General features: G+C 32.9%; 1 long non-coding RNA gene and 2 pseudogenes across 1 annotated transcript; all 3 read left to right on the forward strand.

Annotated features, from left to right (window-relative positions):
* Nucleotides 1-21,999: 21,999 nt before the first annotated feature.
* Nucleotides 22,000-54,119, forward strand: LOC144371332 (uncharacterized). The gene is made up of 3 exons (XR_013431418.1): nucleotides 22,000-22,108; nucleotides 41,182-41,308; nucleotides 54,041-54,119. It is a non-coding gene; the product is annotated as an uncharacterized LOC144371332 (long non-coding RNA).
* LOC144371393 (uncharacterized) lies at nucleotides 22,339-24,371 on the forward strand (annotated as a pseudogene).
* A 939-nt stretch (nucleotides 54,120-55,058) lies between the features above and the next one.
* On the forward strand, nucleotides 55,059-58,508 carry LOC144371204 (uncharacterized; annotated as a pseudogene).
* The last annotated feature ends 13,581 nt before the right edge of the window (nucleotides 58,509-72,089 follow it).

The raw sequence follows: 72,089 nt of genomic DNA on the forward strand, positions 1-72,089 counted from the left end.
GTCTGTGTTCAGCATCAGATAGAAATAAAATCATTTTCTTTTGGATCCTGTCTGTTTGGCCTTCCTTCTCTTTCTGAGGGTAGTGCCACTTCTGCTGTTTGGTCTTGTGGGAAAGCATTGATTAAACAGTGTATTCTCTCACCTCTTGTATAGAATGTAGAGGTCCAGGCTCTTTAATTCACCAAGGTCAGAGAAGCCATATTCTCAAAGTTGAATGTAACCACTATGAATTAAGATGTTCTAGAGCCTTAAAATAGAGGGAGTTGTGAGGATGTAGTTCTAAATACATATATCTTCTTTATTAGAAATTATATATTTGTCACATAATAATAGTACTCTTGATATATTCAGTTTTTTGATTAAAATAAATTTCAAGTATGTCTTTTATATTGTATATAGTAAAATAGCTAAAAACTACACCTTTTCCTAACATATATTTTGTATTGGACATTAGGGGGTACTTCCCAGTTGAGAACTCTACCTTTTTAGAAAATAGATCAGAAAAGTTAAATACAAAAAAAGTATTGCCCATTATATTTTTTCCAATAATTAACAATATGTATGCATATAATTAATATATTGATATTATCCTATATAAAAGTGTTAATTTAAATATCATAGTGCATGGGTAGACTCCATCGCTTTTGGAAAAACTTGCCTTTAAAAAAAGCTGTTATCTGAACTCTAATCACCTTAAAAAAAAGTAAAGTAAAATGTACCCAAGAACCTGCCTATCTTGACTTGTTCTGACCTCGTTCATTCCTGGAGGTGCTGCCATCTACTGTCATTTGGATAGCACTTTAATGACTAAATTATAATCTAGGTTGATAGAGGCCTATAAAGTTTAGAATTATGTAAGTACCCTGCATCATTAGCAAAATAACAAAATCAACTTATGGTGCATTTTTCATAATGTATCCACATCATTAAATGAGGCATCATTAGACATACCATACATTTAACATGTATACAATATATAAATAACATAAAAATTTTACATGTGAAATTTACCAGAGCTTTTTAAATTTTAGTTGTGTTCTCAATGCAACATTTGGAAATACTGAAACTCTGTATGCTATGTTTACTGTTCATATGCTTAAATAGTACTCCTTTGTTAGTATTTTCCCTCTACTTTCTACCTATAAAAATTGCCTTTCTCAAAATATTGAACACAATGTTTAGCTAAAAATTTCTTACTTTTATTTTTAATTATTTAATAGTGTAATTTCTATTATCCTATTTTTTAGTCTATCCATTATACTCTTCTCCACCACTTTTATGAAATTAACTTGATCTTGTTTAACAATGCACATACTTGATCAGCATCAAAACTCTATATATCAGTGAATTATTACAAGTGGAATGTACTATGTAACTACTATTTCTCTTAAGAAATAGAACATTAATGATGCTACAGAGAACAGCTTCATGTCCTCTTGCTTTCACTATAGCCTTCAGTCACCCTAGTGGTAACTTCAACTATTTTTCTCCAACTAGTTCTTTTAAAGTATTATTCTAAAAACAGTGGGGTAATTTATTTATTTAATTATACCAAAAAAAAATGAGTGAAATAGGTAGCTCATTGTGTAGGAAACAATCATACACCAATTATGCTTGTTGTTTTTTTGGTGGAGCAAATAAGAGGGTGATCCAGGAGTCAGAAAAAAAGAGGGGTTGCTCAAAATTTCAGGGGTGGAGCATTAAGAGTTTAGTTATGAGGGTTTACCAGAGTATAAGGTTTGGTGTAATGGGTTGAAGAAAAAAAGATTAGGTGTGAGCTACTGGAGGCAACCTGAGGGAGCTCAGATGGAACAGATTTAGAAGTGGAGCAGCAGCAGATTTAAGTTTGATGAGCAGTGCTGGAGAGGAAGAAATTAGAAGTCTTGAAAGAAAAAGAGTGTGACATCTCTGATAGAGATCTAAGAGCAGAAAGACAGGTGTATGGCATCCTTGTTTGATTATACCATTAAATTCTGGTTATTAGGAATTGCCAAATATGAGGCCACTGGGATAAGTATTATGCTTCCACAATATTTCTTATTTTCTCCCACTTGTGATCAACATTTTTCTCATCTAATACACTGTTAGCAGTTTTTTCCTTCTCAGATCCATACTTTTACTTCTTCACCACTTTTTCTTCTACTTGTTCCACTTTGACTTTTCTTCTGTTGTGTCCATGTTCAGATTCTTGATTCCCCACTATGCCACATTTCTTATGCATTACTCTGACATTGTTGTGTGACTGGGCATAGGCTCATTAGAATCTTGGTAACCTGGGTCCTGACTTAGGGAATTTGGACACTGGAAGGTGGTGGCAGATGAAGTCTATTTTCATGGTAAAAGCAGCACTGGCAGCTACCTGTTGGAACATTCAGAATATTTTAGTGTCCAAGAGTACAACTGATGACTCGTCAAGGTGTACCTATGTAGGCAGTACCAAATCAATTTTTCACAAGGTTCTAAAATTTTTCATGCCAAAGTATAGAGTTTGATTGTTCCAATAAATTAACCTGTTTTTAATTTCAGTTTTTTTTTTTGAGTTAATGTTTTCCTTCCTGGTTCGTATGCAATAATGAATTTGCTTTTTTGTTAACTTGTCTCATTGTTAGTGATTTATACTACTTTTTGTAAATTCAAGTGATTGTTGAATATTTTCTTTTATTAAGTGAATTTAGAAATATTTTGACTATAACATACTTTTTGTATGCCTTCTTTTCCTCACAAATATAAACCACTTTCATTCTGTCATATCAACTTTTTGCTACATATATACTTTGCAAGTATTTTCTCCCACTTTATATTTTAACATTGATCACTAAGTGTGTGTTCCACATTCTAAAATATTAAAAATTGGTCTCCAGATACATAAATCCATGGGAATATACAGGAAATGTTTTTAAAAATTGAGTAACAGAGATCACTGATGTAGTATCTCCTTTCCAAGTATTCAAAAAAGTACCATCCATATTTATTTTTTTAAACCTTTTTGAGAGAGAGAGAGAGAGAGAGAGGGAGGGAGGGAGGGAGGGAGGGAGGGAGGGAGGGAGAGAGAGAGAATGAGAGAATAAGTTTTAATATTTTTTAGTTTTTAGTTTTCGGCAGATACAACATCTTTGTTCATATGTGGTGCTGAGGATCGAACCCGGGCTGCACACATGCCAGGCGAGTGCGCTACCATTTGAGCCACATCCTCAACTCCCATCCACATTTATTTTAAGCGGATGACCAAGGACAGGCAGAAAGTATGAATAGAGTATTTGTTGGAATAATCCAAATCTCTGTGGGATTGAGAGAGTTTCCAGGATTCCAAGAAAAAACAAATAAGACTTCCACTCTGGACATGACTCTGTCCTCTGATCTGCATCTGGAGACAGTGTATGATATCACATTTTTATCCATCACACTCACTTTTGTGCATAATTAACCTGTCTGGCTACATTCTCCTAGCTCTATGTCCCCTCTCTTTCTTCATCCACTGTGTATGAAATTTCCTTTTGTGTGATTCTGTCAAATACTCTGCATGAATAAAAATAAGCTCAATGAAGTACCTACCTGCTATTTTGCTGTAGTTTTCAGATTCTATGAGGCTTGAATGTTGTAAATTGTTATGACAGCACCTTTCTTTCTCCCTCTCTCATATATATATATATATATATATATATATATATATATATATATATATATATATATATATATATATATATGATTGTCTCTCTTGCAGGCTCTACCACTACAAGGAAAAGGGAAACATTTATAACCACAGAAAAAAATACCAATAGCCAGTAGAAGTTAGAATGATTCTCTTCTGGAAAGAGTGTGACTTTGATAATACTTTGATATTAATTTTCTGTCATGATAATAATAACATGCTTAACTACAAAAGAATGAGTTTTTACTATTTTAAGCTGTTATATTTGTGATTATTTCCATTAGCAGCAAAGGGAATCTGGGGATTTTTTGCAAGTTTAATTGATGATGTGACCAAACTGAATCATGCTAAAGTGATAGGTATCAAATATAAATACTGGTGTCCAGGTTGTGCATATATTTGCAATTTATAATTGAAAGTTGTCTACCATATTTTAAGAAACAGAAACAGCTTGGTAAGGCAAATTCTTCAAATTCCTCAGTATTTATTTATTTTTTAAATGCTGCTTACTGCAGGTGTGACATTAGGAAGTATTCTATCTTTTATATAACTCCTTATTACTTATTTGTTATAAAATATTTTGTTCTAAAATACTTTTGAATATATTTTATTTTTTTGCAGTGTTCAAAAGTATAGGTCTGATTCTGGCATCTTCCTGAAAATATGTTTTTTAACATGGTGAGAGTAAGGTACATACAAAGTATCTTCCTTGTGTAGCTAGCTATTTTAATTTTGTTCTTTCCCCAAATGTGTAATAACAGAGCTTAAATAGTAGATACTTTTAAGGTCACCAAAAATGAAGAGTGTAAAAGTAGAAAAAGTAGTTGAAATGAAGAACTCAACAAAGCATATCCACCTGGACTACTGATTAATGTGTATAATGTGGTGAATTTCTGACTGAATGTTATCTAAAGTGTGCTGTCATTGTGTAGATAAAAATTTGAGAGTGAAGACTTAAATTCAAAATGTTCACATAGAACTGTTTTCTCATCTTTAAGATGTCTTAGATTTTTCATCAGGGGTATTAAAGAATCTCTGTATTTCTTAATGTATAGTGTTCAGTGACTTTGAAACCATTTTTGAATTCACTTTCCTGAAACATTAAAAAGCTGAGAGCAAAGAATCTTATAGAACATAAAGTAATCAATATAAAGAATAATGTGTCCTGTTGTTTAAATGGTATCTCAGCCTATAAATTATGACATTGGAAATTTATATCTAGAAATATGTGGCACAAAGGAAATAAAATTTACCAACACCTACATGTCTACTAATATTGTAGCCAAAATGTGACTAATAACATTTCATAATTTATCTGTATTATCCATTATTTGTTACATTATTTTCAATGTTTTACCACACTGCCTAAGTTTTATGATATATTACAAATCATTTTTTTTGGTAACATTGATTGAACCTAGGTACACTTAAGCACTGCACCACATCCTGAGCTCCCATTTTCATTTTGTATTTTTATTAGAGACAGTGTTTTGCTAAGTAACATAGAGGCTTGCTAAGTAAAAGTGTCAATATTTGTACTTGCTATCCTGCTGCCTCATCGTCCCAAGTCACTGGAATTATTATAGATGTGTATCATCATAGGTAGCATATATTATCAATCTTATGATTGACACTTGTTTCTCTTTGTTTTATAATAATCTATGATTAATTTTATACAAAAATTATACAGTGTATTTTGTACATAAATATTTATAGTAGTTGCACAAACACTACAAGAAAATAAACAGTCTGTGGTAAGATTTTCATTTTGTATTTAGAAAACTCATATAATATTGACTATAATTAAATTGAAATAATGGGATGGAAATTATAATTTTCATAGCAACCCGTAAAAACAATATATAGTGTCATTGAAATACTAGGAAAGAGTAAGCTGAGTTTAATAATTATTTAAAAATTACTGATGGCCTCACTAGTCCTAATGGTCCAAAATAAAAAATAACTCAAATGTTATTGAATATTGAAATTAACAATTTGTATTGAATCAATAAAGTATAAATGTAGTCATCAATAAAAAGAAAAACTTTGCTGATGCACACATGCTTATTGACATTCACAGATATTCTATAGTTCAGCAGCTGTATTTGAATTATATTGCATGATGTTAGGCAAAATAAAAATGTAGTTGTATAATCCATTACCCTAACATCTTTCTGGAACAAAAGTTGCATGTGAAAGAAAATGTTTTTTTGGGGGGATGATGTAAATATTCTGTGCTTAAAAGCAGTGAAGTTTTTTTCATTCTGTTAATTAAAACTATATAATGTATTCCTATGACATTAAAGAGATGGACATATGACCTCACCAAAAATAAATATACAAGGATAGGGGCTGCTCATTAATGCATTAGCTTTGTGTGGTTTCCTTGTTTGCTGTGTGGATTTGTTCACTTCAGACTTTCATGTGGGGTTTATAGAAAACAGATTTGCCGTACTGAAAAAAATAAAAGGATGATTATCTTATATCCTCAGTTGTTTAGTCAAACAGCTGGTAGAAAAGATTTTTTTTTTCAGTAGATCTATCTTGTTCTCTTGCTTTCATATCAAGGGACTGTTTCATGAAAAGTATGTCTAGATTTAGCCTAGGTTAAAAATCATAAGTAGACTATGAACACCAAAGGAAAGGAACAAACTAAGTTGCAGGCATACTGTGCATTATGCACACTTTTTTACTATTACTTCATGATGAGAAATAAAAATGAATTATTTAGTTTTATTTTCAAAACATAGTCCAAATTAATTTACCCAAATTATTCCCTATTAAAAAACAAAACAAAAACAAAAACAACAACAAAAAAAAGCTTGAGTGTTCTTGAAAGTGTTTGAATAGTAAAAAGTAGTAAAGGATATGAAGCTGAAAGGAATTATGCTTCTGGGCTGGGGATGTGGCTCAAGAGGTAGTGTGCTTGCCTGGCATGCGTGCGGCCCAGGTTCAATCCTCAGCATCACATACAAAAAAGATGTTGTGTCTGCTGAAAACTAAAAAATAAATATTAAAATTCTCTCTCTCTCTCTCTCTCTCTCTCTCTCAAAAAAGAGTAATTCTTCAGTTACTAAATTTTTAGACAAGATATATGTATATATATATATATATATATATATATATATATATATATATATATATATATATTTGGTGCTGGGGATTCCACCTGTTGTCTTCTGCATTCACAGCAAGCACTACCAATTTAACTATATCAAGAGCCCTAGAAAATTTGCATGATTATCATAGCCTAGGAAAATCTTTGAGTTTTTGAGGCAGGCAGTTGTCATTCTGAGTTCAAAACCTGACTAGCCTCTTAGTATCTGTGGTATGGTAAAATTTTATAAATTTAGAATAAACATACAAATATTCTGTGAAAGAAAAGTAAAAAAAGTATAAAATACAAAAGTATCTCCAGTTCCTTATCCTTTTCTGTATCCCAGCAAATTGGCAATGCTCATTTATAGTGATTTTTATCAAGAGACAGTATCTGATTGCTAATATGTAAATAAAAAATGGCTATTATATTACAGCCTGTAAGAGAGAGAGAATATTGAAATGTACTGGTATTGTACTTAGACCCAAAGTGTCTTGAATTCTTCTCATTTTTATCTTTGTAAACCCCACCATCTTAAAAAGAAGACACTCATATTAAGCTTATGAAGGAGTAGAGTCCTCGAGGATGAGAATGCAAAAACTATAGTGGAAAGGCATCTCTGTTCCAGGAACAGGGTAACCATGTCAAAATAGCAGAGCATATGCCTGTAAAAATTTTTGCTGAAATGAGAAAAGCCCAGATAAATCCAGTCTACATTTGGCTTACTCATAAACTGTTTATTTGAATCATGAATTAGTAAGTTTGCTGGTAGTTTTTAATAATTGATAGCTTGGTAATACTTGATAACTTAAATACATTTAAGAAAAACAGGAAGCCAGAATTCAAAACAGTAATTTCAAGTTAAATGTATAGATGTAGGCATAAAAGAAGCACTGAATTCACTTTTCTTGATTTAATGTTGAAAGTCCTATAAAACGATTTTGAGTAATGCCAAAATGCATGTAGACATGAAAATGTTATTCATACTTTAACTCACAGCATACTCTACAACAAAAGATAAACCAGACAACCATCGCTGGATCACTAGGATGAAGGCCCAATGAGAAGAAGAAAAATTTTTTAATATTTTTGTTCACAACTAACTTTTAATCTCAAGGTGTAGACAGAAATGAAGACATGAGGACACCTCCCTCTGGATTTGCATGATCCTTTGTTTGCTGTTTAATATATGAAGACGCTACTGACCTTAACAATTATCAGTTTAGAAGAATGGCTTGACTTAGGCAACTCTCATCTAATAGCACACTCCTTGGTCTATAAATATTATTTCTTTCTCATTTGATATAAAAGAGAAATATTGTTAAGAAAGACATGTTTTCTCACCTCTAATAAGAAAGGAGGGTTTCAGTTATTCAATTTTCTACAGTCCAGAAAACCACAATACTCAGATATATATACGTGTGATGTGGCAGCCATTTGCCACATGTGGCTAATGAGTTCTTGGAATGTGTCTGATCTACATTGAGAAGTATTAGAAGTGGAAATAAGTATAAGATTTGAAAGTTTAATGAAAAATACATGTAGTTAGCTAACTATTTTTATTGTTTTTATATTAGAATTAGAAAATTGTGGATATACTGGGTTAAAAATATAAAATAGTTTTTTTAGAAACTATAATCATAATTTTATTATGTAATAAAAATTTTAAATCATTTCATAACTTACATTATTACAAAGTACCAATTATTTGTGATGACTTAATAATTATAATAATTTATAAATTTATTTATAAATTATTATGATTATTAATTTTACTTGTTTTACTTATGACCTCTAAATGTTCAGTTGCACATATATTTATCACTTTATTTGTTTCAACTATGATGTTATAGAAGATTGTCTACTTTTTCTAAAAATCTAGCTACATCAAAATTTCTGAACATAAGCTGGATATGTTGTTGTGTACTTTTAATGCTGGTGACTAAGGAAACTAAAGAAAGTTAATCACAAGCTTAGTGCCAGACTCAAAGATGTAGTGAGATTCTGGAAAAAAATAAATTTTGAAGACAACTGGAGATGTTCTTCAGTAATGCATCACTGGTGTCTATCCCTGGAACCAACCAACCAAACAAACAAGCCTCATTTAGCCAGAGTATGAAGTTTATGGTACAAAAAAATGTAAAGTAAATTCTCACTATATTATTTGCATTTGTGAATCTGTCATTGGCATTATTATTATGAATAGTTGATATAACATTATATTCAACATTAAATACTTATGTCCCCTTGTATAGCCAGGTCCTCTTGCACATAGAAAGCTCTGTCTTAGAAGGAATATAATTAATATTTTCTATTTTGAGGTACTATGGGCTGAATTGAAATTTGTTCACCTTATACCCAGAGGCAGAGGGGTCTGAGCTTGGTATTTTTCTATTCAGATAAAAATTATTAAATCAGAATTGATTGGAGTGATAATTATTGAATCAGAGCAACAATCAAAGAATAGAGGGCATGCTTCAAAATCTGGGAGACAAATCACCCCTGTTTCAGGCATATTTCTTGATCCATCTCCAGGTTTTGTGATGCCTGGGTGGCTCTGTCACAGTCATTTTAACTCTGACTTTCAGGATCTAGAGTATTTTTAAAAATGATAAGTCTGTGGGGCTGGCCATAATTAAAACAGAAGAAATGAGCTGAGTAAAAGTAGTCAGAAGTAATTGTGGGAATGTGGACTTTCCAGAGGTCACCTTTGTAATCTTTTAACACTACTCTGAATTTGATAGAGCTCAATATATTCCCACCTGTGGCCCTCAGAATGGGGTTGACAGTCAGGATTCTAGTTTTTGTCCTATGCCAGATTGGTGAGCTTTGCCTGGCCTGAAACCAACTCTGTAATTTCTTGCCTACACTGCTTCAGAGTGAATGTTAAAGACAAGATAAGGACATGAAAATTTTGACTAGTGTACATAATTTATATTTGTAAGGAGCTGTGGTCAAGGAGTTTTCAGTTTCTCTTTCCTTACCAGGTGGCACCCATTTTTAAGTGTGTTTTCCAAATGTGTGGTAAGCATGCTTTTCCTAAATGTCGTCTTTTCTCAGCTAATTCACTATGTTATGAAGTATGGTTCCATGGAACATTTCAAATAGCACATAGTTTTAATTCATCTTTTCCTCTTAATTTTGGATGAAATTTAAAAGAGTCTGTGTGTGTGTGTGTGTGTGTGTGTGTGTGTGTGTGTGCAAGCATATGCATGTGTGTGATTATACTTTTACATGACAGGAATATGTGGATATAAAATAAAACTATTTAAAAAGTATTTGTACCTAATGTGAGGTGAGAAGATGCATGTTCATAATCTTAGCATTTTAGCAGGCTGAAGCAAGAGGATCAATATATTGAGAATAAAAAAATAACAAGGGGAGGGGGATATTGCTCAGTATGTTGACACTGCTGAGTGTAATCCTTAGTATTAAAATTAAAAATATCTTTGAACCTTCTATTTATTTGTCATTCATAAGCATAGATAGCAAGTTTAAGGTCCCCTTAAGAAACTTTAGAGTGTGATGTCTCTTAAGTATCTGCCATGTTTTTGAGTGGCCATGGTGTAAAAATTACACGAAGCTGACCCAAGGTGCCCACAGGTCCCATGTTTGTTGAATTACCTAGAAAATACAAACATGTGTGCAATCCTCTCTTCCTTCAGAGCAGCTTGCATCAGGAAATGGAGCACCTTGTTGGACTAGCTGAATACTCTAGATACTTTAGAGATTACACAAATATCCTTCATAGGCTATCAAGGATTTCTTTTTAGAAGAAATAGCGAATAAATTAGGTGAAAGGAAAATGGACCAAAGGAGGTTAGAACATTCGTATCTTCCTGGGCATATTAGAACATGCCAGTAATCCCAACAACCTGGAGGTTGAGAAAGAAAGATCAAAGTTGAATCTTAGTGTAGCAACTTAGTGAGAGACTGTCTTAAAAAAAAATTAAAAGGCCTAGAATATACCTTAGTTGTAGAATGCCCCTGAACCAAACAAAAAAAAATTTAAAAATTCCAAATGAAGGATCCTTTACCCTAAAGCCAATGAATACTTAGGCGTTTTAAGAAATTTGTGTGTATGTTAGTTTGGGCTGACATGAGATGGTTCAATATTCTAAGGATTTCACATAAAGGAAATTTTCTAGAGAATACCAACCTGTTTTTGTTGTTTTATTTTAGCAAATATTTTGTTCTTACCTCTGAATGAAATAATATATATAATTTTTTTTTCTGGAAAACAATGAGAATATTCAGAATGAGTATCTGAAACAGCATATTTAAAATAGTGAGGATCTTCTAAATCATATTGGAAAGGGGGCTCTTTTGTAGCAGAACAGAACAATTGGAAGTAATATCTTCAACCAGTTATTTCCTAAAATGGCCTATATATGTCCCATTTTCCTCTGACATTTTTTATGTTCTATGCAAGGTTTCAATTCTCAACTTCCAGATTTATATAATTTATAAGAAGCTGGTATACTTTAGTGTGTTCTTTTTTTATCAGAATAAGTAACTTGAATGAGTAGATGTAGAGACCCCTAATTTATAGGAAATGAATCATAAATATAAATATTGTTCTATTCTGGGGCTTGAAATTGGCCCCCCAGTTACTAAAATTTGATAGTAGTGAACACCAAACTTGTGGGATATATACTAGATGATATCAGAATTATTAAACTACTAGTTGTTGAAATATTGGTTGTTGTGCAAGTTTGCACATTTAGTATCAAAAGTGGTTGCAGAGTCAGGAGTGGTGGCACAAACCTGTAATCATATTGATGTGGAAAAATGAGGGTGATAAAAAGTAAATTTGAGTCCAGAATCAGTAATTTAGAGACCTTAAGCAACTTTGTAAGCCCATTTATCACAATTTAAAAAAATCAAAACTTCTTGAAATGCATTTCAAAGGTAGAGTGCCCATGGATTAAATCTCCAATTAAAAAAAATAATTCTCTTTCAAAAGAAAGACATCACAGATCAGAATTTTAAACTAACTTCATGTATGTATTGGTTCACTAGTGATAATTGAGACCCTGGTAAAAAGAGTATTTCCATGCTGTCAGAGAGGTGTTTAGGGTGCCAAAACCTTTCAGAATTTTTTCTTAACTGCTTAGTATTCTCACACTTTCTACTTTGAAATGAGCCAAGTGAGCATACAGTTTCACAGTGAGAGTGGTTTTACAAATCTGGAAATGTTAAATGTGATGTGTCAATTTCCTTATGAACTGAGAGATTAACAGTCTATTCACTTAATTCGTTTTTTATTTTTATTTTGTGTTATAACTTTGTGGCATGTAATTCAATTTGACCCAAGTACCTAAGTGTTTTGTAATGTTATGATAATTAAAAATTTTATTCTTTGGTTTTAGAAGTGAGTTGTAATGTTGTGGTCTGCAGAAGTAAAAGTAATTTTTATTTTTTAGTTATCGGCAGACACAACATCTTTATTTGTATGTGGTGCTGAGAATCGAACCCTGGCCGCACACATGCCAGGCGAGTGTGCTATCGCTTGAGCCACATCCCCAGCCCATAAAAGTAATTTTTAAAATACAGAATAGATTTATGTATATTTAAATAATGAGAAGATAGACAACTTTGGAGATAACCATTCAAATAAATATGTGGACTGTTAAAAGTTTTGGTGTGTCTTTAGTGATCTCTTGTGTCTTCTACACACTGTGATGACCACTGTTGTATGAGTATAGTTATTACTTATAATTTTGCTCTGCATGTCTCAAAAATCATTGCTTTATTTGGTTGTGCTTCTTTTGGATATTCAATAACTAATTGCAACTATTATTTATTCTTTGGAATTATGTTGAATATTTTTCCACTTTATTGCTACAGTGTTTTGTTTCACATTTGCTGCTCCCTGGGTTTCATTATACCAAAATGATCCACCAATTTTACTTCTTATAATGAATTGTTGATGGTGGGGATATAGCTCAGTTGGTAGAGTGCTTGTCTTTCATGCACAAGGCCTTGGGTTCAATCCCCAGCACCACAAAAATGTATCTTATTGAATGGTTGACCTCACTACCTTATGTGAAAGCCACCTCTTTTAACTCATTAAAATTTGTATGAAATTAAATACTATGTCATTAATCATATGATTTATGTGATATGTATTTACTCATTTTTATTTCAGGAGCCATTGACATTAAGGGATGTTGTCATTGATTTTTCGGAAGAGGAATGGAAATGCCTGGACCCTTCTCAGCAGACTTTATATGAAGATGTGATGTTAGAGATCTGTAGAAACCTACTCTTTATTGGTGAGCCTAAATTTCATTCAGAACTTTTAATTCAAAACCAACATTTAAATTTTCAACTGTATAGAATATCTTATGCCAGCTTCTATTTTGCTTGAAAAAGTTTTATTTTCTTGTTCTTTAGGACAAAGATTGAGCATTTGTTTATGTAGAAAAGAAAATGTTAAAGATTTTTCTTCATGTTTGACTTATCATTTCTAAGTAGTGTTCACAATGTAGACAATAAAAATGGTTTGAAAGTATTTTAGTTTTTTTTCTCTGAAAAAAATGATTGGGAAAATAATTGTGTAGAATCTTATAGAGTGTTTTATCTTTATTTTTTTTACTGAGAACAACATTAAAAAGACTTCTGTAGTTACCAAGAAAATAACAAAATGTGACATATTCCATTTTTTCTCAAAAACGTCTTGCTCTCTTTAAGTTATTTTTGGTCACCTTTCTGTCCCAAAAAAATAACTTTGGTATTTGAAGAGAAAACTGACAGTAGACATATAATCAAGATGGGTGGAAATCAATGATGCAAAGAATACAGATAAGCGGTTCAAATATTAAAGAGGAATTCACATTTTAAAATGTAAATTGATAAGCTAAAATCTGACAAAATTATTTTTTTCCAACCTAGGTTTGTTTCTGTTGCAACAATTAAAGAGCATTCCATGCTCTATGTTTACCATGCATAACAATTATTTAAGCTCCTTCTTGTTCTCCAGTGATCTTGCTATATTCAAATTAACAAAACATTGTAAAAAAAAAAAAAGACAGAGTGAAGAGGCAGGAAATTTGGCATAATGGCAAGGAGGCCAAGCTGCCAAGCTTTGTTCATATCAATAGGTTAATTTAGGTCATTAGTATCACTACTACATATTGTTCATTTTATTATTGGCAGGTTAGTAACTTAGCAACATTATGAATCTTATTCCTCAGTTATATACTAAGTTGCAATGTGCAATGTTAGGGTTTTGTGTAGCTCTTAAGAAAGTCCATTGTATAAACTTACTGTTATGTAAACAGGTTTAGATTCAGTGAAACATTGTGGTTATCGATAAAGAGAGTTCCTTTATTCCCAGGAGCTGTGTGCCAGAGATCATATTTGAGGCTGATAACACTCTAGTTCAGAGCCTTTTCAAGCAGGGAATTGCCATAGCAGCTTGACATTGCCCATGTATTTTATTATTTTACTAGTTCCTGGAGAAATTGCAGGGCATTCTAAGGGTGGGAAATAGTGTGCCTATTACACCTGGGAGTTTGCTCACATGAGAAATTCTTTTCTGTATATTTCCACAATCAGAATCCCTATAGAGTATTCCACAATGCCCATGAGGATATTTACAACCTGACATTTACTGGTATTTGGAGGATCCCTAGAAAATTTGCTCATTTCCAAATATTTCTAGGTAAACCATTGTAATATATTAATATCATAGGAGAGTTTCTTTAATATAATTTAAATATTTATTCATTTAAAATTTTATCATCAGAGCTTTATATGAATTCTTATAGTGGATATTCTGTGAAATTTGTCTGCCACATAATGAATAGCAGTATTTCAAAATACCTGCTTCTAGTTCTTATGTAAGTATAGATGATCAATGTGGTTTAAAGAAGAATTTTGAGAGCTGGGGCTGTAGTATTGGCAGAGGGCTTTCCTCACATATTATGAGGTACTGTGTTTGATCCTTAGCACTACATAAAAAAGAAAAATATAATGAATGCATTCTGTCCACCTATCACTACAAAAAAAGTTCAAAGAGATATTTCTATTATAGTACAATTATCCACAATTTTGTATGTTACATTTGTTGAATTCTTGTGGGGTTTTTTTTTTTTTTTTTTGAGTTTCACTCTATAGAGAGCTTCAGTGTTGTTCATTAGGTTTTTCTCACATCAGTGATATTGTTTTTATTTTTATATCTATATGTTATGATTGAATAGAAATTATCATGATTTGTCACTTTAGGAAAACATTAGTTGATGTTAAACTGCACATGAACCATGTGCCAATTTTCAATCAAGTTTTCTATGATTTTACATACGTGTATAAATATTACCCCTTTTTATATATAATTTTTATTTAGTACCTTGATTCTTTTTACTCAGTTTTTCTGCTTAACTATAAAATGTATCTAAATTTTGATATATATACTGCATATTGAACTCAGAGGTTCTTATAATATTCAGCTACATCATCACCCCTTTTTACTTTTAGTTTACAATGGATTCTTACTAAGTGGCTGAAGCTGAAATTCTATTTCCATGCCTCAGCCTTTTGATTCAAGTGGCTAGAATTAATGGAGTATTTATTATCTCTCTAAATGTGAATCTGTTATTTTGTCTAGGAGTAAGACTTTACCATTTTAAAGGTGCCATAAAGATGTTTCCAATTCTGTTTGCCTTTTATGTATTTGTCAAATTTTAAATTGTGATTAAAACTGTAACTGTGTAACTTTCCTGAACTTACTGTCTTATATATATTGAATTTACTAGTCAGTAATGTTTATTTAAATTGTTTTGTAAGATTTTATTTCTAGAAAGTATGTATCACATATAAACTAAGTTCATTTTTCCTACAAACAAGTACCCATTGTCTCACATTTTCATCCCTGATGCCATTATTTTTGGTCTCTATATTTGGCTACAGTAGATATCTTTCATACATAGAATTACCTGGTATTTTTTTTTTTTGTGTAAATTACTATTTCACTTATTATACTATCTTAAAAGTTGATCATTGTAGATATTATATAATTTCTTATCTTTGTAAAATTTTAAAAATTTTCACAGTTCATTTAAAATTGCCTTCATGTAGTCATGTGAAATATAATTTGATTGGCGTGCCACATTGTTTTCTATTGAATGTTGTTTTATTGAGAATAGATCTGTAAATATATTTTGATTTGACCATAAAGTTGAGCGCTAATTGTTGTGCTTTCAGTTTTATTAATCATGTCTTCCTTATTTAACCTCAAGTTAACATAAATCTATTGAATATTGTAACTTTTATTATATTTATGTAAGGAAGCATTTTTTTAAAAAAATTAATATGTGTAGTTATGTATGCATCCAGGATATTCCATAGAATTGTTCAAATAGTTTATTTTGTACATGCAAATATAATATTGATTTTTTTTATTGATATTACATAGACTTCATAGATTACTTTGGGTGCTATAGGCTTTTTTTCTATAGCAGATGTGTTTAATTTCTGAGCCACATCTATACCCCTTTTTTGGGAAGGGTAATGGGGATTGACCTTAGGGTCACTTGCTCCTAAGCTATATCCCAATCCCCATTTTGTATTTTATTTAGAAAAATGGTCTCCATCAGTTGCTTAGCACCTTGCTTTTGATGAGGCTGGATTTGAACTCACAATCCTGCTGTCTCAGACTCCCAAGCTGCTTGAATTACAAGTGTGTGTTATCACACCTGGCTGGCAGCTGTTTTTATATTTCATTTTTTTTGTATTTTTTTTATTGGTTGTTCACAACATTACAAAGCTCTTGACATATCATATTTCATACATTAGATTGAAGTGGGTTATGAACTCCCAATTTTACCCCAAATGCAGATTGCAGAATCACGACGGTTATACATCCACAATTTTACATAATGCCCAATTAGTAATTGTTGTATTCTGCTACCTTTCCTATCCCCTACTATCCCCCCTCCCCTCCCCTCCCCTCCCTTCTTCTCTCTCTACCCCATCTACTGTAATTCATTACTCTCCTTGTTTATTTTCCCATTCCCCTCACAACCTCTTATATGTAATTTTGTATAGTAATGAGGGTCTCCCTTCATTTCCATGCAATTTCCCTTTTCTCTCCCTTTCCCTCCCATCTCATGACTCTGTTAAATGTTAGTCTTTTCTTCCTGCTCTTCCTCCTTGCTCTGTTCATAGTTGCTCTCATTATATCAAAGAAGACATTTGGTATTTGTTTTTTAGGGATTGACTAGCTTCACTAAGCATAATCTGCTCTAGTGTCATTTTGTTATAATGTCTAGATAAGTTGCTTAGGGCCTTGCTTAATTGCTGAATTTGGCTTTAAACTCATTTTCATAAATTTTAAATATTAATTTTGCTTTTGATTTCCAACTATTATGCTATGTTAGAATGCAAATTCAATATTGTAATATCTGTTAAGGTTTGTTTAGTGCTTTTAACCTGATCTCTTTGGAAGAATATTCCATAGACTATAGAGAATATTGGCTCTGTAAATCAAAATGGCTTTTAATGGTTTTTTTTTGAAGGTTTTTTTATTCCTTGGGTAATAATGCAATGCTATTTTTTATTCTTTGCATTAATTGGGGTTCAATCTCTTTTATTATTCTTTGTTGCTATCTATGATGTTGAATTTTGTTTGTGTTTTCCTTCTGGATGTGAAAAACATTATTTGTAAAAAAAAATTCACTATGATTGTTTTCTAGGGATTTGTCATATTTATTTTTATACAATATTCTACTTTGTCTTTTATTTATATAAATATTATCAACAATTTCAAATGTATTATTTGTTTTATTCTTTTGTTTTTTGCCTTTTTGTGATGCTATATCTAAAGAGAATTTTTTGTAGATTTACATCTAACATAGTTAACATTTTTTGGTTTAATCTTGTTAGTCATATTGTGTTTTGATTAGTTTTTTTTTTCAAAATAGTTTATTGATACTTAATTTACTGGTGAGGAAAACTTACTTCTGTAGTTTTCAAGTTGTGTTGATTTCATTTTATTTTTTTCTACTATTAAAATATGCCTTAATTTGTAATTCATACATTTTTATGGTCGTATTTTACTTTTTTCTATTTTTTATATTTGATATTTATTTTGTCATTACTTTGGAATCATTTACGTGCTTCAAAACAGTAGAAATAAATTGGAAATAACATTCTTATATTTTTAAATGAATATACAACCAGTGTAACTCCACATACTTTACCACCAAAAGAATAGGTTGTTACAATTTATGAATGTATGATACGTGAAGATACATTCTACTATCATGTTAACTAAAGAAAAAAATAATGAAAAAAATAAAGTACTTAGTTTGCACTACATTTTATTTAATATTGGTTTCCTTAAACAATCATTGTCTTTACATGTGTTGCCATGATTTGTTATTGATGTCACGCATGCTTTCCTAATTTATACTAATTAAGAAACATTTATGATAATTTTTATACTTTAGTTGTCCACATTCTATAGTAGAATGAAATGTTTTTGTACAAAAATGAAAATATAAAGAAATATATATTTGTATATATTTTTCTTTTCCACAAAAGCTCTCAAATTTTATATGATTTTTGTTGTACAGATTTATTTTAATTGGAAATATTCCACTGATTTTTTTCTCTTACAGCAGGTCAAGAAGTAAAGCAATTTTTGAATATTTTCATATCTTGAAAGTCATGTATTTTTTTTAAAGTTCAAAAAAATGGTATTGGTAGATAAGGTATTTTAGGTTCATATTTTCTTTTTCTTTCAACATACATACCTATATATCCCAGTTCCTTTCTGGACGTGTTCTGCAAATAAATCAACTGTTAATCATAAAAGAATATCTTTGTAAATAAAATTTATTTTTTATTACTTTTTATATTAATTTTTCTTGAAGAGTTTTAAAAGTTTGATTATAAATTTATTAAGTTTATTTATTTATTTATTTATTTATTGAGAATTTAACTCAGGGACACTCAACCATTAAGTCACATCATCAGCAGTATTTTGTATTTTATTTAGAGACAGGATCTCACAGAGGTGCTTAGTGCCTCACTATTGCTGAGTTTGTCTTTGAACTCTTGATCCTCCTGTCTCAGCCTCCCGAGATGCTGGGATTAAAGACATGCAACACTGTGTCCAGCATTACCTGTGTCTTTTAATTAATTCTAGCCTTTAATATTTTTCTTCCTCAAATTGTTAATTAATGAGACTGTGTGTGTGTGGGGGGTGTGCTGGGGATCAAGCCCAGCCTTTTGCATGTGAGGCAAACAGCCTACCATCTAAAATGTATCCCTAGCCTGAGACATTTTTAAAAGAATATTTCTAGTATATAATTTCTACTTTTTTTCTGAATTTTTTTCAATTATCCACATTTTTATTTAGTTTAATAAACATTTTTCAAGTGGTTATTGGGCATTGCTTAGATAATTAACAACATCAATTTTCCAACTGTCAATTATTTACTTGAGGTGATTATACCCTTTATTGTGTGAGCTATTATTTTCATTGGGATTTTTCTATTTAAAATCAGTTAAACTAATCATTATAGTCATTTTGGAAAATATTTGGAAGTTACAATGTAAACAAAAACAGGTTATGTGCAATGACATATAACTGTAATTGGGAATCTAAGGAAATGGAATGCCAGTTTGAAATAAATTGTAGCATTGTGTTAATAAACTGTCTAAAAAATAAGTATAAACATAGAAAGGTCTATGGATGTAGTCTAGTGATAGAATACCACTGTGTTTCAACATAAGAAATACTCCCCAAAAAGATTTTAAAAATAACTTAATAAGAAATTTATTTCCTGCAAAATTTGAGTCACAGGTGGAGTTCAAATATGTAGAAGTAAAGGGCTGTAATTGTGATAATATAAGTCAGTTTGAATACTGTCCTCATCTTTGGTGCTTCAAATTTTTAAGATAATTTTGAAAGTTCTCACTGCTTTTGTCAGCATATTGTACTAAATTCTACATATTTCTTGAGTATTAATGGCCTTGAATCATACTGTTCTGTGGCTTTGCCCCCTACATTGGTAAGGTTTTATATATTTGCATAGTGTATTTACCATAGTGTCATACGTGGAATAACTTGCTGTTTTAATTATTTTCAGGTACTACTTCTAACCAAGAATTTTCAGGAGAACAAGAAATAAAAAATTTTTTGCAAAACTTGATAATGAACAGGTATGGATACCAAGACAGTTAATACTTAATTAAAAAAATAAATTAAAAGGGAGGGAAGTTCAGAAAAGTTTTAATGAAAAGAAAAAAAAATTATGAAAATTATTTATACAGAAAATTACAAGTTCATCAGGTTATATTATTACCGACATCTCAGAAGACTGACTCTTCAACTTGTGCTAGGTGGGGCTAATAAAGAACAATGAAGGACTAAAGCTTCTAATTCTAAAACTTTTAAGACAATTAAGACAGCACATTGGTGAGGTAAGACCACCTTTGAATGGGGCATGGCTTACTATGAAATTTTCTTTAGGAAACAAAGATCTATAATGTCTTTGTCATTCCATGATTCTGTCTACTGTTTCAGAATACCATTTTTGTAGACCCTTCTCTCTGAAACTTGATGGTTTGAGTCAAGGGTGCTTGTAAATGTTCATTTATAATTTTAATTTAACTTGAAGCAGTCTTTGTGTAGTTACCTATCTATTTATGGCTCATAAGTTAACGTAATCATTCCATGTCATGGGACCTCAAGCATCCCACCTGAGTCATTTCCTTCTTGGAAAGTGATGAGCCACCTGAAAAGAAAATGAATATCTGAAATAAATAGGAAAGGAATATGAGACAGGGCCATAACTTAGTTAAAAGGGGTAAAGCACTTTGTAGATTCTCTTGACCACATAGGATCTAAACAACAATGACTAGATAATTTTTCTGTTTTTTATTTAAGGGAGTGTACATCAAAGTTAAGAATGAGATTTCAACAGGAAGAGTCTTTCTTTAGACAGGTTGGTTGGCATTTTGGCAAGTCTCACCCATCTCTGTGATGATAAGTGGCTATGTGGTTCCGATGGATGATACCATCTCAAGTGCCATGCTGAGTTTAGTCAAAACTAGGTAGTAAAAAACATGTACTGAACAGTGTCCAACCAGCTGGATTTCAACTATAAGTTCCCAGATACCAGAGTTTTTTTCCCTAATGGCTTCCATGCTTTTTTTTTTTAATTTCTTGCACAATTTATAGATATATTTCAGCAACTCCATCTGACATTCACTGCTTCATCTTTCATAGCAATAGGGATTTTGTCTAGACTCCCAAGTAAATATCCCAAAAGATCTATGCATTCTGTGGTTTTGGCTTGAATGGAAAAAACTTTCCAAGTGTGAGACCCAGAGACATCCTGGATCCAATACATGTCCCCAGTGAACTAAATCCTGTTGCCATTAGGTTTTTCTGAGGCTCTAGCACTACTCACCTGTGCATCTCCAGAAATATATTTTCAACAAATCAAAAGTATACTCTAACCGATTTCAGTGAGCTTGTTACATATAAAGAATTTTAAAAACACCTTCAGTGATAGATATTTTTACTGGAAAGTTGAGCAGCCCAGTGAAGATGGAGTTTACTCTTTGGCTTAATGAAGAATGCTCTGGCACGTCAGAACCATGATTATGGCCCAATGCCTGCAGGATTCTCTGCAAATTAAAACTAGAAAATAGTGTGTTGGAGGCAAGGTGGAACTGTGGGATATGGGGCATTGGCTAAGCTGGAGAGAGAAAACAACACATATGGCAATCACATTTGAGGACCTATATGTGCTGTTCAATATATTTATACAGCATTTTGTAATTATACCCTTCCTCTAAAAAGTGAAAAATTTTCTATGTAGTCTATTTCATGCTTCAGTTAGTCACTGGAATAATTTGAAATGCACATTTCTGTAAATATCCAAAAATATTTCTTAGAAAAGATAGAAGGAGGAGAAGGAGGAGGAGGAGGAATTTCTTAGTTTTAATAGTCTGATGTTAGTTTACAAAAAATAATGCAATGAACAGTTTCTCCTTGTGGCAATGCATGGAATTATAATGAATGTGGGGGGATTTGTACATACCTACTATTGCTTAATTTAAAGGTAGATGTAGATACTCAGAGAGATATCTATATTTATGATAAGTCTTTCAGGACCTGTAGACAATCTCTACACTAGGTAATTAGCAGTATATTAGAGTTGGTGTAAAACAATGTAAATTCTGTGAAAGTCATTAAAATTTACTTTTTTTTAAATCCTAGAAAACACCCATGTGATAATTTCAAAGAGCTTTACAATGATAAAAGTGAAAAAAATTTTAATTCATGCCCAAAATGTATTTATCCAAGCTTCCATAATCAAGTTACAAACTACAGATATAAGGTATGTGAAAGCACTTTTAATAAAACTATAAAAATCTCTGAACTCCAGAGAATTAATATTTGTGGAAATCCCTACAAGTTAAAAAAATATGTAAAAGCATTTAAAGATTCCTCAATTGATTATCAGAGCAGTAGAAAATGTGAAAAATAGTGTACTCAAATTCCTTCTGTTACTAAAAAACCATAGGCTTTTCAATGAAGATATACCTTATAAATTTAAAAAATGTGAAAATGTCTTCAAGTGTTCAAACCTCTTTAAGCACTATATTAATCATACTGGATAGAAAATCTGGAAATGTAAAGAAACTGTCAAAGCTTTTAATAAAAATCATACCTTACTGAATACCAGAAAATATATACTGGAGAAAAGCCATACAAATGTAAAGAATGTGACAAAGCTTTTAATCGAAAATCACAACTTACTGGACACAAGAGACTTTATACTAGAGAAATGCCCTACAAATGTAAAAAAGGTGGCAAAGCTTTTAATAAAAAATCATCCCTTTCACACCAGAGAATTCACACAGGAGAAAAGCCATACAAATGTAAAGAATGTGGCAAAGCTTTTAATTGAAAATCACACCTTACTCAACACTAGAGTATACATGGTGGAATAAAGCAATACAAGTGTAAAGAATGTGGCAAAGCTTTTAATCAAAAATCACTTATTACTCAACAGCAGAGACTTTATACAGGAGAAAAGCCATACAAATGTGAAGAGTGTAGCAAAGCTTTTAATCAAAGATCACACCTTATTGAACACTAGGGAATTCATACAGAAGAACAGCCATACAAATGTACAGAATGTGGCAAAGCTTTTAATTGAAAATTGTTGTGGTCCAGCTCTGGCAGGGGTCTTAGGAGAAGAACAGATGGTGAAGACTCGGTGAAAGAGGGTGGAGAAATAACAGTCAAAAGTGATGGTCCTGAATCCCAATCTTTACTTCTTAAGTTAATCATATATACTTTTTATTTTGGCAGGCTCACAGTATTTTGTGGTTACAAAACAGGAATTATTGTTTAAAGAAACAAAATATTATGTAGCTACAATTAGATAAGAAGAATATATTTTGGCTTATACATTGGCAAGCATTTTTACTTTCAGTTTGCATTTTGCTTTGAGCTGTTTCTGCTTGTTTAGCTTTTAATAATACTTAGAAATGTCCCAGATTATTGGCTTATACCTTGACTATTATTTCTTGACTTATGGACTAGAACCGGTGCCACGGTTATGGCAAGTAGTTAACTTGAAACAAGAGGCTACTAATTTTAATCAAACAAGAGTAAGAGCACAAAGTGTTGTGCACAGGAACAAGAAGAAGTTGCCCAGTACCAAGCACCAATCTGTCTTCTTAATGTTAAATTTTCTTCTCTAGATTTCAATTTAATTTCTCAAAAACTTCCTTGACTGCTTTTCCTACAGAAGGTTTCTCATTAAACATTAACAATTTATGTTCTACAAGTGAATCATTGCATTCATAGAAAAGAGATTCATTCTTTAGAATTAGTTGCATTAATTGGAAAAGTCATGCATTTTTCTTCATACTTATGGGTCATATGAGAAGTTTCAACTATACTTGTTAAAGGAATACAAAAAACCCCAGCCCATTCCCAGAAACATAGTATGCTCCTCCAGAGGATGGATACCTTGTGACATCCACTTCAGTAGGGCCTTGCCATTGCCTGAGTCAGGGGAGGGGTGCAGCAGAAAATCACAACTTTCTCAACATCAGAGACTTCATACTAGAGAAATGCCATACAAATGTAAAGAATGTGGCAAAGCTATAAATAAAAAATTATGCCTTACTCAACAACAGAGAATTCATACTGGAGAAAAGCCATACAAATGTAAAGAAAGTGGCAAAGCTTTTAATAAAATGTTATGCCTTCCTCAACAATAGAGAATTCATACTGGGGCAAAACCATACAAATATCAATAATGTGGAAAAGCTTCTAATTGAAGGTCACTCCTTAGTCATCACGAGAAACTTCATATGGGAAAAAAGCCATACAAATGCAAACAATGTGGCAAAGCTTTTAATCAAAGACCATATCTTATCTGACACCAGAGAATTAATACTGGGGAAAAGCCATACAAGTGTAAAGAATATGGCAATGCTGTTTATCAAAGATCACACATTTCTCAACACCAGAGAATTCACCCTGGGGAGAAACCATACAAATACAAAGAATGTGGCAAAGCTATTCTTTTAGGAAAACCATTGTTGTTCACCAAATATTCATACTGGATAAGAGCCATGTAAATATTAAGAATGTGGCAAGGTTTTAAGTATGCTTCAAGTGTTTTTACTTGAAACAGATTATTCATACTTGAGACTATTTTAACAGTTCTATCGAATTTAAAAGTCATTTATTGTAAGATCACACCTCATTGGTCACCAGAAAGTTCATACTGGAAAGAAAAATTAAAATTGCTCAGAGATATCTCTACAGTGCTGACTCCATGAAATCCCAACACTTGAAAACTGGCTGTTAGTCAAGAGTCCATGGAAGTGGGCAGGAAACATGGTTGGATCTTTGGTCCTATTTACTTCTGTGGACCTCTTTAGGTTCACTTGTCCTTTCCTCAGTTTCTCTGTATTAATTGATTTCAACTCATCTTCTTTTTTTCCAAGGCTATCTATGGATTTAAAGGCCTCTTTTGTTCCAAACCAACACATTAATAATACTATCTTATGCGTGAAGTCTATGATCACATCAATGTTTTCACAATAACCTCAGATGGAAAGTATGTTTTTTATCAATGTCTTAATTATTTTATATTTTTGGGGGGAGTATACTGAGGCTTGAATTCAGAGCACGCAACCACTAAGGCACATCCCAGCCCTGTTTTGTATTTAGAGACACAATTTTACTGAGTTGCTTAGGGTCTCACTTTTACTACTAAGGCTGGATTTGAACTTGTGATTCTCCTGCTTCAGACTCCTGCGCTGCTTGGATGACAGGCATGCATCACTGCACCCACAAATCAATGTCTTTTGCTCTGTAGTAAGTTAAAAAATTCTACTCAGGATTTCATAATCATATCACTTTTACTACTAAGGCTGGATTTGAACTTGTGATTCTCCTGCTTCAGACTCCTGCGCTGCTTGGATGACAGGCATGCATCACTGCACCCACACATCAATTTATTTTGCTCTGTAGTAAGTTAAAAAATTCTACTCAGGATTTCATATCCATAAAAACCATTCAAAAATGGTTTAATCACACCTCAGGTATTAGATTCTTGCTTTTAATATGTCCTGCATGATACATCTTTGCTTTCTACATCAAATGCAGAGTTCACAAGTTTGAAACCAGGTCGCTGAGAAACAAGGATATTGAACAGCAAAATGCAACACATGTTGTGGCTAAATCCACACATGTAGTGGGTGTGAATACTCACACTGAATAGGTAGCAGGAGACCTGACTATAACCCATAGGGCCCGTATCCTCCTTCCATTACTTTGAGCCCCTGAGCCTCCAGAGGATCTGCACAAATGAGAAATAAGCATACTACTTTTTCCCACACCTAAACATACTATAGAATTTACTAGAAAGACCAGGAGAAACACTGTGTGTCTTTGTACCAATGTGTGGCTTTGCTTACATACAAATATATATATATATATATCCCTGCACACTTGTAAAATCAATAGTTTTGTTACATTTGTAAAAAAAAAAAGAATGGTTAAAAAATGATGTCAATGAAAAGCATTTGAACTGACGAGTCCATCCTGCCAGTTACACTTACAAGAATACAGTTGTGTAACCTAGGAAAAGGCAGGTATTTTCCAAGCCACACTGTGAAAACTCAAAAAGTTATAACTTCTACTGGACCCATCTTTGGCTCTTTAATGTGCTTCTTCTCAGGGAATGATGTTTTAACAATTAATAAAATATGAGAAAATCTCTTCCACTGCAATACTTCAGGTTCTCTCAGAATTCTGGAATACTTAGCCTTTTGCTGGGCATAGTATTACATATTTTTTACCCAAGCAGCAAGAGAGGCTTAGGAAGAAGGATCACAGTTTCAAAACCAGCCTCAGCTTTTCATAAGAATCTAAGCATCTTAGAAAGATTCTAAGTCTAAATATAAAGATTTGTGGATTTGCCTCAGTGGTAGAGAGCAGTTTGGTTTGCTCCCAAGTACAAAAAAAAAAAAAAAAAAAAAAAACAGAGACTCAGGTTGTGTGGTTGTCAGACTCAGTTTTGCTGTGCATAATTCTGAACAATTGATTCATTTTAAAAAGCTTTTTAAACAACAACAAAAAATAATAATAGCAATAATTGCTTAGTGATCACCATAGTGCTATAAAGCACAGATACCTCCACTGAATTTTACTGTCATAGAAATACCTCCATGTTAATCCCCAAATATTAAGAAGGTGCCTCTGTTGATGGGGTATTCATTTCATAGCCTCTGATCAATTACTCTCAAAACTGGTGTACACAAAACCCCAGAAAGTTCCAGTAATTCAGACTCAAAAATCATGCCTTATTCAACAACAGAGAATTCATACTGGAGAAAACCTATACAAATGTAAAAATGGTAGCAAAGCTTTTAATAAAAGATTATGCCTTACTCAACACCAGAGGATTCATACTGGGGAGAAACTATACAAATATAAATAATGTGGCAAAGCTTAAGAACTTAGGAAGATCAGAACTCTAAATAAAACTGACCAGAAAAAGGCACAGAGACATCCATGCAAACTCCACTGCAGGTGTGGACTTAGCTTCATGCCTCACTGCTCAGTAGTCTCAGCCATGGCAGTGGTTACACACGCAGTGGACATTGGGCCTTCTAAAGGCAGTTTTTATTTTCAAGGTTGAGAATAGGATTACTAAACATCATCATGATGGACAAGCCCCTTAGGAAAAACAAGTCTTTGGTCTCTAAGTTTAACCATACTCAGGCTCACAAACCGTGGGATAGACCATATATGCTGAAAAAAAAAAAAAAAACTGGTATTTTTCTAATTCATTATTTTCTCCCCAGTGCTTTAAGCAAAATGATTGTCTTCCAGTAGTGAGAAAGTCAAGAACGAAACAAAAAAAGGAGCAGAAAAAGACAAATAGCATATTATTAGAAGAAAACTAAAGCCTGCAGGTAGGAAAATGTTTAATTTGGGCCTGATTGTGATGCTACTAACTCTCTGTCAAAGAGTTCTACCATCCTTCCCAAACCTTACCAGTCCCTGGTCAATTGTCAATATCAAGCCAGATGACTCTACTTGAACAACAGGAAAGATCCTTCCTTAGCCACAACCCTATTGAGGAAGTAGTCTTTTCACATCTTCTATTCCAAGAATAAATAGGGAGTCACTGAGGACTTCATCTGCATTCATGTGCGCAAGTGCGCCCACACGCGCGTGCACACACACACACACACACACACACACACACACAAATTAATATTCAGGCCATCAGAATCTGCAGCCCCATGCTGGAGCTGGTAATCTGGGAAATTATAGTGCCATCTATAAGAAAAACATTTTACTTCTGATCCTGCACATTCCAGAATTTTCTGTGCAATTTTTTACTTTTCTTTTTCAAGGTGTCATCAGAGAGAAAAAAGCTCCAGTAAGATTCAAAGCCAGGCAGGCCACTACCCTCTTTTGTGTACCTGAGTAGTCTATCTTTTTTCCAAACATCCTGAGCTTGTCCCAGGCAGGTATCACGTTGTGACAACTTGAGAATCAAAGGACAGAGGAGAGACTGTTGACAGGCATCAGAATTCTCTTCTCTGCTGGCCAAGCTTTATGCCTCACTAAAACATGGAGTCCTACTTCTCTGCAGTCATGCAAAAGGCTGCATAGTGTCCGTGGAGCAAAAAATTTTAAAAAAGAATCACAAACACAAGCCCTTGCCTGATGAAGCAGAGAGCAAGCCTCTAGAAGCACCTACAGAGTCATTTTCTTCTTCTTTTTTTCTGGAAATAGAAAGTACTTGTGTTACCAAGGCATTTTACAGTTGAGACTCTCTTTCTTTGAAAATAGGGCTATTCTGACCATGAAGGGGATAAATTCTTGACTGTGTGTGTGTTTGTTGGTTAGTGTATGTATGTTCAAGAGAGAGAGAGGTACTGGGGATTTAACTCACAAGCATTCTGTAGCTGATTAACTATACCTGAAGAAGATCCCTAGATGTGTTTTTTAAATTTTACTGTGAGCCAGTGTCTCACTCTATTGCTCAGGCTGGCCTTTAACTTGGATTCACTAGCTTCAGTCCTCTGAATCACTTGATTTATAGGCATGGACCACCTCACCCAGGCATGGATGACTTCACCCAGTCATGACCTTCTGGAGAGAGCTAATTTTTATAGATAGTCAGCAAGCTTCAAAGTTGTTCATGTGTAAACTAACTAATATAATTTCCGTACCACCAATATCCTTTCTATTGTGCTCCCACATCCAAGGTCAGTTTTTGTCTGATCTAATCATAGCATATCCAGGTACCAGAATACCAGAGATGGCTCATTCCCCCTAAAGCTCACTGAAATTATAATAACATACTGACCATGAATCCACTTATGCTGTCTCATCTTTTCTTCTTTACAAATAGAAGAAAGTCTCTTTTCCAAGTTCTCCATAACCTCCCACACTCTCATCTCCTGACCAACCCTCAACCTACCCAAATGGCTCTTCACTACTGCTTATAGAATACTGTAACTCTGACTGAGGATGTGGCTCAAGTGGTAATGCACTTGCCTGGCATGCACGGGGTTCGAACCTCAGCACCACATAAAAATAAAATAAAGATGTTTTGTCTACCCAAAACTATATATATATACATGTATATTATCTTTCTTCCTTAAAATAATTGAAAAAAAAGAAAGCTGTAGCTCTTTGTGACAGTGCCTGTGTTTATGTGCATCTCCTTTATATGATTAAAACAAACCCAAGGCACTCTTACAAGAATGGCAATCTCCTCAAAAGGGCCAGAGCAACTACATCTGTAACCCGTACGACTTGGTCTTGGTCATGGGGAGGCACTAAATGCCCTTGTTTCTGTTAGACCTTCCCCATATTAGTGCTAGGGAACACAAAGGGCTTCCAGAGGTGAGAGGAAAGGGTGGGCACTGCACCTGGAATGTGGGAATTGTGCAGGCATTGTTCCTGTTGCATACAGTCCTTCAGCCAGTGTTACAAATATGGGTGGCAGAAGAGGTACATTAGCAGATCACGCCCACAAGAGTCTGGAGTAGAGCTAGGCTTGGACCCAAGATTAAAATTTGAGCTATCTCTCCACCTTCTCAGTTACATTCTGAATTAGCACTTTAAAGCATCAACAAAGGAAAGCCATATATTCTGGATGTTCATAAAACCAAAGTATTCTTTTCAGAAGAAGAAAATATTGTCTCCACTTTTCCTCTCCAGATTGGTATTATTAGGGCCTGTGACCATATCTCTGCCACCACCAGGGCTTCAGGCTGTGGGAAAATTGTCAGTCTGTCCTGTATGTGAAGGAGGATCATGATTTCAAAGCCAGTCTCAGAAACTTAATGTGGCACTTAGCAACTCAGCAAGATTACTTTTCTAAATAAAATACAAAAAAGTGCTGGGGATGTAACTCAATGTTTAAGTGTAGACCTCATAATGAAATAAATAAGTGGAGAACTCCAGACAAAACCCTTTCTTGCTATTTAGGCAGTGGTACCTCATAGATGTTATAGTGTATGGAAGAAAAAAAAATGTCTTCATTTAAAAGAAAAATGTTAGCTTACTTAGACATCTGTGTGATAATATGATGATATTGTGTCCTTCACTCATACCACAAAACAGCTTATTTTCACACAATAAATATTGAATGTAAGAACTAATAACAAATATTTTTAAATAGAAAAGAAAACAAAGAATTCATAAGTTAACATAAATAAGAGGGACATATACTGTATATTTTTTGCAAACCTGAAATAGCCTGTACTTTAAAAGCAATGGCAAGAGCACCACAATTCTAAAATTGAGAAAAACCCCATCTCAAAACAAAATTTTAAAAATAGCTGAGAATATAGCTCATTAATAGGACACCATGGATTTAATTCCCAAAATCACAAAAAAATAATAAAAAATAAAATCACATAAAATACTCAAATATTCAAATATTATTGACTAACAGAATAAATGCATTCTCAAAAAAAGAACATAGAGTTTAAACTCTAAGTATCCTTTTTATTATGGGAAATAATGACTATATAAACCATATACTTTTTTATTGTATTACATCTAGTTTAACAAAAAAATATAAAACATCAGATACATTTTTTTGTAGATTTCACATGAGTGTTGCATTTTATATGTAAGCATATTATGAAAGGAAATGTGCAGAGTTTGAGAAAAATCAAAATACAAAAAGCACACAAAAGTCTAAATTGTACACCCTATTTATAGATGATGAAACTGTCATTATAAAGAAGACCATTTTCTATAATACCCCATCAAAATTTTACCATACTTTACTTTAAGAAAGCATCAGAACAAAATTTAAAATTTTCTTACAAGGTTTAAAGTATATAAAATTTGCCAAAGAGTTTGTGATATATAAGAGCAAAAGTACCAGCTATCTTTACCTGACACTAATATATGTTTAAAAATTAGAAACCACCATAGATAAACTCACATGTATGTAAATCACATTTGTATTCTTAAGTGCAACAAATTTTTAGTGCACCAGCCAAGTGTAAGAGCTTCTGCATCTGAAGCACACATGTTAGAAGGCTACTGTATAAAATTACATGAATGTGGAAGAAAGTAACACTTTCACAATATAGTATAATATTAATTTAGTTGAGACATTTTTTATAGCAGTGGAATTTGAAATTTTCTTTCAGCTGCTTTTCTGAGAAACTATACCTATTAAATTTAGACTGATATTTAACAAAAAAAGATTCTGCTTGGGATTTTAGAAGTTCCTTTAAATGCTTGCAAATCAATGGTAAACCAATAGTTTGTGATCTCGAGGAGATTTGCATCAGTAAGCTTCATTCACAGAACTTGAGCATTTTGAAGGTCTTTTTATTTGGGGTCCTCTGCTTAACCCTCCTACCTTTCTTTTTCAGAGTGTTTTCTTATATGTTAGGTAACTAGTTTCTTCCATTGAATAGAAGATGTTAGGAGATTACATCAGTCAGTGAAGAAAAATTTTCTTGCTTCGAAAAATTGGCTGTCATGGGATTTTTAGAGGAGCAAGCTAGAGACTGGAGCTTTTTGTGTGCTGACCACCCAAAAATGCATAAAATAAGTTATTTGTGATTTAACTTCTCTGTTCGGATCCCAGGGTTTTAAGCCCATGGATGTTCTTGCATGAACGTAGATAACTATCATTTCTTTTTGTATTCTTAGTACTATTAATTTGAAGGTTCTTCCTCAGCACAAGCAAAATTAAGATCTAAAGCACAGAAAATTATTTAGCGATAGGGTTTATATATATATATATATATATATATATATATATATATATATATATATATATATATATATATATTCCTGATCTTCCTCTTTTCAGAGTTTCAGTAGCTGTTGGTAATTCTGTTCCAATCACATAGCACATTGCCTAAGGCTGGACTGACACCCAAGTCTACCTTAGCTTTTAAAAATCATCAAGTGTTAGATATTTTCCCAGTTGTACACTTTATATAAATCTCTCAACTCATTTTTTTACTTTTTCTAAGAGAAACTTGAAACATAATATTTTCATTAAATGTATTCATGGAGGAAGAGTGAGTCACGAGCTACTATTTCTTTATATTCTCTACATTGCCCTCACTTAATGTATGCCTTTCATCATTGGGCTATGGTATGATTTTTATTTTTATTTTAGTAAACTTATATAATATTGACTCTAATTAAATTGAAATGGTAAAATGGAAATTATAATTTTCATAGCAACCAGTAAAAATAATATACAGTGTCATTGAAATAATAGAAAAGAATTAGCTTAGTTTAATAATTATTTGTTTAAAATTATTGATGGCCCCACTTGTCCTAATGGTCCAAAATAAGAAATAACTCAAATTTTTTTGAATGTTGAAATGAACATTTTACTGATGTACACATGCTTACTGTCTATTACAGCAGCTGTATTTAAATTATATGGCTTTATGCCAGGCAAAATAAAATTATAGTTTTTATAATCCATTACAGTAACATCCTCCTGGAGAAAAAAAAGTTATATGTAAAAGAAAATGTTTTTTTGGGGGGTGATTATGTAAATATTCTGTGCTTAAAATCAGTGAAGGTTTTTATCATTATATTTGTTAAAGCTATATAATGTATTTCTATGACATTCAAGACATGTCCATATGACCTCACCAAAAATAAATATAAAGGGAAAATGGCTGAACTATGTTGTGAAATGGGTAGTAGCAAAGAAAAAAATAAAAATGGCACATAATAAGCAGGAATTAAATCTGGGTAACTGGTAAAATATTTACTTTATTTAGATACATTTTATTTTTATGTAATAAAACATTTCCATTCTTGTTACTAAGAACCTTTTTGCTCTTTGGGATAGTAGGTAAAAAACTGATTTAGATTTTTCTGAGCAGGGCTAATTCAAAATGTGTTTACTATTGAATAACTTTTGAATCTTTACATAAATGTTTTATGTGCTTTTATATGTGCATCATACTTTAATGAAAATTTTAAGTTATATTTGTGAAATAATTAGGTTTCTCAGCATACAAGCAGCAATTTATGATTTATTACAAATATCAAATTAGTTCCCTTTATATTTTAATATTTTATCATTCTTTCCATGGCATATTTTTATTTATTTATATAATTCAGCAACAAGTTGGTAAACATTATAATTTATTCATTTTTTCCCTCAGTACAGAGGATAAATGTAAGTATCACCAAATATATATACAAGCATACACACCCCCCCATATGCACCAGTGAAGATATATATATATATATATATATATACTTTTTTCCAATGGTAAAATATTCACTTTGATAATATTTTTTTAATTTGAAATGACACCATACTATGTTACAAATTCTGTCATTGTACTTGCATTCCAAAATCATCAGGCACCCTCATTGCTAGGATTATTGGCATGCAGCACAACATATGGCTTGACACATTTTTTTAAAAAATAATTCTCTCCAATTAAATTATTTGATAAAATGATGTGGTTCATAATCAAGGCACTTAGACCTATGTCCTGTGTCTGATGTATTCCCAGTATTTTTTTATCTGAGTTGAATTGGAAAAATGACTGTCAATGATCATTGTATGTAGAGGATATCAATAACACAATACAGGTGCTCTGGTTTAGATAGCTTCCCCATAAGAGTCCCTGTATTTAATGTTTATTCCCAAGGGTGTTTTATTTAGTGGAAACTTTACAAAAATATATCATATTTAGAATTGTTTAGTTCATTGTAGAGTATATACTTCAAAGGAATTGTTGACACCTGGTGATTTTGTATGCCATGGGCTTCTGCCATAATGTGCTCACTCACTTCAAACATAATGCTAAAACACTAAGCACTTATCAACAATAATCTCCAGTACTTTGATTCAAAATAAGATTTTTAAATTGTTAGTTGGTTATCACAAGTATATTTCATAGCTAAAAGAAAACACAAAAACAAAAAATACTGAGAAATTGTGTGGCCAAACTCATGAGCACATATCTTATATGTCTTTGCAACTCATTCATCAAAAGATGTTAATTTAAAGTAGTAGTTTTTAGTTTTACTACACATAGTAATTTATTTTATATCTTTCAAACACAAGAATGCCTGGATTTCTCTCCAGGGATATGGATTACATTGTTTTAATGCAATATTTATTTATTTTTATTTTTAGAAATTAAGGAGCAAATCAGGTGACTGTATACTTTACCAAGAATTAGGAATCATTGTTTCAGAGTTGAAAACACATTAGCTCTGTGTGGTTTCCTTGTGTGTTGTAGGGAGTTGTCTACTCAGCCTTTCATGTGGGGTATATAGAGAATAGATTTGCCAAGTTGAAAAAAATAAAAGAATATATATATATATTTATATCCTCAGGTGTTTAGTCAAACTCTTTGTGGAGGAAATATTTTTTTCAGTAGACCTATCATGTTCCCTTACTTTCATATTAAGAAACTATTTCATGAAAATAATGTCTAGGGTTAGTCTAGATTAAAAATTATGAGTAGACTATAAACACCAAAAAAAAAGAGTAAACTAAGTTGAAGATACACTGTGTGTTATGCACATTTTCACTATTATCTCATGATGAAAAATAAAAATGAATATTTAGGTTTATTTTCCAAACAGAGTCCAAATTGATTTACACAAATTATTCCCTATTAAACACACACACACACACACACACACACACACACACACGCAAACTTGAATGTTCTTAAAAGTGTTTGAATAGCAAAAAATATTAAAGGACATGAACCCCAAAAAATTATGCTTCTATAGCAGAGGTGTAATTCTTCAATTTCTTAATTCCTAGAAAATATTTTATGATATTTTTTTGGTGCTGGGAATTCAACTCAGGGCCTTTTGCATTCCACTGAACTATATCAAGAGCCCTAGAAAAGTTTCATGATTATTGTGAACTGGGGAAAATCTGAATTCTTGAGGCAGTCAGTTGTGATTCTGAGTTGAAACCCTGAATAGCCTTTTAGTACCTGTGGCATTGTAAAGTTTTATTAATTTAGAATAAACATAAAAAATGTTCTCTGATAGAAAAGAAAAAAAGCATAAAATGAAAAAAAAATCTCCAGTTCCATATCCTTCCCTGTATCCGAGCAATTGGCAATACTCTTTTATAGCTGTCCTTATCAAGAGGTAGTGTCTCTTTGCCAATATGTGAATTTGAAAATGGCTATTATATGACACCAAGTAGAAGAGAGAGAATATGCAAATGTACTGGTATTGTTCTTTGATCTAAAGTGTCTTAAATTCTTCCTGTTTTTGTCTTTGTAAATCCCATCATCTCAACAAGAACTAGTTCATATTAGGTTTATGAAGGAGAAGAGGCTATGTGAATGAGAATGAAAAGACTACATTGGACAGCCATCTCTCTTCCAGAAAAAGGGTAACCATGTTGAATAGCTGAGCTTACACTTTTAAAGTATCTGCTGAAATCAGAATAGCCCCGATAAACCCAGTCCATATTTGGCTTGCTCATAAACTGCTCATTTGAATTATGAATTAGTCAGTTTGCTTTTAGTTTGTGATACTTGACAGCTTTGTAATACTTAGTAGCTTAAATACATGTAATGGAAACAGGAAGCCAGAATTCAAAACATGCTAATTTCAAGTTAACTGCATGGATTTAGGCTTGGAAAAAGCAATGAGTTTTTCTTGATTTAATGTTGAAAGTCATATAAAATTATTTTGAGTAATGCCAGAATTCATGTAGACATAAAAATGTTATTAGTACTTTAACTCACAGCATACTCTGCAACAAAAGATAAACCAGACAACCATAGCTGGATTCCTAGGATGAAGGCCCATTGGGAAAATAAACAAAATTTAATCTTTTTGTTCACAACTAAATTTCAGTTTCAAGGTGTCGACAGATACGACGACATGAGGACACTTCCATCTGGATTTGCATCATCATTTGTTTGCTGTCTAATATATGAAAAAGCTACAGATTTTAACAGTTATCAGTTTGGAAGAATGGCATGCCTTAGGCAATTCTCACCTTAGAGCACACTCCTGGGTATAAAAATACCATTTCTTTGTCATTTAGTTTAAAGGAGAAATATTGCTAAGGAAGACATGTTTCCTTACCTCTCATAAGGAATGAGGGTTTTAGTCATTCAATTATCTACAGTTCAGGGTATCACAGCACTCAAATATACACTTGTGATGTGACAGCCATTTGCCACATGTGGCTAATGAATTCTTGAAATGTGGTTGATCTACATTGAGAAGTATTAGAAGTGGAAAGAAGTGTGAGATTTGAAAATTTAATGAAACACTACAGGTAATAAGCTAACATTTTCATTGTTTCTATATTGGAATGATAAAATTATGGATATATTCGGATAAAAATATAAAAATGTACTTAGAAATTATAATCATAATTTTATTATATAATGCAATGTTTAATTATTTTATAACTTGAATTATTATAAAGTACCAATTATTTGTGATGACTTATAAGGTATAAGAATTTGTAGAAATTTATTTATACATACTTATAATTATTTCTTTTATTTGTTTTCCTTCCAAACACTACAAGATCAGTTACATATATATTTATCATTTCATTTCTTCCAACTATGATGCTGTAGAAGATTCTCTACTTTTTCTTAAATGTGATTGCTTCAAAATTTCTAAACATGAGATGGGTATGTTGTTGCATACCTGTAATGCTGGTGTCAGGATACTAAAGAAAGTTAATCACAAGCTTAGGGACAGGCTCAAAAATTTAGTGAGATTCTGTCAATAAAAAAAAATGAAAACAACAAGAGATGTTCCTCCGTAATATATCCCTGGGGTCTATCTCTGGAATAAAACAAACAATCAAAAAGCCTTGTTTAGCCTGAGTAAGAAGGTTATGAAATCCAAAAATGTAAAGTAATTCTCACTCTATTATTTGCATTTGTGAATCTGTCATTGGCATTATTGTCACTGATAATTGATATAAAATTATATTCAACATTAAATACTTATGTCCCCTTTTATGGCCAGGTGTTCTTGCACTTAGAAAGCTCTGAGAAAGAATGTAATTAACATTTTGTTATTTTGGGGTCTTACATCCTGAATTGAAATTATTCACCTTACACTCAGAGGTACAGGGGTCTAAGCATGGTATTTTTTCTATTCAGGTAAAAAGTATAAAATAAAAAATCATTGAGATGATAATTATTGAATCAGAAAAAAAAACCCTAAGAATAGAGGTTAGGCTTCAAAATCTGGGAGACAATTCATCTCTGTCTCAGGCAAATCTCTTTAACCATCTCCAGGTTTTTTGATGCCTGCGTGGCTCTGTGACAGGCCCTTTCCCTCTGACTTTCAATGTCTAGATTATTTGAAAAATAAAAAGACTGCAGGGCTGGATATTATAAAATTAAAAAGAATGGGCTGAGCAAAAGTAGTTATAACTAATTGTGAGAACCTGCACTTTCCTGAGGTCACCATTGTAATCTTTTCACCCTAGTCTAAATTTGATAGAGCTCAATATCCTGCCATGTCTGACCCTAAAAATGCGGTTCACAGTCAGAATTCTACTTTTTGTCCTGTGCCAGATTGGTGACCTCTGTCTGGCCTGAAACCAGCTCTGTACTTTCTCACCTACACACCTTCAGAGTGGTTGTTATATACGGGATCAGGACATGAGATTTTTGACTCATATAAATAATTCATATTTGAGAGTAGCTGTGGTCCAAGGGGTTTTCAGTTTCTCTTTCCTCATCAGGTGGCACCCACTTTTTAAAGTGCATCTTCCAATGTAGGTAAGCAAGATTTTCCTAAATGCCATATTTTCTCTGCTAATTCAGTATATAATGAAGTATTGTTCCCAGAAAATTTCAAATTTTATGGAGTTTTAAGTCATCATTTTCTCTTAGTTTTGTATGGAATTTAAAAAGTGAGTGTGTGTGTGTGTGCGTGGATGTGTTTGGTTGTACTTTTACATGAGAGGAACATGTGGTTTTAACATGAAACTCTTTAATAAGTATTTATACCTAATGCCAGATGTGAAGATGCATGTTCATAATCTGAGCTTTTTAATAGGCTGAAGACAAGAGGATTAATATATTTAGAATAAAAAATATAAAGGGGAGGTGAATGTTGCTCAGTGTGTAGGCACTGATGAGTTTTACCCTTGATATTAAGAAATCTTTGAAATTTTGTTTATTTGTCTTTCATAAGCATATACACGTTGAAAGCCCCATTAAGAAACTTTAGAGTGTGATGTCTCTTCAGTATCTGCCATGTCTTTGAGTGGCTATGAGGTAACAATTACATGAAGTTGACCCAAGGTGCCCACAATTTCTATGTTTTTTGAATTACTTAAAGAATGCCAACCTGTGTGTGATCCTCTCTTCCTACACAGCAGCTTGTGGCCAGGGAATGGAGCACCTTGTTGGACTAGCTAGATACTCTAGATACTCTAGAGATTACAAGAATATCCTTTATACATTTCATCTTAATAGATCAGATATTGGAATATCAATATTATATTTCCCAAATGTTAGGTTAAACTTTTCAGGAACGCATTACTGCTCAGATCTATTGATTTAGTAACTTAAGAGAAAGACAAATATAATTTTGTCCTACTCATGTAAGGAAGATTGATTATAAGGGCACAGCTTTGAAAGGAGAATATGCTGTAGCAAGGATTTAGAAAAAAATATCCTAGTGTGTTTGTGCAGATGTCTTTAAGGAAAAACTCACTGTATGCTAATTGAAAGACATAATATAATGCCTCAAGTTTGGGATGGTAACTAAATATTTAAGTAAATAGCATGGTGGGTTGAGCATGTCTCACTTAGTCTAACATTTTTATTACCTATAAAATGCAATTTATCACTAATATTTGAAAGATTTCAACAAGTTTCCAAAGAGAAAAGATAGAGGCCAATATCAAATAAAATTGTATTTAAACTAATGTAATTTTTTGAGCCTGTAAAAGAACATCATTGAAGGTTAACTAAGATTTTTATTGTATCTGTGGCTATATTTTTTTTCTTGCTGTGTAGCTAGTTCTGGAATTTCAGATTTGAAAAATTCAGAGATAGGTTTATTAGCAGCTTTTGATTTTCTAAATCTAAATTGCAATACTTTAAATTAATCAAACGTAAGATATGGATACATCCAAAATCTTAGGCTGTCTAGGGTTTTGTTTTAGAAGAAATGGCAAATAAATGAGGTAAAAAGAAAATAGACCAAAGGAGGTTGGAACATTCATATTTTGGGGGGCATATGAGGACATGCCAGTAATCACAACAACCTGGATGTTGAGGAAGAAAGATCAAAGTTGAAACTTAGTGTAGCAACTTAGTGAGAGACAGTCTCAAAAAATAAAAAAAATTAAAAGGCCTAGAATAAATCTTAATTTTAGAATACCCCTGTACCAAAAAAAAAAAAAAAATCAAAATTCCAAATGAAGGATCGTTTACCCTGAAGCCAATGAATACTTAGGAATTTTAAGAAAATTGTGTGTATTTTGGTTTGGGCTGACATGAGATGGGTCAATATTCTAAGGGTTTCACATAAAGGAAATTACCTAGAGAATAGTCAATTGTTTTTTTAACAAATATTTTGTCTTACCCCTAAATGTAAAAGTGTTCAATTAAATATTTTTTATAAAAAAATAATGAGAATATTCAAAATGAGTATCTGAATCAGCATATGTAAAACAGTGAGGATCTTTTAAACCATATTGGGAAGGGGGCTCTTCTGTAGCAGAACATAAAAATTAGAGGTAATTCAACTAGTTATTTCCTAAAATGGGCTATATAGTGTCCCATTTTCCTCTTATATTTTTTTTGTTTTATGCAAGGTTTCATTTCTGAAGTTTCAGATTTGCATAACTTTTAATATGCTGGTATACATAAGTGTCTTCTTTTATATCAGAATAAGTAACTTGAGTAAGTAGATGTAGAGACCCCTAATTTATAGGAAGTGAATCATAAATATAAATATTATACTATTTTTGGGCTTGAAACTGGAACTTCAGTTAGTAAAATTTGATAGTAGTGAACACCAAACATGTGAGATCTGTACTAGATGGTATAAGAATTATTGAACTACTAGATGTTGAAATATTGGTTGTTGTGCAAGTTTGCACATTTGGTATCAAAAGTGGTTGCAGAGTCCGGAGTGGTGGTACAAACCTGTAATCACAGTGATGTGAAAAAAATGAGGTAGCAAGAAAGTAAATTTGAGACCAGACTCATTAATTTAGAGATCCTAAGCAAATATGTAAGCCCATGTATCACATTTTAAAAAAATCAAAACTTCTTGAAATGCATTTCAAGGGTACAGTGCCCCTGGATTAAAACTCTAATTAAAAATCAAACAAACAAATAAACAAAAAACAATGCTCTTTCCGAAGAAAGACATCACAGATCAGAATGTTAAACTAACTTCATATATGCATTGGTTCACCAGTGATAATTGAGACCTTGTAAAAAGGAGTATTTGCATGCTGTCAGAGAGGGTTTAGGGTGCCAGAACCTTTCAGAATTTTTTTCTTAACTGCTTAGTATTCTCTCACTTTATACTTTGAAATGAGCCAATTGAAGATACATTTTCACAGTGAGAGTGGTTTTACAAATTTGGGAATGTTAAAACTGAAGTGTCAGTTTCCTTATGAACTGAGAGAATAACCGTCTATTCACTTAATTTGCTTTTTTATTTTTAATTTTGTGCCATGTAATTTGACCCAAGTACCTAAGAGTTTTGTAATAGTTTGATAGTTAAAAATTTTATTCTTTTGTTTTAGAAGTGAATTTTGATGTTGTGGTCTGCAGAAGTAAAAGTAATTTTTTAAATAGAGTATAGATTTATGGTATATTTAAATAATGAGAAGATAGACAACTTTGGAGATAACCATTCAAATAAATATGTGGACTGTTGAAAGTTTGGTGTGTCCTTAGTGATCTCTTATGTCTTCTACACACTGCGATGACCACTGTTGTATGAGTATAGTTATTACTTATAATTTTGCTATGCATGTCTCAAGTATCATTGCTTTGTTTGGTTGTGCTTCGTTTGGATATTCAATAACTAATTGCAACTATGATTTATCCTTTGGAATTATGTTGGATATTTTCCCACTTTATTGCTTCAGTGTTTTGTTTCACATGTGCTGCTCCCTGGGTTTCATTATACCAAAATGATCCACCAATTTTACTGCTTATAATGAATTATTGATGCTGGTTATATAGCTCAGTTGGTAGATTGCTTGCCTTTCATGCACAAGGCCTTGGGTACAATCCCCAGCACCACAAAAATGTATCTTATTGAATGGTTGACCTCACTACCTTATGTGAAAGCCACCTCTTTTAACTCTCATTAAAATTGTATGAAATTAAATACTATGTCATTAATCATATGATTTATGTGATATGTATTTACTCATTTTTATTTCAGGAGCCATTGACATTAAGGGATGTGGTCATTGATTTCTCAGAAGAGGAATGGAAATGCCTGGACGCTTCTCAGCAGACTTTATATGAAGATGTGATGTTAGAGATCTGTAGAAACCTACTCTTTATTGGTGAGCCTAAATTTCATTCAGAACTTCTAATTAAAAACCAATATTTAATTTTTTAATTTATAGAGTACCTTCTGCCAGAGACAAGAGGCAGGAAAGGTGTCATAGTGACAGGGAGTCCAAGCTGCCAAGCTTTATTTATATCAATCGGTTAATTTAGGTCATTGGCATCACTTCTATATATTGTTCACTTTATTTCTAGGCAGGTTAGAAACTTAGCAACATTATGCAGCTTATTCCTCAGTTACATACTAACTCCTAATGTTAGGAGTCTTGTGTAGCTCTCAAAAAATTCCATTGTATAAACTTACTGTTATGTGGACAGGTTTAAGCTCAGTGAAACCTCGTGCTTATCTATAAAGAGAGTTCCTTAATTCCCAGGAGCTGTGTGCCAGAGATCTTGTTTTAGGCTGATAAGACTTTGTTACAGAGCCTTTTCAAGCAGGGAATTGCCATAGCAGCTTGACATTTACACATGTATTTTATTATTTTAATAGTTCCTGGGGAAATTGCAGGGCATTCTAAGGGTGGGAAACAGAGTGCCTGTTACCCCTGGGAGTTTCCTCGCTAGAGGAATGCTTCTCTCTATATTTCCACAATCAGAATCCCTACAGAGTATTCCACAATGCCTGTGAGGATACTTACAACCTGACATTTATTGGTATTTTGGGGATCCCTAGAAATTTCTCTCATTTCCAAGTATTTCTATGTAAAACCATTGTAATATATTACTATTATATGAGAGATTCTTTAATATAATTTAAATATTTATTCATTTAAAATTTTCTCATCAGAGCTTTATATGAATGCTTATATTGGATATTCTGTGAAATTTTTCCTCCATGTAATCAATAGCAATATTTCACAATACCTGATTCTAGTGATTATGTAAGTATTGCTGATCAATGGTTTAAAGAAGAATTTTCAGAGCTGGGGCTGTAGTTTATTCGCAGAGGGCTTTCCTCACATATGTGAAGTACTATGTTTGATCCTTAGCACTACATAAAAAGCAATAGATATAATGAATGCATTCTGTCCACCTATCACTACAAAAAAAGTTAAAAGAAATATTTCTATTGTAATACAAGTGTCCAGAATTTTGTTGGTTACATTTTTCTAATTATTGTGGGTTTTTTAATTTTTTTTTTATTTCACTCTATAGAGAGCTTCAGTGTTGTTCATTAGGTTTTCTCACTTCAGTGATATTGTTTTTATTTCTATATCTGTATGTTATAATTGAGTAGAAATTATGATTTGTCACTTTAGGAAAACATTAGTTGAAATTAAACTGCACATGAACCATGGGCCAATTTTCAATCAAGTTTTCTATGCTTTTACTTACATGTATAAATATTACTCCTTTTTATATATGATTTTTATATAGTACCTTGATTGTTTATACTCAGTTCTTGTGCTTAATCATATAATGTGTCTACCTGCATGCCCACGCGTGCGCACGCGCGCGCGCACACACACACACTCGTACTGCAGATTGAACTCAGAGGTTCTTGTAATATTGAGCTACATCATCACCCCTTTTAGACTTTTAGTTTACCATAGACACTCTTGTTAAGTGGCTGATGATGAAATTTTATTTCCATGCCTCAGCCTTTCTTCCAAGTAGCTAGACTTAATGGCATATTCATTATGTCTCTATATATGAATCTGTTCTTTTGTCTAGGAGTAAGAATTTATCATTTTAAAGGTACTATAGAGATGTTTCCAATTTTGTTTATCTTTCATGTATTTGTCAGATTTTTAATTGTGATCAAAACTGTAACTGTGTAACTTTCCTGAACTTACAGTCTTATATATTTTGAATTTACTGGTCAGTAGTCCTCATTTAAATTGTTTTTTAAGATTTTTTTTCTAGAAATTATGTATCACATATAAACTAAGTTCATTTTTCCTCCAAACAAGTGCTCCTTTTTCTCACCTTTTCATCCATGATGCCCTTATTTTTGGTCTCTATATTTGGCTACAGTAGATATCTTTCATACATAAAATTACCTGGTATTTTTTTGTGTATGTAAATTACTATTTCACTTAATATACTATCTTAAAAGTTGATCATTGTAGATATTATATAATTTCTTATCTTTGTAAAGTTTTAAAACTTCATATTCTATTCCAAATTGCCTTCATGTAGTCATGTTAATTGTAAGTTGTTTTGCTTGTCACATTGATCTCTATTGAATGTTGTTTTAATGAGAATACATCTGGAAATATATTTTGATTTGATAATCACGTTGATGGCTAATTGACATGCTTTTAGTTTTATCACTCATGCCTTCCTTATTTAACCTCAAGTTAGCATAAATGTTAAAATATTGTAACTTTTATTATATTTATATAAGAAAGCATTTTTTAATTAATATGTGTAGTTATGTATGCACCCAGTATATTCCCTAGAATTGTTCAAATAACTTATTTTCTACAGGCAAAAATAATGTTGATTTTTTTGATTGGTGTTACATGGACCTCAAAGATTACTTTGGGTGCTATAGGCTTTTTTTTCTGTAGCAGATGTGTTTAACCTCTGAGCCACATCTACACCCCTTTTTTGTGAAGGGTACTGGGGATTGACCTTAGGGTCACTTGCCCACTGAGCTACATCCCAAGCCCCATTTTGTATTTAATTTAGAAACATGGTCTCCTTCAGTTGCTTAGCACCTTGCTTTTGATGAGGCTGGATTTGAACTCACAATCCTACTGTCTCAGACTCCCAAGCTGCTTGAATTACAAGTGTGTGTTATCACACCTGGCTGGCAGCTGTTTTTTATATTTCTTTTTGTTACAATGCCTAGATAAGTTGCTTATGGGCCTTGATTATTTGCTGAATTTGGCTTTAAACTCATATTCATGAATTTTAAATATCACTTTTTCTTTTGATTTCCAACTTATTATGTTATGTTAGAATGCAATGTCAGTATTGTAATATGTGTTAACATTTGTTTTGTGCTTATAAACTGATATTTTTGGAATAATATTCCATTGACTATAGAGAATATATCCTTTAAATTTTTTTTATTTTATTTTTTTTATTGGTTGTTCACCACATTACAAAGCTCTTGACATATCATATTTCATACATTGGATTGAAGTGGGTTATGAACTCCCAATTTTTACCCCAAATGCAGATTGCAGAATCACATCGGTTACACATCCACATTTTTACATAATGCCCTATTAGTAACTGTTGTATTCTGCTACCTTTCCTATCCCCTACTATCCCCCCTCCCCTCCCCTCCCATCTTCTCTCTCTACCCCATCTACTGTAATTCTTTTCTCTCCTTGTTTATTTTCCCATTCTCCTCACAACCTCTTATATGTAATTTTGTATAGCAATGAGGGTCTCCCTTCATTTCCATGCAATTTCCCTTTTCTCTCCCTTTCCCTCCCATCTTATGTCTCTCTTTAAAGTTACTCTTTTATATTCCTGCTCTTCCTCCCTACTCTGTTCATCGTTGCTCTCATTATATCAAAGAAGACATTTGGTATTTGTTTTTTAGGGATTGACTAGCTTCACTAAGCATAATCTGCTCTAGTGCCATCCATTTCCCTGCAAATTCCATGATTTTGTCATTTTTTAGTGCTGTGTAATATTCCATAGTGTATAAATGCCACATTTTTTTTATCCATTCATCTATTTAAGGGCATCTGGGTTGGTTCCACAGTCTAGCTATTGTGAATTGTGCTGCTATGAACACCGATGTGGCAGTATCCCTGTAGCATGCTCTTTTAAGGTCTTCACAGAATAGTCCAAAAAGGGCAATAGCAGGGTCAAATGGTGGTTCCATTCCCAGCTTTTCCAGGAATCTCCAAACTGCTTTCCAAATTGGCCACACCAATTTGGAGTCCCACCAGCAATCCACAACTGTACCCTTTTCTCCACATCCTCGCCAGCACTTGTTGTTGTTTGACTTCATAGTGGCTGCCAATATTACTGGAGTGAAATGGTATCTTAGGGTAGTTTTGATTTGCAGTTCTCTGACTGCTAGAGATGGTGAGCATTTTTTCATGTACTTGTTGATTGATTGTATATCCTCCTCTGAGAAGTGTCTGTTCAGGTCCTTGGCCCATTTGTTGATTGGGTTATTTGTTATCTTATTGTCTAATTTTTTGAGTTCTTTGTTTACTCTGGATATTAGGGTACTATCTGAAGTGTGAGGATTAAAAATTTGTTCCCAGGATTAGGCTCCCTATTTACCTCTCTTATTGTTTCTCTTGCTGACAAAAAAACTTTTTAGTTTAAGTAAGTCCCATTTGTTGATTCTTGTTATTAACTCTTGTGCTATGGGTGTCTTATTAAAGAATTTGGAGCCCGACCACACAATATGTAGAACGGAGCCAACTTTTTCTTTAATCAGATGCAGAGTCTCTGATTTGATATCAAGCTGCTTGATCCATTTTGAGTTAACTTTTGTTCATGGCGAGAGAAAGGGATTCAGTTTCATTTTGTTGCATATGGATTTCCAGTTTTCCCAACACCATTTGTTGAAGATGATATCCTTCCTCCATTGCATGCTTTTAGCCCCTTTATCAAATATAAGATAGTTGTAACTTTGTGGATTAGTCTCTGTGTCCTCTATTCTATACCATTGGTCCACCCGCCTGTTTTGGTACCAGTACCATGCTGTTTTTGTCACTATTGCTCAGTAATTTAGTTTGAAATCTAGTATCGCTATACTGCCTGATTCACACTTCCTGCTTAGAATTGCTTTTGCTATTCTGGGTCTTTTATTTTTCCAAAAAAATTTCATGATTGCTTTATGTATTTCTACAAGAAATGCCATTGGGATTTTGATTGGCATTGCATTAAACCTATAGAGAACTTTTGGTAATATCGCCATTTTGATAATGTTAGTTCTGCCTATCCATGAACAGGGTATATTTTTTCATCTTCTAAGATCTTCTTCTTCTTCTCTCTTTAGGGTTATGTAGTTTTCATTGTATAAATCTTTCACCTCTTTTGTTAGGTTGAATCCCAAATATTTTATTTTTTTGGAGGTTATTGTGAATGGAGTGTTTTTCCTCATTTACGTTTCAGAAGTTTTGTCGCTGATATACAGAAATGCCTTTGATTTATGCATGTTGATTTAACATCCTGCCACTTTGCTGAATTCATTTATTAGTTCTAGTAGTTTCTTTGTAGACCCTTTTGGGTCTTATAGGTATAGAATCATGACACCTGCAAATAGTGATAATTTAAGTTTTTCTTTTCCTATTTTTATGCCTTTAATTTCTTTCATCTGTCTAATTGCTCTGGCCAGTGTTTCGAGAACTATATTTAATAGAAGTTGTCGTAGAGGGCATCCCTGTCTTTTTCCAGATTTTAGAGGGAATGCCTTCAACTTTTGTCCATTCAGAATGATGCTAGCCTGAGGCTTAGCATAGATAGCTTTTACAGTGTCAAGGTAAGTTCCTGTTATCCCTAGTTTTTCAAGTGTTTTGAACATAAAGGGATGCTGTACTTTCTCGAATGCTTTCTCTGCGTCTATTGAGATGATCATATGATTCTTATCTTTAAGTCTATTGATGTGGTGAATAACATTTATTGATTTCCATATGTTGCATTCCAGGGATAAATCCTACTTGATCATGGTGCACAATTTTTTTGATGTGTTTTTGTATTTGATTCACCAGAATTTTATTGAGGACTTTTACATCTAGGTTCATTAGAGATATTGGTCTGTAGTTTTCTTTCTTTGAGGTGTCTTTGTCTGGTTTCAGAATCAGGGTGATGTTGGCCTCATAGAATGAATTTGGAAGAGCTCCCTCTTTTTCTATTTCCTGAAATAACTTGAAAAGTATTGGTATTAATTCTTCTTTAAAAGTTTTTTAAAACTCCACTGTATACCCATCTGGTCCTGGGCTTTTCTTTGTTTGTAGTCTTTTGATGGCTTCTTCAATTTTATCCATTGATATTGGTCTGTTCAAATTGTGTGTATCCTCCTGACTCAGTCTGGGCAAATCATATGACTTATGAAATTTATCGATGTCTTCACTATCTTCTATTTTCTTAGAATATAGGTTTTCAAAATAATTTCTAATTGTCTTCTGTATTTCTGTAGCATCTGTTGTAATATTGCCTTTTTCATCCCGTAGGTTAATAATTTGACTTCTCTCTCTTCTTCTCTTCGTTAGCACGGCTAAAGGTCTGTCAATCTTATTTATTTTTTCAAAGAATCAACTTTTAGTTTTGTTAATTTTTTCAACAGTTTCTTTTTCAATTTTGTTGATTTCCACTTTGATTTTAATTATTTCTTGCCTTCTGCTACATTTGCTGTTGTTTTGCTCTTCCTTGTCTAGGGCTTTGAGATGAAGTGTGAACTCATTTATTTGTTGTTTTTTTTCTTTTTTTGAGGAATGACCAACAGGCAATTAAATTTCCTCTTAAAACTGCTTTCATTGTGTCTCATAGATTCCGATATGTTGTGTCTGTATTTTCATTTATCTCTAAGAATTTTTTTATTTCCTCCTTTATGTCTTCTGTAACCCATTGATCATTTAGTAACATATTATTCATTTTCCATGTGATGTAGGATTTTACCTTCCTTCTTTTATTATTGATTTCCATTTTCATTGCATTATGATCAGATAAAATGCATGGTATTATCTCCACCCCTTTATATTTACTGAGGGTTGCTGTATGGCCTAATATATGGTCTATTTTTGAGAAGGATCCATGTGCTGCTGAGAAAAAAGTATATCTATTTGATGATGGTTGATATATTCTATATATGTCAGTTAAGACTAGGTTATTGATTGTGGTATTGAGTTCTATAGTTTCTTTATTCATCTTTTGCTTAGAGGATCTGTCCAATGGTGAGAGAGGTGTGTTGAAGTCACCCATAATTATTGTATTGTGGTCTATTTGATTCTTGAACATGAGGAGAATTTGTTTTATGAATGTCGCAGAACCATTATTTGGTGCATAAATATTGATAATTGTTATGTCTTGATGGTTAAATGTTCCTTTTAACAGTATATAATGTCCTTCTTTATCCCTTTTGATTAACTTAGTCTTGAAGTCGATTTTATTCGATATGAGGATGGCCACCTCTGCTTGCTTACGAGGACCATGTGCGTGGTATATTTTTTCCCATCCTTTCACCTTCAGCCTGTGTATGTCTTTTCCAATCAGATGTGTCTCCTGGAGGCAGCATATTGTTGGATTTGTTTTTTAATCCATGATACCAGCTTATGTAGCTTTATTGGAGAGTTTAAGCCATTAACATTCAGAGTTACTATTGATATATGGTTTGTACTTCCAGCCATGCTTGATTATTTATCTTTTTTTCTAAAAAATTTAGTTTGTTCCTTCATGATTATCTTTCCCCTTGTCCTTTGTCATTACCGAGGCACTTCCCACTGATGGTTTTGGTTATTGTTTTTCATTTCTTCCTCGTGTAGTGTTTTGCTCAAAATGCTTTGCAATGCTGGTTTTCTGGCTGCAAATTTTTTTAACTTTTGTTTATCATGAAAGATTTTTATTTCGTTGTCATACCTGAAGCTTAATTTTGCTGGATACAGAATTCTTGCTTGGCATCCATTGTCTTTCAGTGTTTGAAATATATTGTTCCATGACCTTCTTGCTTTCAGCGTCTGTGATGAAAAATCCGTTGTTACCCTTATTGGTTTACTTCTGAATGTAATCTGTCTCTTTTTCCTTGTAGCTTTTAATATTTTCTCTTTGTTCTGTATATTGGATATCTTAATAACAATGTGCCTTGACATTGATCTACTGTGATTTTGTGTGCTCGGTGTCCTGTATGCATCTTCAATTTGTATATCTGTTTCCTTTTTTATTTCTAGAAAGTTTTCTGTAATTATTTCATTCAGCAGGTTACTCATTCCCTTGGTTTGAATCTCTGTACCTTCTTCTATCCCGATGACTCGTAAGTTTGGTTTTTTTATGTTATCTCATAACTCTTGGATGTTTTTTTTCGTGATTTTTTACCAGCCTTTCTGAGTTGGCTAGACTCTTTTCAAGATGATATATTTTGTCTTCATTATCTAACGTTCTGGCTTCTATTTGGTCCACTCTGTTAGTGATACTCTCAATTGAGTTTTTAATTTGGTTTATCGTTTTCTTCATTTCTAGAATTATTGTTTAATCATTTTTTATAATCTCTACCTCCTGATAAACATGCTTAACTTCTTCTTTTATCTGTTTATGTAATTTATTCTCAATGTGTTCTTTCACTGCTTGAATTTGCTGTCTTGTATCCTCTTTAAGGTTCCATTTCATCTGTCTAAGGTGTTCCTGGAGTTCTTTATATGACCATTTTTCTGATGACTCTAGGTCCTCCTGAATATTTAGGCTATCCTGCATTTTTTGTACTCCTTTTCTTCCTTGCTTTTTCAAGCTGCTCATGTTACTTCTTGTTCTGTCTGACTGCTGAGTTACTGTTTACTCCTATAAATTTATTTGATTCTTGGGAGGAAAGGTATTAGCAGGGAAGGGAAGAAGTCATTAAAGAGAATGAGAGTAAACAGGTAGAATTCAAGGATGGGGGAATAAGAAAATTGAAAAGAAGTGAAAAGACAAAAGAAGAAAAAAATAGAAAATAAAAAAGAAAAAAAATTAAAAAAAAATAATAATAAAAAAAATTAAAATTAAAATTAGAAGAAAAAAATTAAAAAAAAATTGTAAAAAAAATTAAAAAAACAACAAGAAAGAAAAATGAAAATGAATGAAAAAACCAAATCCAAAAAAAAGAGAAAAGAAAAAAAAAGACTCATAAATTCAGTCTTGGAGTTTGATTAACTTCTCTTCCAGTAGATGGCGCTGTGCCCACTAGGCCAATTTTCTCCTGTCAATAGGCGGGAACCAATCACTGTGTAGCAGTTCCTCCTCCCAGACTTTGGCGAGTCTCCAATCCTGAGTGCCTAGGGCCTCCTCTTGTGTCTAGTCACTCCCCCACTTTTCCTCTAGCCAGGCCCCTCTCACGGGTGCCGCTCACCACAATACTGGCTACACGCCAGGTCTGCTGCTCCCGGGAGCCCTGTTTTCATGGACGATTGGGCACACTCTCCAAGTTTGCCTTTCCCTCAGGCCCTAAGTTTGTAGAGCTTGGGGCTGAGAATCCTCAGCGAATTTTACTTTCTTTCCGGTAGCCACGCCCCCAGTAGCTGGTGCAAGAGACCTCAGCTTTCAGCTCTGGTGGGAGCGGTAGTTTTGCACTGCGGGTCCTGCACCACGTCTGATTCCCTCTGTCTGGGAGGGGCCCTTAAGGTTTCCATGATGTGTGGAGAGGGAAGACTAGGAAATTACACACCTGTAGCCACAGGTTTCAATGAAGTTATCTCCTCTGCCACAGTCTGATGACGTCAGTTCTCTGCCATGGTGGTATCTCTTGCAAATGGCGACAGTTCATTTCCTTTGGCGAGTGACCAATGCAACGGGTGGGTCCTTACTGTCCCTCTCAAGCTCCGTTTGAAACCTGTGGCCACTACCTATGAATGCTCGGTAGGCATTTACCTTCCTGAGATCAGAGGGGCTTACCAGTTGTTTCAGCCAGAATGATAGGTGCTGAGTCACAGCTGTTTGTGGGAAGCAGGTGAACAGGAGCTTGAATTCAGCCTATCCAGGCTCAGTGTGTGTTCTGAGAGGCCCAGACTGTTTGCCCCAGATCCACATAAACTCAGCATTGCCTAGTGATCCTGAGCAAACACAATTTAGGTTGTTTATGACTCCCTATTACTGCACAGCTGAAGAGGTCAGAGGCTTGATCTCTCTGCGCCCGCCGCCATGTTGGAATCCCTAAAGTTTTTTTTGAAAGTTTTTTTCTTTCCCGGAAGTTAACTATGCAATGCTATTTTTTCTTCTTTGCATTAATTGTGGATAGATGTCTCGTATTATTACTTTGTTGCTCTCTATGATGTTCAATTTTGTCTGTTTTTTCTTTCTGTATATGAAAAACATTATTTGAGTTACAAATATATTCACTATGATTGTTTCTAGGAATTTGCCATATTTATCTTTATATAATATTATGTTATGTTAAAATGCAACATCATTATTGTAATATCTGTTTACATTTGTGCTTATAATCTGATATTTTTGGAATAATATTCCATAGACTATCGAGAATATTTCCTTTAATGTTTTTTTGAAGGTTTTTTTTTTCCCCTAGGGTAACAATGCAATGCTATTTTTTATTCTTTGAATTAATTGTGGATTAATGTCTCCTATTATTACTTTGTTGCTTTCTATGATGTTGAATTTTGTCTGTGTTTTCTTTCTGTATATGAAAAACATTATTTGAGTTACAAACATATTCACTATGTTTGATTCTAGGGATTTATCATATTTATCTTTATATCATATTCTACTTTGTCTCTTATTTATATAAATATTTTCAATAATTTTGAATGTAATATTTGTTTTATCCTTTTGTTTTTAGACTTTTTGTGACCTTATATCTTTTGTAGATTTACATCTAACATAGTTATCATATTTTTAGGTTTAATCTTGTTAGTCATATTGTGTTTTAATTAGTTTTTTTTTTCAAAATAGTTTATTGATACTTAAATTACTGATGAGAAAAAAACACATATTTCTACAATTTTCAAGTATTGTTAATTTCTTATATTTTTTTTACTTTTAAAATATGCCTTAATTTGTAGTTCATACATTTTTACGGTGGTATTTTTTTCTACTTTTTTTTCTTTGATGTTGATTTTTTCATTACATTGGAATTATTTAAGTGCTTAAAAACAGTAGAATAAATTGGAAATAACATTCTTATATTCTTAAATGAATATACAACTAATTTAATTCCACATACTTTACCAAAAGAATAGGTTGTTATATTTTATAAATGTATGATATATGTTGATACATTCTATTGTCATGTATAACTAAAGAAAAAATAATGAAAAAAATAAAGTACTTAGTTTGCACTACATTTTAATCTGAATTAATTTTGGTTTCCTAAAACAATCAGTGTTTACATATGTTTCCATGATTTGTTATTGACGTCACACCTGCTTTTCTAATTTATACTAATTAACAAAGATTTATGATAATTTGTATGCTTTAGTTTTCCACATAAAATAGTAGAATGAAATGTTTTATGTACAACAATGAAGGTATAGTAAAATATACATATTTGTATGTATTTTTCTTTTCCATAAAAGCTTTCAAAGTTTATATGATTTCTGTTGTGTAGATTTATTTTATTGGAAATATTCAACTGATTATTTCTTTTACAGCAGGTCAAAAAATAAAGCAATTTTTGAATATTTTCATATCTTGAAAGATGGAGTTTATTTTCAAAATTCAAAATAATGGTATTGGTAGATAAAGCATTCTAGGTTCATATTTTCTTTTCCTTTCAACATTCCTACCTATGTATCCCAATTTCGTTCTGGAAGTCTTCTGCAAGGAAATCAACTGTTAATAAAAAAAAAATATCTTTGTAAATAAAATTTCTCTTTTAATATCTTTTTATATCAATTTTTGTTGAAGAGTTTGAAATATTTGATTATAAATTGATTAACTTTTGTCTTTTATTTACTTATTTATAGGGAACTGAACTCAGGGCACTAAACCATTGAGTCACATCACCAGCACTATTTTGTATTTTATTTAGAGACAGAGTCTCACTGAGGTGCTTAGTGCCTCACCACTGCTGAGTCTGTCTTTGAACTTGTGATCCTCCTGTCTTAGCCTTCCGAGATTCTCCAATTAAAGTTATACAACACTGTGTCCAGCACTACCTATTTCTTTTGATTAATTTTATACATTGATATATTTTCTTCCTCAAATTTTTAATTTATGAGACTTTGTGTGTGGGTGGGGAGAAGGGGATGTGCTGAAGATCAAGGCTAGCCTTGTTCATGTGAGGCAAGCAATCTACAACTTAAAATGTATCCCAATTCTGAGACTTATTTTAAAGAACATTTCTAGTATAAAATTTCTAATTTTTCTGTTGGTTTCTTTTGTGAATTTTTAAAATTATCTTCATTTTTATTTAGTTTAATAAATATCTCTCAAGTGTTTATTGGGCATTGATTAGATAATTAACAACATTAATTTTCCGACTCTCAATTGTTTGTTCACTTGAGTTGATTATATTCTTTGTGTGAGCTATTATTTTCATTGGGATTTTTCTATTTAAAATCTGTTAAACTAGACCATTATAGTCATTTTGTAAAATATTTTGAAGTTAGAATATAAAAGAAAAACATGTCACAAGCAATGATATATAAATGTAATTCCATATAATTGAGAATGTAAGGCAATGGAAAGCCGGTTTGAAATAAATTTCAGCATTGTTGAAATAAACTGTCTCAAAAAAAAGTATAAACATAGAAAGGTCTATGGATGTACTTTAGTGATAGAGTACCACCGTGTTTAATCCTAAGAAATACTCTCCAAAAATATAAAAACATAACTAAATAATAAATTTATATTCTGCAACATTTGAGTCACAGATAAAGTTTAAATATGTTGGAGTGAAGAGCTGTGGTTGTAATAACATCACTCAGTTTGAATGTTGTCTTCATCTGTGGTGCTATAAATTGGTAAGATGATTTTCAAGGTTCTCACTGCTTTTTTCAGCATATTGTAGTAAATTCTATATATTTCTTGACTATTAATGGCCTTGAATCCTACTGTTCTTTGGCTATTCCCTCCCCACCTTGATAAAGTTTTGTATATTAGAAGAGTATATTCACCATAGTGTTGTAAGTAGAATAACTTACTATTTCAATTTTTTTCAGGTATGACTTCTAATCCAAACCAAGAATTTTCAGAAGAACAAGAAATAAATCATTTTTTGCAAAACTTGATAAAGAGCAGGTATGTATACCAAGACAGTTAATACTTAATTTTAAACAAGAAATAGAAATTAAAAGAGAGGGAAGTTCAGAAAATTTTTAATAAAGAGAAAAATATCATGAAAAATTATTTACACAGAAAATTGCAAATTCATCAGGTTATATTATTACCAACATCTCAGAAGACTGACTCCTCAACTTGTGCCAGCCACTTTTTGTTTGGTTAAAACTTTTAAGTACATTAATTGTAAAATATTTACTACTCAGTATTTTGTGTAAAACTACTTACAATGCACAGTATTTTCAAATGCAGAAACATATATCAAACTACATGTATATTCAATGTTTACAGGCCATTATAAAGTTGAATCTTTAAAATACCTTAAGGAAAATAGTGATTCAACCAGTTTACTCAGCTTTACAAATAAAATTAGAATAGAAATGGGTATTTTAGTGAAAAGAAATCTAAACAGTTTTAAAATGCTTATTAATCAGTTTTGTTTTAACTTTTAATAATCTCTATGTGATTGCACATTAGATCACAGTCTACAGATCACTAATACAAAATTGCAATATTCAAACCTGTCTTTTATATGAAGTAATAAAGAGGTGATTTTCCAGACAGTATAGACAAATTGTCTCATTATTTAAACAGATGAATAGAGTTTCTACTTAGAGACAAGAAAAATACTTAGATTAAGAAGAAATGGAAATGCTCCAATACGCCTCACTAGAACTTTCTGTTGAAAAAAACTATTGAGTAATTAAATATGTTTAAGATTAAGGTTTGGTAGGCATTGCTTTTTAAATGCAATAATAATTGATAAAAGAGAAGAGTAGCCGTTAGGTCCTTCTAAAACACATCGAATAAGCATACAGCTCATCTTTCATGTACAGCAGGTGAAACAAAGGAAAGACTCAGGAACTTCTAGCACAGTCTTTCAGAAATCCAAAAGCCCAAATGGCTTACAGGAATGCATCACACCCCAAAAGGAGATATGAGGGTCTTATGAGAACAGTGTAAGTGTTCTGACACTCTTCTGGGCTCATGCTAAGGGGCAGAAAATATGCCTGGAATATAAGCAATAGGGAAAGTGTGGGTCTACTGAAAAACAATGAAGGACTAAAGCTTCTAATTCTAAAACTTTTAAGACAATTAAGACAGCCACATTGGTGAGGTAAGACCACCTTTGAATGGGGCATGGCTTACCATAAAATTTCCTTTACGAAACAAAGATCTATAATGTCTTTGTCATTCCATGATTCTGTCTACTGTTTCAGAATACCATTTTTGTAAACCCTTCTCCCTGAAACTTGATGGTTTGAGTCAAGGGTGCTTGTAAATGTTTATTTATAATTTTAATTTAACTTGAAGCAGTCTTTGTGTAGTTACCTATCTATTTATGGCTCATAAGTTAACGTAATCATTCCATGTCATGGGACCTCAAACATCCCACCTGAGTCATATCCTTCTTGGAAAGTGATGAGCCACCTGAAAAAAAAAGGAATATCTGAAATAAATAGGAAAGGAAAATGAGACAAGACCATAACTTATGTTAAAAGAGGTAAAGCACTTTGTACATTCTCTATACCACATAGGATCTAAAAAACAATGACTAGATAATTTTTCTGTTCTTTATTTAAGGGAGTGTACATCAAAGTTAGGAATGAGATTTCAACAGGAAGAGTCTTTCTTTAGACAGGTTGGTTGGCATTCTGGCAAGTCTCACCCATCTCTTTGATGATAAGTGGCTATGTGGCTCCAATGGATTATTCCATCTCCAGTGCCATTCTGAATTTAGTCAAAACTAGGTAGTAAAAAACATGTACTGGACAGTGTCCAACCAGCTGGATTTCAACTATGAGTTCCCAGATACCAGAGTTTTTTCCCTAATGGATTTCCATGCTTTTTTTTAATTTCATGCACAATTTATAGATATATTTCAGCAGCTCCATCTGACATTCACTGCTTCATCTTTCATACCAATAGGGATTTTGACCAGACTCCCAAGTGAATATCCCAAAAGATCTATGCATTCTGTGGTTTTGAGTTGAATGGGAAAAACTTTCCAAGTGTGAGACCCAGAGACATCCTGGATCCAATACATGTCCCCAGTGAACTAAATCCTGTTGCCATTAGATTTTTCTGAGGCTCTAGCACTACTCACCTGTGCATCTCCAGAAATATATTTTCAACAAATCAAAATTATACTCTAACTGATTTCAGTGATCTTGTTACATAGAAAGAAATTTTAAAACACTTTCTGTGATAGATATTTTCACTGGAAAGTTGAGCAGCCCAGCGCACATGCAGTTTACTCTTTGGCTTAATAAAGAATGCTCTGGCACGTAAGCACCATGATTATGGCCCAGTGCCAGCAGGATTCCCTGAACATTAAAACTAGAAAATAGTGTGTTGGAGGCAAGGTGGAACTGTAGGGATATGGGACATTGGTTAACCTGGAGAGAGACAACAATACATATGGCAATCACATTTGAGGACCCATATGTGCTGTTCAAAATATTTATACAGCATTTTGTAATTATACCCTTCCTCTAAAAAGTGAAACATTTTCTATATAGTTTATTTCATGCTTCAGTTAGTCACTGGAATAATTTGAAATTCACCATTCTGTAAATATCCACAAATATTTCTTAGAAACGATAGAAGGAGGAGAAGGAGGAGGAGGAGGAGGAGGAAGAATTTCTTAGTTTTATTTGTCTGATGTTAGTTTACAAAAAATAATGCAATGAACTGTTTCTCCTTGTGGCAATGCATGGAATTATAATGAATGTGGGGGTATTTGTACATACCTACTGTTGTTTAATTTAAAGGTAGATGTAGATACTCAGATATCTATATTTATGATAAGTCTTTCAGGACCTGTAGACAATCTCTACACTAGGTAATTAGCAGTATATTAGAGTTGGTGTAAAACAATGTAAATTCTGTGAAAGTCATTAAAATTTACTTTTTTTTAAATCCTAGAAAACACCCATGTGATCATTTCAAAGAGCTTTACAATGATAAAAGTGAAAAAAATTTTAATTCATGCCCAAAATGTATTTATCCAAGCTTTCATAATCAAGTGACAAACTACAGATATAAGGTATGTGAAAGCACTTTTAATAAAACTACAAGAATTTCTGAAGTCCAGAGAATTAATATTTGTGGGAAGCCCTACAAATTTAAAAAATATGTGAAAGCATTTAAAGATTCCTCAATTGTTTATCAGAGCAGTAAAAAATGTGAAAAATAGTGTACTCAAATTCCATCTGTTACTAAAAAACCATAGGCTTTCCAATGGAGATATACCTTATAAATTTACAAAATGTGAAAATGTCTTCAAGTGTTGTTCAAACGTCTTTAAACACTATATTAATCATACTTGATAGAAAATCTGGAAATGTAAAGAAACTGTCAAAGCTTTTAATAAAACATCATACATTACAGAATACCAGAAAATCTATACTGGAGAAAAGCCATACAAATGTAAAGAATGTGGCAAAGCTTTTAATTAAAAATCACAACTTACTGGCAACCAGAGACTTCATACTAGAGAAATACCATACAAATGTAAAGAATGTCGCAAAGCTTTTAATCAAAGATCACACCTTACTCAACAACAGAGAATTCATACAGGAGAAAAGCCATATAAATGTAAAGAATATGGCAAAGCTTTTAATTGAAAATCATACCTTACTCAACTCTAGAGCATACATGCTAGAATAAAGCAATACAATTGTAAAGAATGTGGCAAAGCTTTTAATCCAAAATCACTTCTTACTCAACAGCAGACACTTCATACAGGAGAAAATCCATACAAATGTAAAGAGTGTAGCAAAGCTTTTAATCAAAGATCACACCTTACTCAACACCAGAGTATTCATAGAGGAGAAAAGCCATACAAATGTAAAAAATGTGGCAAAGCTTTTAATAAAAAATCACAACTTACCCAACACGGGAGACTTCATACAGGATAAAACCTATACAAATGTAAAGAATGTAGCAAAGCTTTTAATCAAAGATCGCACCTTACTCAACACCAGAGTATTCATACAGGAGAACAGCCATATAAATATAAAAAATGTGTCAAAGCTTATAATGGAATATCTCTCCTTAGTCCACACCAGAGACTTCATACAGTAGAAAAGCCATACAAATGTAAAGAGTGTAGCAAAGCTTTTAATCAAACATGGCACCTTATTGAACACTAGGGAATTCATACAGGAGAAAAAGCCATACACATGTACAGAATGTGGCAAAGCTTTTAATCGAAAATCGTTTTGGTCCATCTCCTGGAGGGGTCTCAGGAGAAGAACAGATGGTGAGGATTCGGTGAAAGAGGGTGGAGAAATAACACAGACAAAAGTGAAGGTCCTGAATCCCAATCTTTACTTCTTAAGTTAATCATGTATACTTTTCATTTTAGCAGGCTCACAGTATTTTGTGGTTACAAAACAGGAGTTATTATTTAAAGAAACAAAATATTATGTAGCTACAATTAGATAAAAAGAATGTATCTTGGCTTATACATTGGCAAGCATTTTTACTTTCAGTTTGCATTTTGCTTTGAGCTGTTTCTGCTTGTTTAGCTTTTAATAATAGTTAGAAAAGTCCCAGATTATTGGCTTATACCTTGACTATTATTTCTTGACTTATGGACTAGAACCGGTGCCATGGTTATGGCAAGTAGTTAACTTGAAACGAGAGGCTACTAATTTTAATCAATCAAGAGTAAGAGCACAAAGTATTGTGCACAGGAACAAGAAGAAGTTGCCCAGTACCAAGCACCAATCTGTCTTCTTAATGTTAAATTTTTTTCTCTAGATTTTAATTTAATTTCTCAAAAACTTCCTTGACTGTTTTTCCTACAGAAGGTTTCTCATTAAACATTAACAATTTATGCTCTACAAGTGAATCATTGCATTCATTGAAAAGAGATTTATTCTTTAGAAGTAGTTGCATTAATTGGGAAAATCATGTATTTTCCTTCATACTTAAGGGTCATATGAGAAGTTTCAACTCTACTTGTTAAAGGAATACAAAAAACCCCAGCCCATTCCCAGAAACATAGTGTGCTCCTCCAGAGGATGGATGCCTTGCGCCATCCACTTCAGTAGGGCCTTGCCATTGCCTGAGTCAGGGGAGAGGTGCAGCAGAAAATCACAACTTTCTCAACATCAGAGACTTCATACTAGAGAAATGCCATACAAATGTAAAGAATGTGGCAAAGCTATAAATAAAAAATCATGCCTTACTCAACAACAGAGAATTCATACTGGAGAAAAGCCATACAAATGTAAAGAAAGTGGCAAAGCTTTTAATAAAATGTTATGCCTTCCTCAACAATAGAGAATTCATACTGGGGCGAAACCATACAAATATCAATAATGTGGAAAAGCTTTTAATTGAAGGTCACTTCTTAGTCAACACGAGAAACTTCATATGGGAAAAAAGCCATACAAATGCAAAGCATGTGGCAAAGCTTTTAATCTAAGATCATATCTTATCTGACACCAGAGAATTAATACTGGGGAAAAGCCATACAAGTGTAAAGAATATGGCAATGCTCCTTATCAAAGATCACACATTTCTCAACACCAGACAATTCACCTTGGGGAGAAACTATACAAATACAAAGAATGTGGCAAAGCTATTCTTTTAGGAAAATCATTGTTGTTCACCAAATATTCATACTGGATAAGAGCCATGTAAATATTAAGAATGTGGCAAGGTTTTAAGTATGCTTCAAGTGATTTTACTTGAAACAGATCATTCATACTTGAGACTATTCTCACAGATCTATCGACTTTAAAAGTCATTTATTGTAAGATCACACCTCATTGGTCACCAGAAACTTCATACTGAAAAGAAAAATTAAAATTGCTCAGAGATATCTCTACAGTGCTGACTCCATGAAATCCGAACACTTGCCCAACTGGCCATTAGTCAAGAGTCCATGGAAGTGGGCAGGAAACATGGTTGGATCCTTGGCCCTCTTTACTTCTGTGGACCTGTACAGGTTCACTTGTCCTTTCCTCAGTTTCTCTGTATTGATTGATTTCAAATCATCTTCTTTTTTTCCAAATCTATCTCTGGATTTAAAGGCCTCTTTTGTACCAAACCAACACATTAATAATACTATCTTATGCCTTAAGTCTATGATCGTATCAATGTTTTCACAATAGTCTCAGATGGACAGTATTTTCTTTGTCAATGTCATATTTATTTTATTTTATTTTGAGACTACACTGAGGATTGAATTCAGGACACTCAACCACTAAGGCACATCCCAGTCCTATTTTGTATTTAGAGACACAATTTTACTGAGTTGCTTAGGGCCTCACTTTTACTACTAAGGCTGGATTTGAACTTGTGATTCTCCTGCTTCAGACTCCTGCGCTGCTTGGATGACAGGCATGCATCACTGCACCCACAGATCAATGTCTTTTGCTCTGTAGTTAATTAAAAAATTCTACTCAGGATTTCATATTCATAAAAACCATTCAAAAAATGGTTTAATCACACTTCAGGTATTAGATTCTTGCTTTTAAAATGTCCTGCATGATACATCTTAGTTTTCTACATCAAATGCAGAGTTCACAAGTTTGAAACCAGGTGGCTGAAAAACAAGGATATTGAACAGCAAAATGCAACACATGTTTTGGCTAAATCCACACATGTAGTGGGAGTGAATACTCACACTGAATAGGCAGCAGGAGGCCTATCTATGACCTGTAGGGCCCTTAGCCTCCTTCCGTTACTTTGAGTCTCTGAGCCTCCAGAGAGTCTGCACAAATGAGAAAGAAGCATACTACTTTTTCCCACACCTAAACATACTATAGCATTTACTAGAAAGACCAGGGGAAGCACTGTGTGTCTTTGTATCAATGTGTGGCTTTGCTTACATACAAATATGTGTGTGTGTGTGTGTGTGTGTGTGTGTGTGTGTATATATATATATATTTTTTCTGCACACTTGTTAAATCGATAGTTTTGTTACATTTGAAAAAAAATGATTAAAAAATGGTGTCAATGAAAGGCATTTGAACTGAGGAGTCCATCCTGCCAGTAACACAAGAATACAGTTGTGTCATCCAAGAAAAGGCAGGTCTTTCCCAAGCCACATTGTGAAAGCTCAAAAAGTTATATCTTTTCCTGGACCCATCTTTGGCTCTTCAAGGTGCTTCTTCCCTGGGAATGATGTTTTAACAATTAATAAAATATGAGAAAATCTCTTCCACTGCAATACTTCAGGTTCTCTCAGGATTCTGAAATACTCAGTCTTCCGCTGGGCATAGTATTACATACTTTTTACCCAAGCAGTAAGAGAGGCTGAGGAAGGAAAATCACAGTTTCAAAACCAGCCTCAGCTTTTCACAAGAATCTGAGCATCTTAGAAAGATCCTAAATCTAAATATAATGATTTGTGGATGTGCCTAAGTGGTAGAGAGCAGTTTGGTTTGCTCCCAAGTACAAAAAAAAAAAAAAAAAAAAGACAAAGAGACTCAGGTTTTGTGTCTGTCAGACTCAGTTTTGCAATGCATAATTCTGAACAACTGACTTATTTAAAAATCTTTTTAAACAAAAAAAAAAACAATAATAATAGCTATAGTTACTTAGTGATCACCATAGTGCTATAAAGCACAGATACCTCCATTGACTTTTACTGTCATAGAAATACCTCCATGATAATCCCCAAATATTAAGATGTGCCTCTATTGATGGGGGATTCATTTGATAGCCTCTGATCAATTACTCTCACAACAGGTGTGCACAAAACCTCTGAAAGTTCCAGTAATTCAGACTCAAAAATCATGCCTTATTCAACAACAGAGAATTCATACTGGAGAAAACCTATACAAATGTAAAAATTGTAGCAAAGCTTTTAATAAAAGATTATGCCTTACTCAACACCAGAGGATTCATACTGGGGAGAAACCATACAAATATAAATAATGTGGCAAAGCTTAAGAACTTAGGAAGATCATAACTCTAAATAAAACTGACCAGAAAAAGGCACAGAGACATCCATGCAAACTCTACTGCAGGTGTGGACTTAGCTTCATGCCTCACTGCTCAGTAGTGTCAGCCATGGCAGTGGTTACATGCAGTGGACATTGGGCCTTCTAAAGGCATTTTTTATTTTCAAGGTTGGGGATAGGATTACTAAACATCATCATGATGGGCAAGCCCCTTAGGAAAAACAAGTTTTTGGTCTCTAAGTTTAACCATACTCAGGCTCAGGAACAGTGGGATAGACCATATATGCTGGGGGGGGGGGAAACCCTGATATTTTTCTAATTCATTATTTTCTCCCCAGTGCTTTAAGCAAAATGATTGTCTTCTAGTAGTGAGGAAGTCAAGAACAAAACAAAAGAAGGAGCAGAAGAAGACACATAGCATATTATTAGAAGAAAACTAAAGCCTGCAGGCAGGAGAATTTTTAATTTGGGCCTGATTATGATGTTACTAACTCTTTGTCAAAGAGTTCTACCATCCTTCGCAAACCTTACCTCTCCCAGGTCAGTTGTCAATATCAAGCCAGATGACTCTACTTGAACAACAGGGAAGATCCTTTCTTAGCCATAACCCCATTGAGGAAGTAGTCTTTTTACATCTTCTATTCCAAGAATAAATAGTGAGTCACTGAGGACTTCACCTGCATTCATGCACACACGCATGCACGCACGCGCGCGCGCGCGCGCACACACACACACACACACAAAAATTAATATTCAAGCCATCAGAATCTGCAGCCCCATGCCGGAGCTGGTAACCTGGGAAATTTTCGTGCTGTCCATAAGAAAAACATTTTACTTCTGATCCTGCACATTCCAGAATTTTTTGTGAAGTGTTTCACTTTACTCTTCCAAGGTGCCATCAGAGAGAAAAAAAGCTCCAGTAAGATTCAAAGCCTGGCAACTACCCTCTTTTCTGTATCTGAATATTCTATCTTTTTTCCAAACATCCTAAGCTTGTCCCAGGCAGGTATCACGTGGTGACAAATTGAGAATCAAAGGACCCAGGAGAGACTGTTGACAGGCATCAGAATTCTCTCCTCTGCTGGCCAAGCTTTATGCCTCATTAAAACAAGGAGTCCTCCTTCTCTGCAGTCACGCAAAAGGCTGCATAGTGTCCGTGAAGCAAAAAATTTTTAAAAAAGAATCACAAACATAAGCCCTTGCCTGATGGAGCAGAGAACAAGCCTCTAGAAGCACCTACAGAGTCATTTTCTTTTTTTTTCCTCTGGAAATAGAAAGTACTTGTTTTACCAAGGCATTTTACAGTTGGGACTCTCTTTCTTTGAAAATGGGGCTATTCTGACTATGAAGGGGATAAATTTTTGACTGTGTGTGTGTTTGTTGGTGGGTGTATGTATGTTGGGGAGAGAGGAAGGTACTAGGGATTTAATACACGAGCATTCTGTAGCTGTTCAAGTATACCTGAAGAAGATTCCTAGATGTTGTTTTTTAAATTATACTTTGAGCCAGTGTCTCACTAAATTGCTCAGGCTGACCTTTAACTTGAGATCCACTAGCTTAAGTCCCCTGAATCACTTGATTTATAGGCATGGACCACCTCACCGAAACATGAATGACTTCACCTAGCCATGACCTTCTGGAGCGAGCTAATTTTTATAGATAGTCAGCAAGCTTCAAAGTTGTTCATGTGTAAATTAACTAATATAATTTTCATACCACAAATATCCTTCCTATTGTGCTCCCAAATCCAAGGTCAGTTTTTGTCTGATCTAATCATAGCATATCCAGGTACCAGAATACCAGAGATGGCTCATTCCCCCTAAAGCTCACTGAAATTATAATAACAAACTAAACATAAATCCACTTAAGCCATCTCATCTTCTCTTTCTGTACAAATAGAAAAAAAGTCTCTTTTCCAGTTCTCCATAACCTTTCACACCCTAATCTCCTGACCAACCTTCAGCCTTCCCAAATGGCTCTTCACTACTGCTTATAGAATACTGTAGCTCTGACTGAGGATGTGGCTCAAGTGGTAATGCACTTGCCTGGCATGCATGGGGTTCGAACCTCAGCACCACATAAAAATAAAATAAAGATGTTTTGTCCACTCAAATCTTTCTCTCTCTCTCTCTCTCTCTCTCTCTCTATATATATATATATATATATATATATATATATATATATTCTCTTTCTTTCTAAAAAAAAAATTGAAAAAAGAAAGCTGTAGCTCTCTGTGAAAGTGCCTGTGTTTATGTGCATCTCCTTTATATCATTAAAACAAGGCACTCTTACAAGAATTGCAGTCTCCTCAAAAGGGCCAGAGCAACTACATCTGTAACCAGTACGACTTGGTCTTGGTCATGGGGAGGCACTAAATGCCCTGGTTTCTGTTAGACCTTCCCCATATTTGTGCTGGGGAACACAAAGGGCTTCCAGAGGTGAAAGGAAAAGGTGGGCACTGCACCTGGAATGTGGGAATTCTGCAGGCATTGTTCCTGTTGCATACAGTCCTTCAGCCACTGTTACAAACATGGGTTGCAGAAGAGGTACATTAGCAGATCATGCCCACAAGAGTCTGGAGTAGAGCTAGGCTTGGACCCAAGATTCAAATTTGAGCTATCTTTGCACCTTCTCATTTACTTCTGAATCAGCACTTTAAAGCATCAAAAAAGGCAGGCCATATATTCTGGATGTTCATAAAACCAGAGTATACTTTTCAGAAGAAGAAAATATTGTCTCCACTTTTCCTCTCCAGATTGGTATTATTAGGGCCTGTGACCATATCTCTGCCACCACCAGGGCTTCAGGCTGTGTGGAAATTGTCAGCCTGTCTTGTATGGGGAGGAGGATCTTGATTTCAAAGCCAGTCTCAGAAGCTTAACATGGCACTTAGCAACTCAGCAAGATTACTTTTCTAAATAAAATACAAAAAAGTGCTGGGGATGTGACTCAATGTTTAAGTGTAGACCTCATAATAAAATAAATAAGTGGAGAACTCCAGAGAAAACCCTTTCTTGCTATTTAGGCAGTGGTACCTGATAGATGTTATAGTGTATGGAAGAAAAAAAATGTCTTCATTTAAAGAAAAATGTTAGCTTATTGAGACATCTAAGGGTACAATAGCATTATATTATCATATAATATATTATAATTATATTATATGATAATATAATGCTATTGTACCCTTCACTCATACCACATAACAGCTTATTTTCACACACTAAATATTGAATATGAGAACTAATAACAAATATATTTAAATAGAAAAGAAAACAAAGAATTTATAAGTTAACATCAATAAGAGGGACATATACAGTATATTTTTTGCACACCTGAAATAGCCTGTTCTTTAAAAGCAATGGCAAGAGCACCACAATTCTAAAGTTGAGCAAAACCCCAACTCAAAACAAAATTTTAAAAATAGCTGAGAATATAGCTCATTAATACAACACCATGGACATAATCCCCAAAATCACAAAAAAATTAAAAAATAAAATATCATAATATACATAAATATTATTGACTAACACAGAATAAATGCATTCTCAAAAAAAGGACATAGAGTTTAAACTCTAAGTATCCTTTTTAGAAGCTTTTTTTCATTATTAAACATACATGATACACTCCTACCACAAACAGAAACTAAAATTATAAAACTTGTACATAAGAGAATACAGCTATATTCCTTCGAATTTGAAACCCAGTGCATGGTTAAAATGAATGTACATTGAGGAAGAAATAGGTATGATATTGTGGGAAATAATGACTATAGAAACCATATACTTTTTTATTGTATTACATCTAGTTTAACAAAAAAATATAGAACACCAGGTACATTTTTTTGTAGATTTCACATGAGTGTTGCATTTTATATGTAAGCATATTATGAAAGGATATGTGCATAGATTGGGGAAAATCAAAATACGAAAAGCACACAAAAGACTCAATTGTACACCCTATTTATAGATGATGAATCTGTCATTATAAAGAAGACCATTTTCTATAATACCCCATCAAAATTTTACCATACTTTACTTTAAGAAAGCATCAGAACAAAATTTAAAATTTTCTTACAAGGTTTAATGTATGTAAAATTTGCCAAGGAGTTTGTGATATATAAGAGCAAAAATACCAGCTATCTTTACCTGACACTAATATATGTTTAAAAATTAGAAACCACCATAGATAAACTCACATGTATGTAAATCACATTTGTACTTTTAAGTGCAACAAATTTTTAGTGCACCAGCCAAGTGTAAGAGCTTCTGCAGCTGAAGCACATGTGTTAGAAGGCTACTATATAAAATTACATGAATGTGGAAGAAAGTAACACTTTCACAATATACTATAATATTAATTTAATGGAGACATTTTTTAAAGCAGTGGAATTTGAAATTTTCTTTCAGCTACTTTCCTGAGAAACTATACCTATTAAATTTAGACTGATATTTAACAAAAAAAGATCCTGCTTGGGATTTTAGAAGTCCCTTTAAATGCTTGCAAATCAATGGTAAACCAATAGTTTGTGATCTCGAGGAGATTTGCATCAGTAAGCTTCATTCGCAGAACTTGAGCATTTTGAAGGTCTTTTTATTTGGGGTCCTCTGCCTAACCCTTCTACCTTTCTTTTTCAGAGTGTTTTCTTATATGTGAGGTAACTAGTTTCTTCCATTGAATGGAAGATATTAGGAGATTACATCAGTCAGTGAAGAAAAATGTTCGTGCTTCAAAAAATTGGCTGTCATGGGATTTATAGATGAGCAAGCTAGAGACTTGAGCTTTTTGTGTGCTGAACACCCATAAATGCATAAAACAAGTTATTTGTGATTTAACTTCTCTGTCCGGATCCCAGGGTTTTAAGCCCATGGATGTTCTTGCATGAACACAGATAACTATCATTTCTTTTTGTATTCTTAGTACTATTAATGTGAAGGTTTTTCCTCAGCAAAAGCAAAATTAAGATCTAAAGCATAAAAATTATTTAGCTATAGGGTTTATATATATATATATATATATATATATATATATATATATATATATATATATATCACCAGTGGAGATATATAGATATAGATATAGTTATATATACTCTTTTCCACTGGTAAAATATTCACTTTGATAATATTTTTTTTCTTTGAAATGACACCATATTATGTTACAAATTCTGTCATTGAACTTGCATTCCAAAATCATCAGGCACCCTCATTGCTAGGATTATTGGCATGCAGCACAACACATGGCTTAACACATTTTTTTAAAAATAATTCTCTCCAATTAAATTATTTAATAAAATGATGTGGTTCATAATCAAGGCACTTAGACCTATGTCCTTTGTTTGATGTATTCCCAGTATTTTTTTATCTGAGTTGAATTGGAAAAATGACTATCAATGATCATTGTATGTAGAGGATATCAATAACACAATACAGGTGCTCTGGTTTAGAAGCTTCCCCATAAGAGTCCCTGTATTTAATGTTTATTCCCAAGGGTGTTTTATTTAGTGGAAACTTTACAAAAATATATCATATTTAGAATTGTTTAGTTCATTGTAGAGTATATACTTCAAAGGAATTGTTGACACCTGGTGCTTCTGTTTGCCATGGGCTTCTGCCATAATGTACTCACTCACTTCAAACATAATGCTATAACACTAAGCACTTATCAACAATAATCTCCAGTACTTCGATTCAAAATAAGATTTTCAAATTGTTAGTTGGTTATTACAAGTATATTTCATAGCTAAAAGAAAATACACAAACAAAAAGTACTGAGAAATTGTGTGGCCAAACTCATGAACACATATCTTATATGTCTTTGCAACTCATTCATCAAAAGATGTTAATTTAAAGTAGTAGTTTTTAGTTTTACTACACATAGTAATTTATTTCATATCTTTCAAACACAAGAATGCCTGGATTTCTCTCCAGGGATATGGATTACATTGTTTTAATGCAATATTTATTTATTTTTATTTTTAGAAATTAAGGAGCAAATCAGGTGACTGTATACTTTACCAAGAATTAGGAATCATTGTTTCAGAGTTGAAAACACATTAGCTCTGTGTGGTTTCCTTGTGTGTTGTAGGGAGTTGTCTACTTCAGCATTTCATGTGGGGTATATAGAGAATAGATTTGCCAAGTTGAAAAAAAAAAAGAATGTATACATTTTTTTAATATCCTCAGGTGTTTAGTCAAACTCTTTGTGGAGGAAATATTTTTTTCAGTAGACCTATCATGTTCCCTTACTTTCATATTAAGAAACTATTTCATAAAAATAATGTCTAGGGTTAGTCTAGATTAAAAGTCATGAGTAGACTATAAACACCAAAAAAAAGAGTAAACTAAGTTGAAGATACACTGTGTGTTATGCACATTTTCACTATTATCTCATGATGAAAAATAAAAATGAATATTTAGGTTTATTTTCCAAACAGAGTCCAAATTGATTTACACAAATTATTCCCTATTAAACACACACACACACACACACACACACACACACACACACACACACACAAACTTGAATGTTCTTAAAAGTGTTTGAATAGCAAAAAATATTGAAGGACATGAACCCCCCAAAATTATGCTTCTATAACAGAGGTGAAATTCTTCAATTTCTTAATTCCTAGAAAATATTTTATGATATTTTTTTGGTGCTGGGAATTTAACCCAGGGCCTTTTGCATTTTACTGAACTATATCAAGAGCCCTAGAAAAGTTTCATGATTATTGTGAACTGGGGAAAATTTGAATTCTTGAGGCAGTCAGTTGTGATTCTGAGTTGAAACCCTGAATAGCCTTTTAGTACCTGTGGCATTGTAAAGTTTTATTAATTTAGAATAAACATAAAAAATGTTCTCTGATAGAATTAAAAAAAAGCATAAAATGAAAAAAAAAAAACCTCCAGTTCCATATCCTTCCCTGTATCCGAGCAATTGGCAATACTCTTTTATAGCTGTCCTTATCAAGAGGTAGTGTCTCTTTGCCAATATGTGAATTTGAAAATGGCTATTATATGACACCAAGTAGAAGAGAGAGAATATGCAAATGTACTGGTATTGTGCTTTGATCTAAAGTGTCTTGAATTCTTCCTGTTTTTGTCTTTGTAAATCCCATCATCTCAACAAGAACTAGTTCATATTAGGCTTATGAAGGAGAAGAGGCTATGTGAATGAGAATGAAAAGACCACATTGGACAGCCATCTCTCTTCCAGAAAAAGGGTAACCATGTTAAATAGCTGAGCTTACACTTTTAAAGTATCTGCTGAAATCAGAATAGCCCCGATAAACCCAGTCCATATTTGGCTTGCTCATAAACTGCTCATTTGAATCATGAATTAGTCAGTTTGCTGGTAGTTTGTGATACTTGACAACTTTGTAATACTTAGTAGCTTAAATACATGTAATGGAAACAGGAAGCCAGAATTCAAAACATGCTAATTTCAAGTTAACTGCATGGATTTAGGCTTGGAAGAAGCAATGAGTTTTTCTTGATTTAATGTTGAAAGTCGTATAAAATTATTTTGAGTAATGCCAGAATTCATGTAGACATAAAAATGTTATTAGTTCTTTAACTCACAGCATACTCTGCAACAAAAGATAAACCAGACAACCATAGCTGGATCACTAGGATGAAGGCCCAATGGGAAAATAAACAAAAAAGTTAATCTTTTTGTTCACAACTAAATTTCAGTTTCAAGGTGTTGACAGATACGACGACATGAGGACACTTCCATCTGGATTTGCATCATCATTTGTTTGCTGTCTAATATATGAAAAAGCTACAGATTTTAACAGTTATCAGTTTGGAAGAATGGCATGCCTTAGGCAATTTTCACCTTAGAGCACACTCCTGGGTATAAAAATACCATTTCTTTGTCATTTAGTTTAAAGGAGAAATATTGTTAAGGAAGACATGTTTCCTTACCTCTGATAAGAAAGGAGGGTTTTAGTCATTCAATTATCTATAGTTCAGGGTATCACAGCACTCAAATATACACTTGTGATGTGACAGCCATTTGCCACATGTGGCTAATGAATTCTTGAAATGTGGATGATCTACATTGAGAAGTATTAGAAGTGGAAAGAAGTGTGAGATTTGAAAATGTAATGAAACACTACAGGTAATAAGCTAACAATTTTCATTGTTTCTATATTGGAATGATAAAATTATGGATATATTGGGATAAAAATATAAAAATGTACTTAGAAATTATAATCATAATTTTATTATATAATGCAATGTTTAATTATTTTATAACTTGAATTATTATAAAGTACCAATTATTTGTGATGACTTATAAGGTATAAGAATTTGTAGAAATTTATTTATACATACTTATAATTATTTCTTTTATTTGTTTTCCTTCCAAACACTAAAAGATCAGTTACATATATATTTATCATTTTATTTCCACAGCAGCTTGTGGCCAGGAAATAGAGCACCTTGTTGGGCTAGCTGGATACTCTAGATACTCTAGAGATTACAAGAATATCCTTTATAAATTTCATCTTAATAGATCAGATATTGGAATATCAATATTATATTCCCCAAATGTTAGGTTAAGCTCCCCAAGAATGCATTACTGCTCAGATCTATTGATTTAGTAACTGAAGAGAAAGACAAATATAATTTTGTCCTACTCATGTAAGGAAGATTGATTATAAGGGCACAGATTTGAAAGGAGAATATGCTGTAGCAAGGATTTAGAAAAAAATATCCTAGTGTGTTTGTGCAGACGTCTTTAAGAAAAAAACTCACTATATGCTAATTGAAAGACATAATGTAATGCCTCAAGTTTGGGGTGGTAACTAAATATTTAAGTAAATAGGATGGTGGATTGAGCATGTCTCACTTAGTCTAACATTTTTATTACCTATAAAATGTAATTTATCACTAATATTTGAAAGATTTCAACAAGTTTCCAAAGAGAAAAGATAGAGGCCAATATCAAATAAAATTGTATTCAAACTAATGTAATTTTTTGGGCCTGTAAGAGAACATCATTGAAGGTTAACTAAGATCTTTATTGTATCTGTGGCTATAATTTTTTTCTTGCTGTGTAGCTAGTTCTAGAATTTCAGATTAGAAAAATTCAGGGATAGGTTTATTAACAGCTTTTCTTTATCTAAATCTAAATTGCAATATTTCAAATTCATTAAACATAAGATATGGATGCATCCAAAATCTTAGGTTGTTGAGGGTTTCTTTTTAGAATAAATGTCAAATAAATAAGGTGAAAAGAAAATGGACCAAAGGAGGTTGGAACATTCATATTTTTGGGGGCATATCAGGACATGCCAGTAATCATAACAACCTGGAGGTTGAGGAAAAAAGATCAAAGTTGAATCTTAGTGTAGCAACGTAGTGAGAGACAGTCTCAAAAAATAAAAAAAGGCCTAGAATATATCTTAGTTTTAGTATACCCCTGTACCAAAAAAAAAAAAAATCAAAATTCCAAATGAAGGATCCTTTACCCTGAAGCCAATGAATACTTAGGAATTTTAAGAAAATTGCGTGTATGTTGGTTTGGGCTGACATGAGATGGGTCAATATTCTAAGGGTTTCACATAAAGGAAATTACCTAGAGAATAGTCAATTGTTTTTTTAACAAATATTTTGTCTTACCCCTGAAAGTAAAAGTGTACAATTAAATATTTTTTTTTTAAAAAATAATGAGAATATTCAAAATGAGTATCTAAATCAGCATATGTAAAACAGTGAGGATCTTCTATACCATATTGGGAAGGGGGCTCTTCTGTAGCAGAACATAAAAATTAGAGGTAATTCAACCAGTTATTTCCTAAAATGGGTTATATAAGTGTCCCATTTTTCTCTGATTTTTTTTTGTTTTATGCAAGGTTTCATTTCTCAAGTTTCAGATTTGCATAACTTATAATATGCTGGTATACATAAGTGTGTTCTTTTATATCAGAATAAGTAACTTGAGTAAGTAGATGTAGAGAACCCTAATTTATAGAAAGTGAATCATAAATATAAATATT

This window comes from Ictidomys tridecemlineatus, chromosome 16 (assembly GCF_052094955.1).
Source record: "Ictidomys tridecemlineatus isolate mIctTri1 chromosome 16, mIctTri1.hap1, whole genome shotgun sequence".
Classification (NCBI taxonomy): Eukaryota; Metazoa; Chordata; class Mammalia; order Rodentia; family Sciuridae; genus Ictidomys; species Ictidomys tridecemlineatus.